This window comes from Bos indicus x Bos taurus, chromosome 27 (genome assembly GCF_003369695.1).
Source record: "Bos indicus x Bos taurus breed Angus x Brahman F1 hybrid chromosome 27, Bos_hybrid_MaternalHap_v2.0, whole genome shotgun sequence".
NCBI lineage: Eukaryota > Metazoa > Chordata > Mammalia > Artiodactyla > Bovidae > Bos > Bos indicus x Bos taurus.
In genome coordinates this window covers 8,517,782-8,589,870 of record NC_040102.1, presented here as the reverse complement: position 1 = coordinate 8,589,870, position 72,089 = coordinate 8,517,782, and the positions used below count along the sequence as shown (strand labels likewise).

Below are 72,089 nucleotides of genomic sequence, written 5' to 3'. Positions count from 1 at the left end.
CTGTATCTCTGTCTCACTGAACTGTAATTGTGAGTGATGCTTTGAAGGCTCACTTCCCTCCAAAGACTTTAAACATCTTGAGGCAATATTCTTCATCTACATTTTCAGCACTTTGAGCCTAACACAGCAACAGGTACGGAAATAACATCTGTTGAATGAATGCTTTTATCAATGAGGATAACTCGAGAGAAAATAAATATAATATCCATATGATAGAACTAATTCTCTGTGAGTGAAATGCATGGTTCTCAGTTATATGTTTATTATCTATCCATCCATCCATCCATTTTATCCTTAGCAGGCCTAAAGCATGTGAACATGTGTAAATGTAATTTCACATGATACAAAACATTTCATGCAAGTATTCATCAAGTACTACCCAAAAGTTTAGCACCATTGATGATAATACATTTATTTATTGCTGTACGATCTCCTCTAGAGATGGGATTTTACAATGTACCATCTCCTCTAGTGTCTAGGATTTTACAATGGGAGAAAAAAAACCTTTGATAAAACCTGAGGTCCTTCTAACCACATCCACTCTGGTAGGAATCAGATGCTGAATTTATTTGATGATACTCCTGGCTGGACCTAAGAACCTTACAGTTTACTCACTTCCATTTTAAGAATTCTAATTTTTGAAATTTTGTCTTTATTAAATATATGTCTCTTAGTTATGTTTTCTGGACTTGTATGGAATAAATATGATATTCTTTTTCATATCAGTACCTCAAATTCCTAAAGATAGTCATCATGGTCCATCCAGCATGTTTTCTTTAGTCAGAAAATGGATTTAAAAAAAAAAAGAAAGAAACTGTGTTTTTTGCATTTTTTAAGAAAGAAATACTTATCCAGTACCTTTACTAATTCAAATACAACTATATGTTTACATGGTATATATGGTATATATCACCATCTAGATACATATCAGAATATAATCTCATCCAGAAGGGATATATGGGAATGTGCAAATCAACTTTGAACTAAAAATACAAACAAGTACAAATGATATACACTCATTAAGAGAACTTAACAACCAGATTTCTGTGTTATCCTATTTCAATTTCCAATTTTACAAGAGCTTTTTGGTCACTGGTAGTGTCCCTGCTTCCATTTCTCACTTACAGACTATATTCACTCGAACATTAGGAGCAGCAGCAGAAGAAAATCTGAAGTGGCCATCTGCTATCCAGCCTTAGAATCGTCCTTAATTTTGTTTCATGGTGACACTCCTGCCTGGTTCAAGACATAGCTGACAGACCTCCCTTTCACTTGAAGTCTCCATGTCCGATAAAAAATGGGATACTTGAGTTTATGCAGCTGTTCACCAGCTAATTATCTGCAATCATTTCTGATTACTTAATAGGCCATGGTAGGATGTGTGTTTGCTGCTATGCAGAGTTTACACATTAGGTTTTAATGCGCTGATATAGTTAATTGTTTTGCTCACTGCTGCCTGTTAATAGACCATTCCTGAAAATGAGACCATATCTCAGTGGAATTTGGTTATTTATTTTAAATAAGTAATAACTACAAACTCAGATCCTAGATCCAGTGTTTACCATTTTAAGAACACACTTTTTAAAAATGCTGTATCATTACTAATGTGTTCAAATTATTCAAGTTTGGAGAAAACGAGTTATTAAACTAATGAGTCCATAACTGACTCAAATACTTAGATTTAACATTTTTCCTGCTCTGTTCAGTTTCCTAAATTGTTTTCTGCCATTGATAGCAAAATAAATTCTTTTTAAATGGAGCCAAAAACTGAGTGTAATAATATGAGAAAGATATATGCATATTAAAAGCAGATGAATATTTATTAATATGTAAATGAAGATACCAAGGCTAAGGATTGGAATGAAAGAGACGTGCATTAGGTATGGAATTGTTCTAATGAGACTGCTCCTTTGTTTTTCAGTTTTGCATTTTATGATAGCATTTAGTACAAAAAGCTAGTGCTCAGCTTTAAAAATTTACAAGGCTCTTCTTTTGTTAACTGTCTATATATTTGTGTTTCTGAAAGCTAAAAATGGAGGCTTAGTGTCCACATAGATGCTTTGGGCCTTCTGTTTGTCTTTTCCTTTCTGTTGACAAGATTCTTTTCCTACCATCATTGTTTCATCTCTTTTAACTTCCTGTTATTTTTTCCCTCCTTCAGCCAATAGTATTTGAATAATAAACAGAAAAATTTTCAATCCTAAAACCCTTGGACTCTTGGAGTTTTTCAACCCTAAAACTCTTGGAGGAGGTCGTTATTAGCCCTACCATAAGCCCCACTAAGCAGATGACCCACAAACTGGGAAACAATTAAACCAAAGAAGTTTTCACACTGTTACGAAAGTTCTAGGAACAACAAAAGATTTCTCAACCTGGGGATCCAGCAAAGGGACTGAAAACACCCAGGGAATTTGACTTTGAAGTCCAGGGGACTTAATTAGAGAACTTGCACAGGACTGGGCAAACAGACTCTTGGAGGGCACAAACAAAACTTTGAATGCACCAGGACCCAGGAGAAAGGAGGAGTGATCCCACGAGGGACTGAGCCAGACTTGCCTGTGAGTGTCCAGGAGTCTCCAGCAGCCTGCTGTGGGGTCGGGGCACTGAATGCAACAGTCCTGGGAGTGGAGTGCTGGCATAAGTCCTTTTCAGGGATGTTGCCATTACCCCTAGGTCCTTTAGCCTGAGGCCAAACTACAGGGAGAGAACACAGCCCCACCCATCAACAGAAACTTGGATTAAAAATTTACTGAGTAAACTTAAAAATATCTGGAGTAACAGGCAAATTTGGCCTTGGAGTACAGAATGAAAAAGCTAACAGAGTTTTGTCAAGAGAACGCACTGGTCATAGCAAACACCCTCTTCCAACAACACAAGAGAAGACTCTACACATGGACTTCACCAGATGGTTAATACTGAAATCAGATTGATTATATTGTTTGCAGCCTAAGATGGAGAAGCTCTATACAATCAGCAAAAATAAGACTGGTAGCTGATTGTGGCTCAGATCATAAACTCCTTACTGCCAAATTCAAACTTAAATTGAAGAAAGTAGGGAAAACCATTATACCATTCAGGTATGACCTAAATCAAATCCCTTGTGATTATACAGAGTAAGTGACAAATAGACTCAAGGGATTAGATCTGATAGAGTGCCTGAAGAACTATGGAGGGAGGCTCGTAACAGTGTATAGGAGGCTATGATAAAAAATATCCCCAAGGGAAAAAAAAAAAAGGCAAAATGGTTGTATGAGGAGGTCTTACAAATAGCTGAAAAAAGAAGAGAAAGGCAAAGGAGAAAAGGAAAGATATATCCATCTGAATTCAGAGTTCTGAAGAATAGCAAGGAGAAATAAGAACGCCTTCCTCAATGATCAGTGCAAAAAAATAGAGGAAATCAATAGAATGGGAAAGACTAGAGATCTCTTCAAGAAAATTAGAGATACCTAGGGAACATTTAATGCAAAGATGGGCACAATAAAGGATAGAAACTGTATGGACCTAACAGAAGCAGAAGCTATTAAGAAGAGGTGGCAAGAATACACAGAACTATACAAAAGACATCTCAGTGACCCAGATAACCATAACAGTGTGATCACTCACCTAGAGCTGGACAGGCTGGAGTATGAAGTCAAGTGGACCTTAGGAATATTACTAGGAACAAAGCTATTGGAGATGATGGAATTCCAGTTGAGCTATTTTAAACCCTAAAATATGATGCTGTGAAAGTGCTGCACTCAATATGCCAGCAAATTTGGAAAACTCAGCAGTGGCCACAGGACTGGAAAAGGTCAGTTTTCATTCGAATTCCAAAGAAGGGCAATGCCAAAGAATGCTCAAACTACCACACAACTGCACTCATCTCACACGTTAGCAAAGGAATGCTCAAAATTCTCCAAGCCAGGCTTCAGCGATATACGAACTTCAGATGTTCAGATGAGAACTTCAGATGCTAAAGCCGGATTTAGAAAAGGCAGAGCAACTGGAGATCAAACTGTGAACACCCATTGGATCACAGAAAAAGCAAGAGAATTCCAGAAAAACATCTACTTCTTCTTCATTGACTATGCTAAAGCCTTTGATGACATGGATCACAACAAACTGTGGAAAATTCTGAAAGAGATTGGAATACCAGATGACCTTACTTGCCTCCTGAGAAATCTGTATGCAGGTCAAGAAGCAACAGTTAGAATGGACATGGAGCAATGGATTGGTTCCAAATCAGGAAAGGAGTACGTCAAGGCTGTATATTGTTACACTGCTTATTTAACGTCTATGCAGAATACATCATGAGAAATGACAGACTGGATAAAGGACAAGCTGGAATCAAGATTGCCAAGGGAAATATCAATAACCTCACATACAAAGATGACACTACCCTTATGGCAGAAAGCAAAGAGGAATTAAAGAGCCTCTTGATGAAAGTGAAAGAGGAGAGTGAAAAAAGTTGGCTTAAAATTCAACATTCGAAAAACCAAGATCATGGAATCTGGTCCCATTCCTTCATGGCAAATAGATGGAGAAACAATTGAAACATTGAGAGACTTTATTTTCTTAGACCCCAAAATCACTGCAGATGGTGACTGCAGCCATGAAATCAAAAGACACTTGCTCCTTGGAAGAAAAGCTATGACCAACCTAGATAGCATATTAAAAAGCAGAGACATTACTTTGCCAACACAGGTATGTCTAGTCAAAGTTATGGTTTTTCCAGTAGTCATGAATGGATGTGAGACTTGAACCATAAAGAAAGCTGTGTGCTAAAGATTTGATGCTTTTGAACTGTGGTGTGGAGAAGACTCTTGAGAATCCCTTGGCAAGCCAGGACTTCATACCAGTCAACCCTAAAGGAGATCAGTCCTGAGTTTCACTGGAAGCACTGATGCTGAAGCTGAAGCTCCAATACTTTGGCTACCTGATGTGAAGAGCTGACTCATTTCAAAAGACCCTGATGCTGGGAAAGATTGAGGGGAGGAGGAGAAGGGACGACAAAGAATAAGATGGTTGGATGGTATCACTGACTCAATGCATATGAGTTTGAGTAAGCTCCGGGAGTTGGTGGTGGACAGGGAAGCCTGGGGTGCTGCAGTCCATGGGGTTGCATAGCATCACACAGGACTGAGTAACTGAAATGCTCTGAACTGAAAACCCTTGGCTTTTATTCTGCGACTTCCAAGGACAATAGTGTTGACCCACTTTCTGTGTTTGGGGGCCTTGTTCTGTCTTGTGAAGCATTGGATTCACCTGTTTAAAAATGGATTTCTGCAACTGGGACCCTCTGTACTGCTTGGATTCATCACTCTGGTTGACCTGTAACCCTTGGCTGTCTCTATTCTTCATGAATGATGGCTTTTCATAGTTCTTTCACACATTTTAATCCTAAATATCTGACGTGTAATTGAAAACATAAAACTCAGCCCAGCACCTTCTTCCTGAAACCTTATGAGGTTCCAGACTCCAGCACACCTCCTCCTGCTCCCACACTTCCCTCACCCATCTCCCCTCCATCTGGAGTCCTGCTCTGCCAGTGAAACCCACATCCTTCTCTGAGGCTACTACCCCTGCTACATCCTTCCTCTCTGGGACCTCCCTCAATAATAGCTGTGATGGGAGCAGGAGGGGGAAGATTAATGAAGATAATAAAATGAACTCTCCTGTTCTGATGGCCAGGGACTGTGCTCAGCCCTTCACAGGGATATAGCACTTTACCCTTAAAACAGTGTTGGAGACAGCACCATCATCACCACCACCACCTAACAGGTAAGGTAAGGTAAGACTCAGTACACAGCATCCCAATCCTAATCTTACCAGTTTAGTTCACTCACTCAGTCATTTCCGATTCTTTGTGACCCCATGGACTGCAGCACACCATGCCTCCCTGTCCATTACCAACTCCCTGAGCTTGCTCAAACTCATGTCCATTGAGTCTGTGATGCTATCTAACCATCTCTTCCTCTGTCGCCCCCTTCTCCTCCCGCCTTCAACCTTTCCCAGCATCGGGGTCTTTTCCAACGAATCAGCTCTTTGCATCAGGTGACCAAAGTATTGGAGTTTCAGCTTCAGCCATCAGTCCTTCCAAAGAATATTCTGGACTGATTTCCTTTAGGATTGACTAGTCTGATCTCCTTGCAGCCCAAGGGACTTTCAAGAGTCTTCTCCAACATCATAGTTCAAAAGCATCAATTGTTTAGCACTCAGCTTTCTTTATGGTCCAACTCTTCACATCCATACTTGACTACTGGAAAAACCATAGCTTTGACCATACAGACCTTTGTTGGCAAAGTAACATCTTTGCTTTTTAATATGCTGCTTAGGTTTGTCATAGCTCTTCTTCCAAGGAGGCAGGGTCAGGGATATGACAGGCCTTTGAACTAGCAGTCTGACTTAAGAACTCAATTGTTTTCTAGCATCTAGCAATTAAACACTGTAACTACCATATTGCACAACACTGGCAGAATAGACTCCTTTTCTCCTTTGCTTAGAAGGCCCTCTGATTGGATCATTAACCCAGCTGGGTCCTGATGCACACTGGCTTCTCCTCTGCCATGGGCTCCCTAAGGGGAGAGAGTGACATTTACATCTTTGGAACAAAGACCTGGCCCATCTTAGAAACTCCATTTGTAGCAGCAAAATGGAGTGAATTCACCCTTTACAGATTTTCCCCGTTTTTGCCTTCATAGTCCCTATAATCTAGCCAAACGGGATTCTTTGCTATTCCCCACACTTTCCCTGTATTCTGGGCTATATTTACTGAGATGCATTTGTACATATGCAGATCTGCACCCAAGTGAAATTCCAGTAGCCCTCTGTCCTGAGGCTTATCCACTCGTCAGTCAGGACTGGGCTCCCTGCCTGCTCCCATCTGTCCACACTTTGCTTGAAGAACTACATCCTTCATCATTTCTACTTCACTTAGGTGTTGGTGAGATCTACTTTAAAAATATGTATCATTGAAGTTTTCACATAATGGGTGCTCAGTAGGGATTAACTGAATTAAAAGCTAAGAAATAATTTAAACTGGTTGTCTTGGTTTCCTGTAAAAGGAAGAAGTTCAAACATATGGGCACTGTGAGGAGTACTCACATTTTTTTTCATCTCTATATGTTGTGAAGGATGGGATAGCAATAATGAAACCTTATTTTGATGGCTTCTTTACTTTTTAACAAATATATGCTCTTTGGTTTTTTTTTAATATAGATTTATTTTAATTAGAGGCTAATTACTTTACAATATTGTATTGCTTTTGCCATACATCAACATGAATCCACCACAGGTGTACACGTGTTCCCCATCCTGAACCCCCCTCCCACCTCCCTCCCTGTACCATCCCTCTGGGTCATCGCAGTGCACCAGCCCCAAGCATCCTGTATCATGCATCGAATCTGGACTGGCAATTCATTTTATATATGATATTATACATGCTTCAATGCCAGTCTCCCAAATCATCCCACCCTCTCCCTCTCTCACAGAGTTCAAAAGACTGTTCTATACATCAGTGTCTCTTTTGCTGTCTCGCATACAGGGTTATCATTACCATCTTTCTAAATTCCATATATATGCGTTAGTATAATGTATTGGTGTTTTTCTTTCTGGCTTACTTCACTCTGTATAATAGGCTCCAGTTTCATCCACCTCACTAGAACGGATTCAAATGTATTCTTCTTGATGGCTGAGCAATACTCCATTGTGTTTATGTACCACAGCTTTCTTATCCATTCATCTGCTGATGGAAATCTAGGTTGCTTCCATGTCCTGGCTATTATAAACAGTGCTCCGATGAACACTGGGGTACATGTGTCTTTTTCCATTCTGGTTTCCTCGGTGTGTATGCCCAGTAGTGGGATTGCTGGGTCAGAAGGCAGTTCTATTTCCAGTTTTTTAAGGAATCTCCACACTGTTCTCCATAGTGGCTGTACTAGTTTGCATTCCCACCAACAGTGTAAGAGGGTTCCCTTTTCTCCACACTCTCTCCAGCATTTATTGCTTGTAGACTTTTGGATCGCAGCCATTCTGACTGGCGTGAAATGGTACCTCATAATGGTTTGGATTTGCATTTCTCTGATAATGAGTGATGTTGAGCATCTTTTCATGTGTTTGTTAGCCATCTGTATGTCTTCTTTGGAGAAATGTCTGTTTAGTTCTTTGGCCCATTTTTTGATTGGGTTGTTTATTTTTCTGGGATTGAGCTGCAGGAGTTGCTTGTATATTTTTGAGATTAGTTCTTTGTCAGTTGCTTCATTTGCTATTATTTTCTCCCATTCTGAAGGCTGTCTTTTCACCTTGCTTATAGTTTCCTTTGTTGTACAGAAGCTTTTAAGTTTAATTAGATCCCATTTGTTTTTTTTTGCTTTTATTTCCAATATTATGGGAGGTGAGTCATAGAGGATCCTGCTGTAAATCCCTGGGATAAATCATCCCAGGGATGCAAGGATTCTTCAATATCCACAAATCAATCAATGTAATACACCACATTAACAAATTGAAAAATAAAAGCCATATGATCATCTCGATAGATGCAGAGAAAGCCTTTGACAAAATCCAATATCCATTTATGATAAAAACTCTCCAGAAAACAGGAATAGAAGGAACATACCTCAACATAATAAAAGCTATATATGACAAACCCGCAGCAAACATTATCCTCAATTGTGAAAAATGGAAAGCATTTCCCCTAAAGTCAGGAACAAGACAAGGGTGTCCACTTTCACCACTACTATTCAACATAGTTTTGGAAGTTTTGGCCACAGCAATCAGAGCAGAAAAAGAAATCCAAATTGGAAAAGAAGAAGTAAAACTCTCACTGTTTGCAGATGACATGATCCTCTACATAGAAAACCCTAAAGACTCCACCAGAAAACTACTAGAGCTAATCAATGACTATAGTAAAGTTTCAGGATATAAAATCAACACACAGAAATCCCTTGCATTCCTATACACTAATAATGAGAAAATAGAAAGAGAAATTAAGGAAACAATTCCATTCACCATTGCAATGAAAAGAATAAAATACTTAGGAATATATCTACTTAAAGAAACTAAAGACCTATACATAGAAAACTATAAAACACTGGTGAAAGAAATCAAAGAGGACACTAATAGATGGAGATATATACCGTGTTCATGGATCGGAAGAATAAATATAGTGAAAATGAATATACTACCCAAAGCAATCTATAGATTCAATGCAATCCCTATGAAGCTACCAATGCTATTTTTTCACAGAGCTAGAACAAATAATTTCACAATTTGTATGTAAATACAAAAAACCTGAAATAGCCAAAGCAATCTTGAGAAAGAAGAATAGTACTGGAGGAATCAACCTGCCTGACTTCAGTTTTCTACTACAAAGCCACAGTCATCAAGACAGTATGGTACTGGCACAAAGACAGAAATATAGATCAATGGAACAAAATAGAAAGCCCAGAGATAAATCCATGCACCTATGGACACCTTATCTTTGACCAAAGAGGCAAGAATATACAATGGAGAAAAGACAATCTCTTTAACAAGTGGTGCTGGGAAAACTGGTCAACCACTTGTAAAAGAATGAAACTAGAAAACTTTCTAACACCATACACAAAAATAAACTCAAAATGGATTAAAGATCTAAACGTAAGACCAGAAACTATAAAACTCCTAGAGGAGAACATAGGCAAAACACTCTCTGACATGAATACATGCTCTTTGATCTCATTAGTTTTTGCCTGTCTATGTGTAAGCAAATTTCTATCAAATGCCAATTTTTTTTTCCATTTAAATTACTAGAAAGATTTAACAGCTTTTAGACACTAAGGAATTTCTCTTTTATGATAAACCAGTGAAACTCTTTTCAATGACATTTAAGTGCATTATGTTTGAATAGTGGTAACAAGGTTAAAAATGTTCCAACAGCATGACATGATATTAAACCTTCATCTATTAGGTTCAACAAATGTTTACCAAGCTTCTACTGTGTACAGGCACAATCCTTGGTAAGATTCTGTGAAGAACAAAGAAGGATTACACTCAGTCCTTTAGGTGAACATCAGTAAATGCAGACAAGACAAGTTATACGACACAAGGGAAACCCTAGCATATGTTCCAGAAGAAATGCAAAGTGCTGAAAAGATATACAAAGAAAAAGGAGGTTAATTTTTTTGAAAACTCATTAGAACATTTATTCTTTCATTCCACACACCAACTTGCTAATAATGGTAGTCTAGAATATGTGATTGTGGGTACAAATAATGGATTAAAAAATTAATATAAATTAAAATTTTAAAGTAATGGAAAGTAATAGGCTTAAAATCAATCTATAGAAATTTTTAACACGACAAATTTAGTGAAAAAAATGACCATAATTTTATTATCACCTCACAATTATTTTCATTTGTATATGTTAGATATTTGTATATACTAATGACACACAATTCTGGATACAGCCACTTTAATTCATGGACAGGAAAGAAGCATATCCGCATGTTTTAGCAGTAAGCAAACTTCAAACCACAGCCTGTGTGACACACATTTCTGAGTTAGCCTATAGCAAGCCAGCTTTCTTAAACTGGAAAACTAGAAATAATAGGAACAGATTTCATGGGGCAGTTAAGAGGATTAGATAAAATAATCTATGGAAAGTGACAACTGCTGTCACCACATAAAAGTTCAGAAACAGCAGCTCTTAAAATCATCATTTTACCTTCTATCTCATTTTTGGCTTTCCCTGAATTATGAAAAGCCTTTGTATTCACAGTATAGTGGTTTGAAATATCAAGAAAAAGGCAGATAAACTCCAAAGGGATGAACAGTAGCAGACCACACAGCAGCTTCCAAAGATTCAGCACAACGATACACCAGTGTAGGACCTGAAGGCTGACTGTCTGGTTCTGGCTTGGGTGATGTGGGAACCCATGCTGTTGATGGGGACAACAAAAACAACAGTTCCCTTCACCCGGTGACATGAGGAGATGCAGGGGCAGTGGCTCCTGCCCTCTCCCCTCTGAACAAGATGTCCCAGAAACACCAGACAGCCCAGGGATCACCTTTTCTGCCTACAGATAGCACCAGAGGGCTTGATGAGGACTCAGCAAATCCAGAATAAAGCAGGCCAAAACTGGACTGAAAGGGCTCTGAAAGTTCATCTGCCTCTGGGAATAAAGCCCAAAATTTAAGTCAGAAACTACACACTCAGCTAAACAAAATGACTGCATGTCCTATTTACAGAGGACCAAGTCTCCTAACATAATAACCGAACATTAAAGAGTCTCCAAACATTAATAACCAAATACTTTTTATACAATTGAAAAATCATCTGTCCTGTTCTGAACTGAAAAACACACATCTGAAGGAGAAAAGATGCTCAGCTGATGGACATTTTAGGATAAATCAAGTATTGGGATTATCTGACAAAGATTTTAGAGCAGATACCATAAATGTGCTTCTGGAATCAATTATAAATTATCTTGAAACAAATGGAAAAAAATGGAAAAACCTCAGTAAAGAAACAAAAATCATAAAAAGAGAACCAGGTAGAAATACAGGAATGAAAAGAAAAAAAAAACTGAAACAAAAATTTTAGCTGGACGATCTCAACAATAGAGTGATGACCAAAAACAATAGTCAGTGAACTGGAAGACAGATATGTAGGGTTTACCCAGTTTGAATTAGTGGAAGAAAGAAATAAACAGAGCCCAGGAGTCTGCGGGATAATAATAATGCAATGATCTAATATTTGAATCATCAGAATCTCAGAAAGAAGAGTGTGAACTAAAAAAGTACTCAGAAACAGTGGTTGAATATTTCCTAAGTCTGATAATAGGTATCACACACACACAAACATACACTTTTCGTAATTAGAATTAATATGGAACCATTCCACACAAAATGTAGAAAACTCACAACTGAATAGCTCCTTTGATCTCTTTGGGCTATCATCATGTCTACATACATTATAAATCTTACAAGATTATATTTTTGCTTTAAAAAATCCCATATATTATAATGAAATTAAGAGACAAAGGAATACTTTTTTATTCAGATATTTGCCATTTCAGAGTTTCTCTATTGCTTCTTGAAGATTTGAATTTCTACTTGGCATCATATCCATTTAGCATTTACTTCACTGAGCAGAGTTGTAATAGCTGCTGTAAGATCTTTGGTGGGTAGTTTCAACATCTTGGTCATCTTGGAGTAGGTCTTGGGTGCTAAATCTTTTCTCTGAATCTGGGTCACATTATTCTGTATCTTCTTATGCTGTATAATTTCTATGGAATAGTGAATGTGAATAAGAAGTGGTGGAATCTGGATTTGGTATATTCCTCTGGAGAATGTTGACTCTTGTCTAAGGCAATTGATTTTATTGGATTCAAATTGCAAATTCTCCTGGGCGGTAGATAAAATCTTGGTTCAGTTGGTGTATCTTTAGCTGCTCTATACATGAATGTTGTTCAGGGATCATTCAAGGTCATGGGCAGTTTAAACACAGAACTTAGGGCTCCTCATCTCAAAGTGTCTTCTGAGATTTCGCCTTCTCAGGAGTTGTTGTTGCCCAGACTGCCTGCTGGCTCTTCAAGACAGAAAGATAGTGGGTTGAAACTGACTTTGTCCCACTCTCAGGATAAAAACTGTTTACCTCCAGCTAGTCTCTTCCTCCAAATTTCACAGCCTTCTAGAAGCTGTCTTCTTTTGTTCATTCTCCAGAATGTTTTATTCCAGAATCTAGAGCTGGGTTCAGTTGGAGCTTACGCCTCAATGGAAGCAGAAACCTCCCTGAGGTTTTCATGGGAAATTTCTTTAAAACTCAAAATTAAGTTTGGAAGAATGACCTTTTTTAAACACCCATCCTTTTCAATCAAGATGCTGTCTTGTCTAGACATGTTTCTTTGATGTGTCAGTAAAATTTTCTTCATATAAATCTTGCACATTTCTTACTAGATAATCTCTAAAATTACTATTTCATTTGCCTATATTTCCTCATAATTAGTTGCTTTGGGGGACTAGAATTTATGGAATCCTGGTTTGCAATAGGCCTTACCCCTTGTTGTTGTACAATTAACATGTAGTTACTTTCTGAATGCACACCTTGTGTCCTTCACATCAGTCACTAACACCATCCATGGCCCAATTGAGCTCTAAAATTACCCTGTTACACGATTAAGATGAAGATCACTGATCTTAGGTTGGTTCTGTGTCTCTTCAGTGTAAAGTTTAAAGCACATGGTGATGAAATATGCTCTTTCCTTGTTGGTAATTTTGTATGCTGTTAACTTCCAGAGTGCTGCAGGGACTATTTGGTTTTAGAAGGGGCGTGAGGTTCCAGCCATCTTCCACGCTATCCTTTAAAATAGATTGAACCAGCTCTGAATGGAATTTTCCATAAACATGCAGAAATGCATTGAGATTAATATTTTTCTTTTCTTTTGGGAAGTAATTATACCTAGACTAAATATTTTAAAAAGAGGGGAGTTAAAACTAGAAATTAAAAAAATAATAGCACATTAAGCTTTTGAAATGAACTTAAGCAATTAACAGGTATTAAATCACGAGCAGAAAAGTTTAAACCAACTTCTCTTTTAAAGATATACAGATGACTTCTTTTCTTAAATGTTACTTTTATATTCTGAATCCCCATAGCTTTTCACGAAAATGTGTTTGAAGTTATACATGTGTTCGGCATGTCTTTAGCATCTTGAGGAACTTGATGTTTGTTGAATAGAATAAAAAGAAAGAAAATATTTTCTATAAAGAAGATCCCATTTCTTACATTTCACTTAGGAAAACAAGAAGTTCCTTTAATCATATATTATGAATAGTGGTGATACATGAGAAATTATTCATCACAGACAGAATACCACATTATTTTATTGAACTGCACACTCCTCTCCTGAAAGAAAAAAAAAAAAAATTACTGCTTCCCTAAAGAAGTTAAAACAGACCAAGAGCATATTAAAAATACTTTATTGTCATAACTAAATAGGTTAAACATACATTATAAATGGAATATATTGTATATTTGATGAAACATATAGCATTCATCAAGCAAAAAAAGAAATATACACAGCTTTTGAATGGAAAGATGACACACTTAAATGAATAGCTCTCAAATACTAGAAAATTAGCAACCTGGAATAATGTTTATTCCTGGCCCATTTTGTGCCCACTGGAAAAAATTGCACTGTTTTTCCTTCCCAAGAGGGCATACAAAAAAATTCTTTCCATTATTTGGTCCAATCTTCAACACTGTTCTCATGATGGAGCGTTTGCCATGGATGCAGAATGGGAAGGACAAATCCGCCCACTAGAGAGAAACAGATTGTAAAGTTTAGATGCAGGTAGACTGATGAGATGTACTTGATTAGTACTTTGTTGTTTCCACTCCTTTTCCTACTAATCTGACATTGTAAGATACATGTAAGTCATCAGTTATTGCCCTTTAAAAGCTTTATATCCTATAAGTAGCTTCTCTAACAAATTTGCCTGAACCACACGAGAAATTCTCATAATTCCAAGTCTCCTTCTTCCAAAGGCTTACTTACAGAAGTTCCTTCACTTTTTTGAAAATCTCACTGTAAAGCAAATCAGCAATGTTCCTGCTATAGATCTGTTTCAGTTCAAGCTATTAAGATCAAAGATTTATTATGACTTTAATACTAAACTTTCTTACTCTCTTAGGAAAAGAATCCAATACAGAATTACCCAGACTAATTACTACCAGATTCCACTGTATTATTCTTATCGTTATTAATTTTGGCCTCAAGAGAGTTACCAAGAAGACTGTGATGAATATTGTTAATATTTTCTCCAGTAAGTCTATACAAGCTTCTAGGGGAGATGTGTACATTGAGTAGGATGGAGTCACATCTCCGGCAGGAGCTAGGCTCTGAAATCATGATCACATCTTCCCTGGGGAATTCCTTAGGAAGGCACCACACTGAAGACAGATAACTCCTCTCTCAGTAAGCCCAACCAGCAAACTTCTGCTCCAGCACTGAAACAGATTCGTCTTTTCTTTCTCCAGTTTTTCATCAGATAAAGCAGTTGGGGAGAATACGTATCTTTAAACCTTAAGATGACAGTCAGCAGCATGAGGCTCACAATGAGGAAGGAAGCAAGACTGACCTAAGGGACCCAGGTTCCTGGCTTCTGTCTCATAGTCATTCGGAGGGACAAACTCATAGACTGAAAGGCTGGGGAACCACCTACATCTAAACTGTTACTGTGTCATCACTTTTTTTGGCTAAGCCTGTGTAGTAGGAGTCGCCAAGCTTATTGTAAACCCAGGGCGTGTAAATTTGTTTCCCAGGTACCTCTACTCAATGCATAAACCAAAGGTCTGGATGTCACTCTGCAGTCAGGAAAAGCAAATACCTATCTTGGATTATCAGTCCCTGGCGACTCCATTACTTTTCTCTCTGTAAACCAAGGGATACTTCTTCCTGTACTGGTGGTTACAAATATACTCTAATAATGGAATAGCTGTCATTGAATTAATTTTTCCTTTTGGGATGAACACCTTTGAATTTTAACACCAGTATAGCTTTTATATTTAAAGATAAAACCATAAATGGACAGATATTTGCTACATATTAGTGGCCTAAGTATTCAGTGACACAATCATTGAGCTTGATGAATCATACACGTACTTCAAAAAATCCACATTGTGCTTCTCTTGCTAGAGGACAAGCATAGAAGTGCCTGCCCTTGTTTTCTCCACTCTTCCTCACCACTCGGAGAGCGCAGGGGCGGCCGTGTTTACTGCAGCGGGGACTGCCGGCATTTAACAAGCAAGGACCATCTGTCATACTGCTTTGAAGTTCACTGTAATGACAAGTTAAAAAATAACTGCAGCACGACAGGGCTAAAAGGGATCATTCACACCACCTCACCTCCACATTAGAATCCCGCCTGTACAGAGAAATGGTGCCAAAAAGGGACCGTGGTCAACTTCACTTAATTACATACACTCCTGCTGCTGCCGCTGCTAAGTCGCTTCAGTCACGTCCGACTCTGTGCGACCCCATAGACGGCAGCCCATCAGGCTTCCCCATCCCTGGGATTCTCCAGGCAAGAACACTGGAGTGGGTTGCCATTTCCTTCTCCAATGCATGAAAGTAAAAAGTGAAAGGGAAGTCACTCAGTTGTGTCTGACTCTTACGTCATTCTAATTCTTGGTTTTCCCAGGTAATTCTAATTTACTTCCAAAGGTACCTATTTATGCAAATTTAATTTAAATTAGACATATAATTCACATTTCTCAAGAATAACAACAGCTGACTTGCACATCCAATCTTCTTAGTTTTCATTTGTGACATTTGTTTATTTTCTTACCCAACATGACTGGGTGGCCACTTTTATTTCCCCTAAAATATTCTCAAGTCCAATAGCCCCCTGACCTACAAACGAGCAAGAGTCACAATTTTCTCTAATTATTTTCTCATGGGTAGCAGACTGTCATCAATGGCTCTGACAAGGCCAAAGAGATCACTCTTTCTACTGCCCACTCTAAAGATAATTTTCTATGCTTTGCTTTGATCAAGGCTACATAATAGTTGCAATCATATTTCAGCAGGCTGCTGCCAGAGCAGAAACGTGTATTCTGTAAAGCTAGCAAGGAAGCTTTATTCTTCCCCATGATTAGATCACGAGCAGCTGGAGGTTATCCCAGCATACAGTGTATAAAGGTCAGAAGCTGGCCTTCCACTGTATGTGGAATTTTCTCTTCAAAAAGGAGCTTCATGATTTAATTTTTATACTTTGCATATTTTTAATAATGCCTGTATAACAGTCTTTTTAATAAACCAATTGAAGAGAAAAAGAGCCCTTATTAAAACCAGAAGCCCTTTCCCTAATAGCCCAATTTTTAATTTTTAAATGATATAGTTCTTCCTTTAGTTAATTTCTGAACAAAATACCATTCTCAGGTGATTTTTTAAAAAATACTTATAAATCCTAAACTATATGCTTCACATACTCGTTCCTATAATATCTCAAGGCATCATATCTAATCAAAATGTTCAGAGTGTGAGATATTTTTTCCAGTTTCAAGTGAGATATAATTGACATACAAGGGATCTTTAATTTGTGATGAAGTTGGTCTACACTTGTTTATAAAAGACATTTAACTATATTGCTTTAAATGGACTCAAACATCCTGAGGGTAGTTTCTGAAGCTGTTTGTGCAGCGGCATCTATGAGATGAAAGCAGCTGTGGGCATTGTGAAGAAACTGTTATTATGAAATATTCCTCCAGCAGGTATTTTGTTGGTAGCACTTTCAGTGTGGGGGATGGTGGCTTATCATTTAGAATCACAGGGAACACTAACCAGAAATAAAGAAGGCGAGGGCAAAAGACTTCTCTTTTCCACCTCCTTTGGTTTCATCAGTGCCTCCCAAAGAGTAAATATTAAAATGTTAACTCCAAGAGAAGCTAAACATTTGGATAGTGGTAGAGACGTTGAGTAAATCAAAGCAAGAGGGCAATAAACAATGCTCACAAAAAATTTAGAGGAGGAGAAAATAAAGTTAAAAATCTTAACAGAAGGAAATAAACTGATGCTTTCTTTAAAAAAGTACACACATGCAAACGTAATTTTATTATTTGGAAGGCTGGGGTTAACAATCAAGCATTTTTGAACCTATTTGCTTCAACCTAGAAATCTCCAGCTTCACAAATCCAGGGAGAGGTTTAGATTCCCTTTCTTAAAGCTATTTTGGAGAGGAGCATGGTGGAAGATAGGATCAAGGTAGGAAGGAAAGACTCCAGTGTCTCCTGTAAGTTCCTCATTTCTGTCTTCCATTCCCTTTCTTCCTTAGTACAAAGATAAATTAAAAAACACCATATGCTATCTTATCCCGGCCCTCTGAGTGTGGTCCATTGACCAGAAGCATCAGGATTACTAGGCAGCTCCTCAGAATCATCGGCCTCTACTCCAGATGGCTTGTAGAATCAGAACCCCAGAGACTGAATATACACACACTACATGTCAGAGTACCGAGTTACTGCGACCAAGAACACACAGGCTCCAAAGACACATGACAAATCTTCATTTCATGATAACAAACATTACCCAGAATAATTAAATGTTCTGATTAATTGAAGATATTTCAGTTTATTGAGACAATTAAACGTTTCCATTAACTGAGGACATTCTGGTTCCTCTTTCTTTCCATGAATCATTACTTTAAAAAGTCTCAATAATGTAGCAAAGCGTTTTCTTGGGTAAACAGCATATGGAATAGTTTAACTTGTTTTGATAACTAGGACTGTTATCTTAAATATTAATATTGGATTACAAATGGTCAGTGGAGGAGGGCATGGCAACCCACTCCATTATTCTTACCTTGAGAATCCCCAAGGACAGAGGAACCTGGAGAGCTACAGTCCTTGTGGTCGCAAAGAGTCGGACACAACTCTACGCCTAAGCACGGCATAAATGGTCAATATAATAGATCAGGGTTGGTGAATTTTTTCAGAAGGGACATACTTTTAGGCTCATGGGTTTTTTGGTTTCTGTTGCAAAATATTCAAGTCTGCTGTTTTATCATGAAAAGTAGCCAGAGAGAATATGTAAACCAACCAGAAACGGGATTGTCTCCATAAAACTTTACTTATTAAAACTGGGGGTGGGCTGTCTTTAGCTCTGCTCATTGTAGTTTGCTGAGGTAAAAGTCATTAAATCAAGTGTAATGCTTATAATGCACAGTAGGTTCTCAATAAATACTTAATAATAAACACTGAACATGTTCAATAAGCATTGTTCAAATAATATTAAACAGATCAGAGAAAAACTATTATCAAGAAGGAGGACATTACCAAGCACAGGTTTTAATTTTAAAGTGGGTATTTTTTTCAATGACCAATTTATCAAGATTTAACTTATTATACAGATCAGGTGATTATAATAAAAATATTATCTAATTTTTTTAAATTAATCAGCCTCACTGAATGTATATTTTGTAGTTCAGTAGTATTTCAAGGCAGAGAAGGCAATGGCACCCCACTCCAGTACTCTTGCCTGGAAAATCCCATGGATGGAGGAGCCTGGTGGGCTGCAGTCCATGGGGTCGCTAAGAGTTGGACACGACTGAGCAACTTCACTTTCACTTTTCACTTGCACGCCTTGGAGAAGGAAATGGCAACCCACTCCAGTGTTCTTGCCTGGAGAATCCCAGGGACGGGGGAGCCTGGTAGGCTGCCGTCTATGGGGTTGCACAGTCGGACACGAGTGAAGCGACTTAGCAGCAGCATTTCAAGGATCACAACAAACAAACAGAGGTTAAAGGACTCATCCTGGATGTTCCCAGGTGACTCTGACATTCTTGGGGACTGAAAACCCCAAAAGGTGACCCAGATGCATGTATAAGGTGTCAGTGCTTCACTGGTGATTAGAGGTAGAATTTGGCAACGCTGATGGCAGCAGACTGATTTTATTCCATTTCTCTCATCTACATGAGCCTTTGTATCAGCTCAGGAAAAACTTCAACCTAAAACACATGTATGATTTCTTTGAAGTGGTATCACTGTGTTTTGCTCTGTATTTACAATAATTGGATCAAAGACTTAAAACTGTCTAACAATCATTCTTAACTGCTTAAAAATTGGTTCAACTATCTAATTTATAATCCAGTAGCTGGATTCAATTCAAATCTGTCTAAAGACCAATTTGAAATCTGAAAATATGCCCTGTCAACATAGCATGTATCATGTGGTGATGAGATCAGTAATTAAAAGAACAAAAGGCAAATTAATTACCATATAATTATTAAAGAAAAAATGAACTGGCTATCACTTCTCTGAGTGGACCACCTGCTTTAATCCTATTATGTTGTGAGCTTCTGCTCAGCATCTTGTCCACAAGATGAACACTGTAGCTGTCAGACAAGGAGAAAAATGAAATAAATGACAGTAATTTGCAATTTATTCCTTGTAAAGTAGCTGGGTGCAGAAGGGCTGCTGGGTGAATGTATTTCATCACTTGACATTTATTCTGCTAGTTGATCTTGATTGATTTTAGAGTCGCATTCCTAGGGTTCTTATATTCAACACATTCGCATGCAGCAGTGTTTCTAAGTAATGCTGTGTGCGTGTGATTAATCATATGACCCTATTACTAATGGCTTATGAAGAAATCATTTAAATTTAAGGTTACATTAATGTTTTTTAAATCCCTAATTCATTAGTTAAATTGTCTGAGATTTTCTACAAAGCACTAAGGAAATAAAAATATGCCAAGATACTTCATCTGAGTATAAAAACAGCCACAATATTTTTAAACAATCACATCTGCTTCTTTCCACTTATGGGACACAACAAAAAAGGCTATTCAAAAATTATTTTCTTTCAGGAAAGCCTCCCAACTCGGACCCTCTTAACTAGCTCCTTCATGAACTTTCATCATGAAACGTTAATTAGCGTTAAGTGAAGAGATGGTGTACTGAATGAGCAGTTAAAAGTTTCCCCTCCATAACTTAACTCAAATGTCTCTATTTTATGAGTATTACAGACAAAAGTCAAACAAGTTATAATAAGTGGTTAGGAAGAACAACAAAAAATTAGCTAAGAATAATTTATCAAGATGAACTGGTGGTAAATTTAGAACCAGTATGGGGAACTGGCGATTAAAGCATCTATTGAGCAAAAGTCATCTCAGAATTCTGTTATGAAATAAGTTACAAGGACTCCCGAAGGTTACTCTAGGTGTGTGCACCGGTGGTCCTTCGCCTCACTACCCAGAGGAAGAATCTTTCCATCGGCAAAGACACAGCTAATCAGAGGAGAGGGTGGAAACCAGAATCCCTCCTGAGATTACTTCAGAGCCCACCCACAGCAGCTCTTCCCCTGCTCATCTCCCACTGGCAAGAAGACCAGTGGGAGATGAGCTTCACTTCATTTAAAATACTCTTCCCTTCATGCAAAGATGCTGGATACACAATGTCTGCTTTCTGAAGGAAAAGAAAATTGTGGAGAAAAGTCTCTCCCTGACGGAGTTATGGTCATCAGGAGCCCCAGACAAAATATTAAATAAGGCTGGAGAAGAACAGTAGGAGGAGCTGCCAATAATCATTAAGGAACAAGGATGACATTGTTAAAGTCACTGTATCTCTGGTGACAGCAATTGGTGTCTTCTCCTGAATGTAGAGCTAGTAGTCTCTTAAAAACATATGTGGTCTGGTAGTATTCATTAACTGGAATTACAACCTTTTAATTTCATGTCCAAAAGTAGTACACATGCTCTTCAAGCCTTTTTGGTTGAAACAATGACTGCCACTCTCCTTGGCTGTTTGAAATACAGCCACTTTCTTTAGCAGAAATGTCACTAAAAATGTCTCAGAGCCCTCTCCTTTAGAACAGAGGACATTTACTAAATGAACAGTTTCCCTTTTAGAAGAACTATCTTTCATTGGAAGAAAAGTTAAAAAAAATAAAATAAAACACTGCTAACAGTGGAGACTGATAACCAGTATGACTGGGGGGGATTTAATTATTTGTATTCATACTTTCCAATATTTCCAAACATTCTGTATTAAGCATGTATATAGTTAAGTCAGAAAAACCAAAACCAAATTTCCTATGGATGGAGGAAATTCTGTTTTTCATTCCCTTCCCTTCTGTAGTATTACAAGCTAGAGGAAGAAAGGGATGCAAATTATTGAATACTGTAAAAGTCTTTCTGGGTTTGATTTACATTTCCAAGATCAATTAGGCTTCCTTAGCAACGGATGATTCTTCTTCATCCTTAAGACTTAATGCAAATACCTTAAAGACCAAGGTGAGAAGCATCATACCTGTTAGAAAATCCAGGGTTGCAACTTTTAAGATCCGGTGATGAGTAGTGGGTTGTTTTTAATTTTTTATGTGCTGGACTAAATAATTTATACTGAGAGCAGACTACAGGTGATATATTTACTTTGTCAGATGGTTGACTTCTACAGTTTGTTCTCTCCTTGGAGGTGTTCAGTGTATCACTACCACACACGTTAGGAGGAGGGCTTGGAAACTCCCCGTCCGGTATATGACTGTGGCTTTCTTCTCTTTCCAAAGCACTGTGTTTATTGCTGAAATCTGTCAAAACAAGAGCTGTAGTTCCAAATGCAGTTTTCCTGTTGATCTTCACTTTTGCCTTTGATTTTCCAAAGCTATTACAAGGGTATTTCATTAAGTTGTTAAAGACAATAGGATTTCCTTCATTCCTGAGTACTGAATCTGGAAAAAGAGACAAGTAATTCTATAGTATTCCTTTAAATACACTGACTATTTGAAACATCTTTTCATCTGATTAAAACATTCAGTTCATTTATTACAGTGACTTAATGTATATAACTAATAATACAAAGTTAGCTTGAGCAATCCAGAATTAGCCATCTTCTGATTAGGAAATAAAGTATTACATGAAGTGCAAAATTTCAACAACTTCCAGGGACTCAGAGGTGGGTTTAATAAAGATTTATATTTATTATGCTTTATTTTGTGTTTTAGCATTTAAAGGTTATTGAGCTATCAATTTTGCAACTATCAGACCAAATATTAATGCAGTGTAATTAAGAGGGGACATCCCACAAAGCTTTAGATCAGCAGTTAGAGCCTGTATCTAGATCATCAGGAATGTGTCTGTGAATGACAAGAACAAGTGAAAGGCTCATTACAAAAAAGTAAAGATGAATTACAAAGATTTACATTTATTAAATATGTTTCAAGAAAGCATCTTAAAATTTTAGAATATGTACTGTAATTTGTTCTAAATTGCTCTTGAGATATATGCCTTTCATATTCAGAAAAAATAACAAGAAAATAATTAAGATGTGTAAAGGCATTTCAGAATGTCAAAATAAATGTGAAAATCTAAGACTGTGATTTTCTGAGGGCTCTCTGTTGAATGATACTGAAGAAGGGAGGGCCAGAAATAGGAGACACAGTTCCTTCTGCTCCCAGTGAAGCTCTGTAAGGGGTGATGCCTGCCTCTCTGGCCCAGAGAACAAAACACAATATGACAGCTCACACAATGTGGGGTCCAGAAGTCAAGAATGAACTTTCTCCTCTCTAATTGAAGAAAGAAAGAACACAATAGAAGCCACATCAATGAGATGGTTCTTAATCACAGGTTTCCTCTGAGGTTTTACATTCTCTGAACGCATGAAATTGTGAGCTATGAAGAGTTATTTTGAAGGATTTGAATGAAATCAGTACAATTGTCTGGGTAAAGATTTTAATAACAAGGGGTAGGAGGGATAAAGAAAGAGGAGAAAATTCAGCATTTTTCTATTCCACCTGCAAAGATATTCTTACAGAAATCCTCCCTTTCAATTTATGAACCACTTGGACTGAATAACAAATTCAAAAGTTGCTGAAATCTGCATAAAACAAAGCTTTATTGAATAATTCATTAGAAACAGAGAACAGATGTGATCGTCTCAGTTTTTTGAGATACAAAGTCACATACCATGTCTTCCCTCCCTGTTTAAAAAAAAAAAAAAAAGCGCTCAACAGAATATTAGCATGGTTTACATGCAAAGGCTGGCAATTCTTTTAAACCTTTCAGAAAGAAGGCATTTTAGTTAGTTGTGAAATATCAAAATGGAACAAGATATATACTTGACTTTGTGTAATTTATCCTCTTTGAAATGGCAGGAACTCAGAATCAAAATTCAGTCTTACCTGCAGGCCTTGAAGTCAGGCAAGCATCACATGTCTTAGAAGATGGCTTATTTATTAGAGTACAGACCTCACATGTCCACTGCTCTTCAGATTTCTGGGCCACACAGTCCATAAGATGACGCTCTCTACTAGAAGGCCAATTGACTGTGGTGTTTCTAACTGGCAGCATGCTGGAAGAGAATTTGTCCTAAAGTTAATCATTAACACTTTTATTACGGCCTTGTTCTTATACATTCTGAGTACCCGAAACAATTACAGAACCACTAATACCCAAATGCTACACGCTTACTATTGGTTAGAAGTTCTATGTCTCAGAATGTTTTCACTTGGGTCCTGAAGATTGCTGTTAAAGACAGAACTAACAAAAGACTTACAGTCAAAGAACTGTATGTGTGTATGTGTGCTTTTAAACCAACTAAAAGCAGTTGACCTAACCACTAGGGAGCATTTCTGAACTAATTTTTAAAGTAAGTGGGACTCTTCCTGAAGCAAAACTATCTTTATCCAACCAAATTAGGGAGGGAAAAAGTTATGTAGAAATTAAAGCAATGACGGTTAAGATGAGAAAAGCTTCACATTTACTTTGTGTGCCTCTGGAATTTCTCAACAATGTCTACTCAGCACTGTGGCAATTAGTTGATCTACAATCTATTATGATGGGAAAGATATCTATACTTAACGTTATTTCCCTTCACATAAAACTCTCTCATGTTGATATCTAAGAGATTAGTAAGCAAACAGTAAAACCAACCCCGATTTTTGCCCACAGACGTAAACTATGACTCTCTACCCTGAATTCCTAATTGACTCTGTATCGTTAAAGGAAGGGCCTTTCTAAGCTCTGATATAGTCCTGCTCTGTAGCACGTTTCTGGGTCTACAGAGCACATCACATGGCTTAGCAACCAAGGCAGTGGCATGGATTCCTTTCATGTGTCCAAACATTAATATTGAACAAAAACTCTTCCAGTAAAGGCTTTGTACCTTACATTTCACAACATGACTTCTTTGACTTTCAAAGGTAGCCAGCCTTGTCTCCTGTAATATATTGCTCCCTACATATAATTATAACAGGTTTTAAATTCAGACTTGTCTGGTAAAATCATAAATAGCATAAGAAAATCTGAAAGTGAGACACATCTCATTATGGTTCTTTTATCTTTACTTACCTTGACTTTTAATGCTATTCAATATTTCTTATCCCTCTAAATCAACTATAGTTTAATAAATTTAAAAAATATTTCTTATTCCTATACTATATCAGACCTTCTAAAGAATTTACTTGACCTAATCCCTGCCCTCTACTGACTATGAGAGGCAGCAGCATCATGCATTTATTCATAATTAAGTAAAGCACAAAAAATTTAAATAACCTTCAGATTTTTAATGTGCTCCAACTTTTCACCATTTTCATTTTCTATCCTATAAATTTACCATAAGAGGATATTTATTGTTACATACAGAAGCTTTGGAAGCATTTTCTCCTAACTGCTCCATGTCTTAATAATCTAGTAATAAATTATTTTCAGTCTCCAGTTGGACAGTTCACCAGAACTTCAACCTTAACATGTCTGCAGTAGGCTGAATAATGACCTCCAAAAGATTATCAGAGTGATCTCTTAATCCAAACACAAGTGTCCTTAAGAGAGAGTGAGGCAGAGGGAGATTTGATATATGCAGAACCGTCTAGTCAAGGCTACGGTTTTTCCAGTGGTCATGTATGGATGTGAAAGTTGGACTGTGAAGAAAACTGAGCGGCGAAAAATTGATGCTTTTGAACTGTGGTGTTGGAGAAGACTTTTGAGAGTCCCTTGGACTGCAAGGAGATCCAGCCAGTCCATTCTAAAGGAGATCAGTCCTGGGTATTCTTTGGAAGGAATGATGCTAAAGCTGAAACTCCAGTACTTTGGCCACCTCATGCGAAGAGTTGACTCACTGGAAAAGACTCTGATGCTGGGAGGGATTGGGGGCAGGAGGAGAAGGGGACAACAGAGGATGAGATGGCTAGATGGCATCACGGACTCAATGGACGTGAGTTTGGGTGAACTCCAGGAGTTGGTGATGGACAGGGAGGCCTGGCATGCTGCGATTCATGGGGTCGCAAGGAGTTGGACACGACTGAGCGACTGGACTGAACTGAACTGAAGGGAAAGATAGAGACTGGGATCATGTAGTCACAAGTGAAGGAAATTAGAATTACCAGAAGCTGGAAAAGGCAAGGAATGGATTCCCCGCTAGAGCCGCTGGGCTAGGGGTGCACAGCCTGCCCACATTGTGACTCTGGCCCAGTGAGAATAATGCTAAACTGCTGGCACTCAGAACCATGAGAGAATAAACTGCTGCTGCTTTAAGCTATCCGGTTACTGGTAACCTATTACAGCAGCCACAGGAAACTTATACAGATAAAAGTCCAGACCCCCGCCCCCAATCTGCAATCCTGCTGGTTTGTCACATCTCGGTAAATGGCATCACCATGCACTCAGCTGATGAGGCAAGAAACCTGGGAGCCGTCTGTAGCACTTTCCCTCATACCCAGTGTGTCAACACATCCTGTAGGCCCTGCTGCAGAGGCAAATCTGCCAGACACTCAGAAAGCTTCCGTGGCTTGCTGTGTGGTCCTCTGTGGAGGGGGGAGGGGAGCGTGGAGGATGGAGGCAGTCATTCCAGCGGCACGAGGTGGAGGGCACTGTCTGTGGAGTCAGGCCTGGGGTTCTCTCTGGGCAAGGCCCACGTGCTGCCAGCACCACCGTGTATCTGCTCAGTGCCCAGGGACCACATGCCCTGGTGATGTCAGGGAGCAGGTGGACTGTCTCAAACGTCCAATTCAAGAGATGCCGCTCCATTCTTTGCTTAGGGGATGTCATGACCGGGGCTCCAAGTCCATTCAAACATGAACCATTCACCAGTTACCCAGGAACAGCCTGGTAGAGGGGCAGCTGAGGGAGACCTAAGGGCTGGTGGTCCTCAGAGAAAGGAGCAGCAGCACCATGTGGGAACGTATTAGTCACAGAGTTACTATTCTATTTTCTCTGTGCTATCCCAGCATCTGATGTATGGCAGACCCTAATAAAGTCAACAGCAGAAAAATGAAAAAGTGAGAAAGAAATTATAAAGACTCCAGTAAAGTCAAAGAATAATGCAGTTTCCCTTCATGGAAACAATACTCACATACACAGGTTTTGCTAGTTAGTATGTAAAGAAGAGCCAACAATACACGCGTACAGGTATGCAAAGTACGGTGTGACCAACAGACTAGAAAATCTGGGTAGGACTTCAGGAAGGACTGAAGTAAATTTTTAGTGACTGAAGGAACACAAGAATTTAGATCATTATGGTGGGGACTTTTAATATTTCATTTGAATTTGAAATGACTTTGAAACAAAAAAAGTTTCGTCAATATAAAATGTGCTCAAATGCTCATCCAGACAATGACTAGAATATACTTACTTGTAGAAATCTCTAAGAGTGGGGCAAATATTACTTGTTTTCAAATGCTTTATTATGTACACACTTATTCTGCAATAAGTCTTCAGCTGGCTGCCAACATATAAAACAGAACCAGGTTAGGAGGAAGGGACTTGAGAGCCCAGGACATGTCCAGTGCACCATGCCTCTACAGCTCACAGGTGACTTCCAAGACTCTTTCAGGGAACCCTTGAGGCTTTGAATCCTAGTTTCAAAAGGCCTTTGCTTATTTGACAATCTGGAAAAATGTGAATTTTTAAAAATTTCAAAAGCTATCAGTTCATAGAAAACAAATACATACGGAATATTAATCACTTATTCAGTAGACGAATATATATTGAACGTCTTCTGCCAGAAACTCTTATACGTTTTTGATCGAATAAATGTAATATTAAAAATAAGAAACCCCTATATTTGTGTAATAAAACATTATCTAACCATATTTCAGATCTCTGATAGTAAAATGGGGTGAGGAAGCTGAAAAAAAGGGAATATAGCATGGTTTAGAGAAAAGTAATTGTTAACAAAAGGTGATGAAGAAAATGAAACATAGGAACAAGGAAGAAAAAACAAAAGACAGCTGGAGACATACTGATGGAGACGTAATGGGGACCTGGACCACATCACTCCCGTCCCAGGGCCCTGAGCTCCCCAGACAAAACGGTGCCTCCGCCCTCCCAGGCCTCCTCACAGACGTGTATTTCCCTGCTTACCCTCCTGTCTCCAACCACCGCATCCTGTTCCCTCTCTGCCCCTTTCCCTCCTACTGTGTAGTTAGGGATACCTCCAAAGCTCAGACCTTGCTTCTTTTCTCTATACTTTTCCAGGGAATCAATCCTGTGTTAATACTTCCAGCAACAACACAGGTGTAACCATCAAGCCTTCATCATCTACCATATATGGATCTGGTCCACATATCCAAAACTTGATTTATCTCTTCCATTCCACCCATCTTTCCCAGTGCTGTAAAGTGAAAATTTCTGTTTGGGGGCTTGGAACTTTTTGCATTACCCCACATATCAAATCTGTCATAATTCTTGCTGGCTTTAGGTGACTATTTTTTCCTCCATTTCCAGTGTCTTGACCTCAGGCCTAGTAACCATCTCTTGCCCATTATACTACACAAGCTTTATGTGTGTTTCTTCATTTTCTATCCTAACATTGCTATAATCAATTAAAAAGTCTTTAATCTACTGATTTAAGTGAGACATGAACCATTCCTAGTACTACTGGTTCCGACCGGTTATCCCCACCCTAACAGTAAAACTAGCTTTTCCTATTTAACAGCGTACAGTCTTCACGTGGCTTGGTCAACGTTACCATCAATGATTTGAGGTTTGTGGCAATGCTTTTCCAATTAAATAATGTCTGCTTGCTCATTTACTTAGCCAAAATTATATCTCTATAAGAAATATCAAATTACACTTTTTCTACGAGATTTTCCCAAGCTTTTGTGTACCTATAAACAGCTAACGTCCCTGCACTCTTGTAGCACTTAATGTGCTTCATGTCTGTACTGATTATTCTGACTTAAAATCACAAATCCTGCAGCTCCTTTATATGGTTAATATTTCACCCAGCCTTCCCCAAAGAGACCTAAGGTGTCTTACCAGGGTAAGTGTACATTGGGGAAGAACTCAGCAAACGTTTTGCAGACTACAGGACCCTAATTCTGAACTGACACCTACTTCAGGAGGCCCTAAGTACCACTGTGCTCCACGGGTCAGAGCAGGGGCTTTTGCAGGTCAGGAGATCAACACAGTTTTAGCTCAATTCTCTCAGTGGAGCCAGCGGGTCCTTGAACCCACCCAGTGGTGAGTTCCCTGCTCTGGAATGCAGAATGGGAACAGACTGACTCAGCCACTGGCTGAATCACTGCGTCTATGTTTAATAAGTAGTTGGTTGCTTCACCAGGAAGACAGCAATTCTGTAAAGAGAGTTTGCTAATGTTTTCTACTATTAATTAAGAACTCTGGAAAGTAGTTGCATTTTTCCAATTATTGACAAAACTACACTTCCCGGTAATCATTTTATAAATGAGACAAAAGCCAAAGCCTGGATATTAACATCAAACTTACAGCTTTTCTGCAGAATCAGAGAAGGCTCATAAGTCATCTCCAGCTCATTCTGGTTTTTGGATGATATTATTTACTATTTTCTTCCAAGCCTTCACATACTTGTGAGTTCTGTTCTGTTCTTAATAGCCTGATAGCTCTTCAGCCGTGTTCTCTTATTAATAGCCCTTTTGTTAAGAGAAGTGGGGCAAACAGTACACTTTAAATTAGATTTCTCACCGTATGTCAACATGCTGAGGATTTTCCTTCTGACAGTGAGGACAGAAATATGTCATTCTGTTATTCTCCCCTAAGCGACACACAGTTATTTTGCAGCAACACTGACCACAATTAGGACGCTTGTAAACCTTATAGTGTTTAGAGAGAGCAGATCCCACTTTGCAGCACTAAAAACAAACAAACAAAAAAACATTATGTTATATACAAAACAGTGTTGATATATTCTTGAAAGTCATTTCTAAAAATGATTTGTTAAAAATTTACATATGTTTATACATATGTCCTCATAATCTTTCTTTCATCTGAGAAAAAGATATTGACAAGATTCGGCAACATTTGTCAAATAAGATTTGTTTGAAGTAATTAAGCCATTATTTTATAACTTATTAGTATTTAAAATTGCTCTTTGCATGGCTTTTTACCCTCTTATCTAAATAGGATACAAAAGTACTATAATTTAAAATGTCTTTCATGCTTTTAAGGTTTTTATAATTAAAAATAATTATGTGGTTATAAGAAAAAGACTAGATTAGCTTTAAATCTGATTATTTTTAGAACACTGAAGCTGCTCACTTTGTTTCAATAGCCAAAAAATTTATTTCTACAGGGTAAAGCTTAATAAGATCATCTTCTTCGCTGACGTGAAAAGGGGCAGTTGTTTTTAATCTTACAGGTTCAATTAAAAAGAAGAAAAATTCAAATGCCATTCTAGCAGCAAACATGTTCCATTTGGCATAAATTCTATTTCAAAAGACATTGATTATTCTCTGTCACAGTTTTATTCTACTCACATACACATAAAGCTCCTCTAAAGACAATGTTTGGGATTTATATCAGCAGTGTGAAAATTTAAAAGCTCAGAAATACAGCAAATAATAGTACAAGCTGAAAATTAAAAAAACAACCCATAATAATTTAAGCCAAGTATTGAAATACACATCTTAACCTGGGCAGAAAATGGGTAGTTATTTGGAATCATCTTTCCCTAAAAGCACAAGTGGGCATATATAATATTAAAACAGCCACGGATACTTAGGACAGGTATATAAAGCTAAAGACTCATGAACACTTTAGGCCAACTAATGAAGAATCCTAAAATACCTGACTTTGTAACAATAGCAAAAATAAACATTTTCAACATAGAAAATGGAATGTAGAGAAAAAGGGACATATTTATGATAATTTGTTTAAAGATAAAATATGTTTCTGTTTAGTTGCTCAGTCATGTCTGACTCTTTGCAACCCCACGGACTGTAGCCCGCCAGGTTCCTCTGTTCATGGGATTTCCCAGGCACTGGGATTGCCATTGCAAAGGGTTGCTATTTCCTTCTCCAGGGGATCTTCCTGACCCATGTCTTCTGCATTGTCAGGCAAATTCTTGATGGGTGAGCTACCAGGGAAGCCCATGCCTATATACACAACTTTCAAAATTTACAGTTTAGTTAGGACTTATTCTCAAAACAGCCTCTGTGTTAAGACAAATATTATCCTATTTTATAGATAAACTAAACCTAAATTAAGTAACCTAAATAATATTAACCACACAAATGGTAAGTGGCAAAATGTGATTGAACCAAAGTCTATATTTATCCCAAAGTATTGACTCTCTCTCTAGACTACCTACCTTTTACTTTTATATGCCCAAAATTAGAACATGAGTCTAAGTAACATGCCAACATACCTGTTCCCCAACTTAGTATAAACATAATTTAATGTAATTATAGTTAGTTGGGACTAACCTTTGACCTAAAATCTTAAGATGTTAATTATGCCCACAACATGTCACTTCTTCCCACTGTGCTCCTACGCTCTTACCCTTAGACGGCTACATAGAGCCTTAACATTTTTGGTGTAATTAAAGGGAAATAAGCAACATTTTGAATCGTTGAAAAATGTTTGCTCTTACCCTGTAAAAAAGGATGCTGAAATTACGTATCATTTTCACAAGGTGATGGATCTGTTCATCTGTTAACTGACAAACCTTAAAACAGAAAAACTGCTCAGGACGGTTTCATAATTTGTTCATTACTGTAGACAGTAGTACGACTTGCCAGTTCTAAGAGTACTATACATAGATTTGAAATATATGCATCTCTTCTAAAACTCATGTATCTATTTAGTGTTCTTAACAGCATTGACCATTTCAAGCACAGATAAATAAACACCATTCTAGAACTTTTTTACAAAACAGAAATGAACTCAGAGACATAGAAAACAAACCGAAGGGGTATAGCAGCAGGGGTGAAAGTGAGTGTTAGTCACTCAGCTGTGTCCGACTCTCTGTGATCCCATGGACTGTATCCCGCCAGGCTCCTCTGTCTGTGGGATTTCCCAAGCAGGATACTGCAGTGGGTTGCCATTACTTTCTCCAGGGGATCTTCCTGACCCAGTGATCGAACTAGGGTCTCTTGCACCGCAGGCACAAAGGAAGCTGCCAGTGGTGGGGTGGGGGAGATAAATTAGGAGTTTAGGATTAGCAGATACACGCTGCTATATGTACAATAGACAATAAGGTCCTACTGTATAGCACACAGAACTATATTCAGTATCCTGTAATAATATATAGTGGAAAAGATGTTGAAAAAGAATATGTACATATACGTGTGTATAACTGGACATGGTCAAGCAGGAAATGGTAAGAATAAACATCGACATCCTGGGAATCAGCAAACTAAAAAGGACAGGAATGGGCGAATTTAATTCAGATGACCATTATATCTATTACTCTGGGCAAGAATCCCATAGAAGAAATGGAGTAACCATCATAATCAACAAAAGAGTCTGAAATACAGTACTTAGGTGCAACCTCAAAAATGACAGAATGATTTTGGTTCATTTCCAAGGCAAACCATTCAACATCACAGTAATCCAGGTGCCAAAGAAGCTGAAGCTGATCACTGCTATGAAGACATAGAAGACCTCCTAGAAGTAAAACCTAAGAAAGATGTTTTATTCATCATCAGGGATTGGAATCCAAAAGTAGGAAGTCAAGATATACCTAGAGTAACAGGCAAATTTGGCCTTGGAAAACAAAACGAAACAGGGCAAAGGCTAACTGAATTCCGCCAAGAGAATGCACTAGTCATAGCAAATATCCTTTTTTTAACAACACAAGAGACAACGTTACACATGGACATCAGCAAATGATCAATACCGAAATCAGATTTATTACATTCTTTGCAGTCGAAGATGGAGAAACTGTATACAGTTAGCGAAAACACGACCTGGAGTTGACTGTGGCTCAGATCATCAGCTTCTCATAGCAAAATTCAGGCTTAAACTAAAGGAAACCAGGAAAAACACTAGGTCAGCCAGGTATGACTTAAATCAAATCCCATATGCATTCACAGTAGAGGTAACAAATAGATTTAGGGGACTAGATCTAGAAGAACTATGGACACAGTTCTGTAATATTGTACAGGAGACGGCAAACAAAACCATCCCAAAGAAAAAGAAAAGCAAGAAGGCAAAGTGGTTATCTGAGGAGACTACAAATAGCAGAAGGACGAAGAGACGTGAAAAGCAAGGGAGAGAGGGACAGGTACATCCAATTAAATGCAGAGTTTCAAAGAATAGCTAGAAGAGACAAGAAGGCCTTCTTCAAGGAACAGTGCTCAGTAACAGAAGAAAACAACAAAAGGGGAAAGACCAGAGACCTCTCCAGGAAAACTGGAGACTTCAAGGGAACATTCCGCCCAGAGATGGGCACAATAAAGGAAAACAATGCTAAAGACCTAGTAGATGCTGAAGAGATCAAGAAGAGATGGAAAGAATACATGGAAGAACTGTATAAAAAAGATCTTAAAGAACTGAAGTACTGCGATGATGTGGTTAGTCACCCAAAGTCAGATGTTCTAGAGTGCGAAGTCAAGTGGGCCTTAAGAAGCACTGGTGCAATAAAGCTACTAAATGCAATGAAACTCTAGCAGAACTATTCAAATCCCTAAAGGACGATGCCATCAAGGTTTTGCATTCATTATGTCAGCAAATCTGGAAGACTCAGTAGTGGCCACAGGACTGGAAAAGGTCAATCCTCATCCCAATTCCTAAGAAGGGTAGTAACAAAGAATGTGCCAGCCATCGAACAATTGCACTCATCTCCCATGATAGTAAGGTCATGCTTAAAATCTTGCATGCTGGGCTTCAGCATTATGTGAACCAAGAGCTTCCAGATGTCCAAGCTGCGTTTAGAAAAGGAAGAGGAACTAGAGACCAAATTGCCAACATAGCTGGATTATAGAGAAAGCAAGGGAATTTCAGAAAAACATCTATGTATCATTGATTATGCTAAAGCCTTTGACTGTGTGGACCATGACAAACCATGGAAAGCTCTTGCTGCTGCTGCTTCTGCTAAGTCGCTTCAGTCATGTCCGACTCTGTGCAACCCCATAGACGGCAGCCCACCAGGCTCCTCTGTCCCTGGGATTCTCCAAGCAAGAATAAATGGAGTGGGTTGCCATTTCTTTCTCCAATGCAGGAAAGTGAAAAGTGAAAGTGAAGTCGCTCAGTCGTGCCTGACTCTCAGCGACCCCATGGACTGCAGCCTACCAGGCTCCTCCATCCATGGGATTTTCCAGGCAAGAGTGCTGGAGTGGGTGCCACTGCCTTCTCCAATGGGAAGCTCTTAAAGAGATGGTAATAGCAGACCATCTTACCTGCCTCCTGAGAAACCTGTATGCAGGTCAAGAAGCAATGGTTAGAACCTGTATGGAACAACTGATTGGTTCAAGATTGAGAAAGGACTACAACAGGGCTGTCTGCTCTCACCTGCTTCTTTAATCTGTATGCTGAGCACATTATGAGACATGCCAGGCTGGATGAGTTACAAGCTGGAATCAAGTTAGGAAGGAGAAACATCAACAACGTCACATGTGCAGATGACACCACTCTAAAGGTAGAAAGCAAAGAGGAACTAAAGAGCCTCTTGATGAGGGTGAAGGAAGAGAGTGAAAGAGCCGGCTTAAGACTAAATACTAAAAAAAACTAAGATCAGGGCTTCAAGCCCCATTACTGCATGGCAAATAGGGAACAGGTGGAAGTAGTGACAAATTTCTTCTTCTTGGGCTCCAAAATCACTGCGGACAGTGACTGCAGCCATGAAATCAGGAGATAACTGCTTCTTGGCAGGAAAGTGAAGATAAACCTAGACAGAGTGTTGAAAAGCAGAGACGTTACTCCACCCGACAAAGGTCCGTATAGTCAAGGCTAAGGTCTTCCCAGTGGTCATGTACTGTTGTGAAATCTGAACCATAAAGAAAGCAGAATGCCAAAGAATTGATGCCTTTGAACTGTGGTGTTGAAGAAGACTCCTGAAAGTCCCTTGGACAGCAAGGATATCACACCAATCAATACTAAAGGAAATCAACTCTGAATATTCACTGGAAGGACTAATGCTGAAGCTGAAGCTTCAGTATTTTGGTCATCTGATGTGAACTGATGACTCATTGGAAAAATCCCTGATGCTGGGAAAGATCGAGGGTAGAAGGAGAAGAGGGTGTCAGAGGATGAGATGGCTGAACGGCATCACCGATGCAATGGATATGAACTTGGGCAAACCCCAGGAGGTGGTGAGGGACAGGGAGATCTGGTTACTGCAGTCCACGGGGTCGCAAAGAGTCGGGCATGACTGGGCGACTGAATAACAACATAACTGAATCACTTTGCTGTACACATGAGACTAACACAACATTGTAAATTAACTATACCTCAACTTTAGAAAAAGTGAAAATTAAAAGAAAAAGAAAAAATACCATTCTTATTTATAAACTTTAATCCTAAGTTCAAGTATTTATTGAATATCTACTTTGTATGGACATCTTCAAAGCCCCAACATTGCCTATCACAGCCACCTTGAAAAGTTTTGCGGGGGATAAAGAGGAAAAGAAAAAAAAAAAAGACCACAAAGAAAGAGGGGAGGGAAAAACAAGCAGAGGAGTAGATGACCACCAAAGTCACTGTCAAGTTTTAAAAAGATATGAATTTATAGACATGCATTAATACTAAAGTACTTGTTAATACATGGAAGAACTCAGAAACAGACTTTACTGAAGATTTTTTTTGTGCATAGCCTAGTATAAATCTCCGGGTTCCCCTTGTAGAATTAGTTATCATTTGGCACATGTAGTTTCAACAGCAATTCCAGAACAAATTCTTCCTGATGACTAACTTTTGTTGTGTGTAATGAATACATTTTTACACAATGGAAATAGATTTATCAGTGCCTAAAATCTAAAACTGTTTAATCAACAAAATCCTTCTAAAAGTAAATATCTATTTTTTCATTTATTTAAAGCTTAAAACATATGTATTATACTTCTCAAACTCATTTATTTTTTACCACATCTTATGTACTATGTTCAGTCATATCTTAAAATGCTAAACTATACTTTTTCAATCATTATACATATACTTTTAGGGAACTAATAGCTTACCATTAATTTTTAACCTACAGGCATTATGGGCAAATGATCTCCTACTAGATGAATAGCTGGCTAGATATAGTGATAAAAAATAAATTGCCAGTTTATCAAAGATAATAACAATGCTCTGGATAAAAACACTCAGTTCTTTTTTCAAAAATATTTTCCATAGAGGTCAAGGTGATTTTAAAAAACTCATAAACTCATTCCTGTTATAATTCTGTTTTGTTATTCTGAATTACAGAAATTTGACTAGCTTGTTCCAAGGGTCAAAAAACAAACTGAATCTATAACAATTATTAACTAGTTTCTCTGAAAACTTATTTCCTACTTATTTGGATTGCATAAAACCTACCTGGGAAGAAATCACCTAAAATAAATAGTTATCTTGGGAAATATGTAAAAGATGGTTTAGTTAATAGATACTACTTGGGTCTGGATAAAAGCTCTAATGTAACTTTCTTCCCTGGAAACTAAAATGTATGTATCCTTCCACCTGGATTTGAGTTCTAACCTCTCTGACCTTCTTACAACTTGGCCTATTAATCACCATTTTATTTTTTTTAACCTCTCCCGCTCTGCCAGTTTCACCCCTTGCCAACATATAAATAAGTTCACATCACTTCAGTTGAAGAACAAGGAAAAAAAAACACCTAAAGACCCAGTTCTTATCCTAACATCTCCCTCTGGCAGTCAAATATTTTCCCTTTGCTCCAATCTAAGCAGAAGGCAGTGGCACCCCACTCCCGTACTCTTGCCTGGAAAATCCCATGGACGGAGGAGCCTGATAGGCTGCAGTCCATGGGGTCGCTAGGAGTCGGACATGACTGAGTGACTTCACTTTCACTTTTCACTTTCATGCATTGGAGAAGGAAATGGCAACCCACTCCAGTGTTCTTGCCTGGAGAATCCCAGGGATGGGGGAGCCTGGTGGGCTGCCGTCTCTGGGGTCCCACATAGTCGGACACGACTGAAGTGACTTAGCAGCAGCAGCAGCAAGTTACCTTAACAATTACTCTAAATTTTGCTTCCATTTCCTCACCAATCACTTATTCTTAGTCTTTGCATCCTGACTTCCAGTCTTACCATTCCATCAAAACAGCATTTTCTAATGTCACAAATAGCTATACTGAGTGAGTGCAGAGTATGAATTTAAAATGCCAGATACTAAGAGAAATTGGTGACCTTAGTTCCTTTATACATTCACCAGATATTTCTTTAATGCCTTCCATGTGCCAAACACTGTATCTAGACACTCAGATATGTCATTGAACCAAACGGACACTTTCCTCCTAAGAGACTGTATTCTAGCAGAGAACAGATCTTACACACTATATATGTAACAAGTAAACATCAGGCTGTATTTGAAAGTGATCAGTCATATGGAGAAACAAAAATGCAAAGCAAGTTATAGAAGACTCGGGGGATGAAGTGGGCACAGCCAACTTTAAAAAGAGTGGCCAGGGTTGGCCTCACAGAGAAGCTGACAATGGGCAAACATGCCCTGACGTCTGTTGGGGAGAGTGTGCTACTGACATTCTCTCCAAACATGTCAGGCCAAATTTAAGTGTTCCTCGTCGAGCCCTTCACAATATTTAAAAATATAAAATTATTTAAAAAATACTTAAAACCTACTTTGACAGAGGGATGGAAACCACTGTCAAAGAGAGCTTCATTTTTGATGATGTTTCCCACCCCAGGCAACACTTTCTGATCCATTAGCACGTCACATAGCATCCGTCCTTTCTGCTTTTTCACTTCACTTTCTGCTCTGGAGAAACTAAATCTAGGTGAACACACATCTAATTCTTCCATCACTCTTATTCTCTGTTGGCTTTCTGTTGAGTTTCTAAAGAAAGGAATAGACAACACATTAATCATGGGCCTGGTTACAATCCACAGAGTGTCATTTTAAATGAGCTTGATATAAACCCTTCACATTAACCAGCATAGAAAAGTTCTATAGCCAAACAATGAAGATCCTATCAAACTATGTTATTTGAAGACTCTTTTAAATAACTTTTTAAAGTTATAAACCACTTTTTAAAAATTTGTGTTTATTTTTTTCATTTCCACATGTGACATCCCAAACCCAACTGCAGAGCCAACTTTGCAGTTTTGCAGCAGAAGCATTTTCTAACTTAATTTTTTACCTGATTTCTACTGATGAGTCAAAGAAACAAATCAGATCTTTGGTGAGCTGTACTTCAAAAACAGGAGAAACTCCATTCTTATTTTTAGACTCAAGTGGATTAATCACGAGGGAGCCTTTCATTCCAAAATGAATCCTGGAACAAAATCAAACCCATTTTTGAGCAGCAGGAAGTATATTGTGCATTAAATTTTTGTTTCTTCATTTATTGAAATATAAGCAAATACCAGTCACAATAAACACTCAAGGGCACAAAATGATAGCTAATAGCACATATTTTTGTTGTTGTTGTTAATGGTTTTGCATCCTTATAAAACAAGATATGGCAATCATTTTTTCAACCCACAAATAAAATAACTTCCTAGAGAAATAATAAGACCCTGACAATAATCCCAAGAAAACATCCCCCCGTTCTCTTTTCTTGTCAGATGAAGTATCTTTTTTATTCACACAACAGTCTACTGTTTTCTCAGCCTTTTCTGAGATTCAAAGGCTTGGGGTGAGATAAGGCTAAATTTAAATTGCCTACAGTTGGTGTTTTTATGAATTCTACAAAGCCATGAACACTCACATTTCTTAGTTCTAGCCACAGTGGATTGGAAATGTTCCCACTCCAAAATGAGATCTATAGCTTAAGACACTTATTCTTTTTTAACCCCCTCCCCTGCTTTGGGATAACACAATGAAACAATTTTTTACAAAATCTTTCAGATCAAAAGAAAAGAGAACAAGTCAAAATACCATTGTCTTAAATTCTTTTAGATTCCTTCTACCTTCATATGTATTGGGAAGAGGGGATTTATAAATATTTACAGTTAACTTGAAAGCCATAGTGCAGTGATGAAAAATTCATAGTCTTTCAGTTTTTATAGGATTGATTAGTATGTCCAGTTAAAAAATAAAGAAAAAAAGTGGTTCTATGAGACTTCTGATGATGAAGATCAGAAATGATTCTCAAGATGAAATATTGTGTCCTGCCTTTCAAATCCTTCTCCTTATAGCTTTGTTGAGTTAATAAATATGGCTTTTTTGGCAGCAAATGTTACCACTCTATGCTTCTAATTCCAAAGCACCATGTTACAGTATTGTACAAGGTTAACCAATCTAACTTTAAAAATGTGGGTTTTAAACTCTGTGTGCCCTACTATCAATCATATATGCATTTTACATGCCCCATAGTTCTTGACAGGAAAAATGTGTGCCTGTAAGTACTCTATAATTTAGCTTATGGAGGTTCAACCCCAGTGAAAGGTGTACAACTGTCATGCCCAGAAGCCATCATACCTAAAATCTTTTCAGCTGCATGGCTCATAAAGTGGATTCTAAATCATTTTCTATAATGAAACTGCATCCACATATAAAATCTCAAAGGTTAAGACCCAATTCAAAGGCAGGAGTAGTCTCAGTAAGAACCCTGGATCAAATACACATACGTATACCTTTTTTTGGTCTTACGAATCTATTTAGGGAGAAATGTGCATAAAAATAACTTCTTATAAACAAATTTTAGTTAATTTTTATGAAATAGCAAACTGTTGTGATAACCACACCCCAAGAAAACAAGTTTTGTTTATTGTTACATACCCTTTGTCTAAAACTAAGAAAAACTTAATAGTATCATGAAAATTTTCAAGGCATAGTAAATACCTGTACTGTTACTACAATCGTCATACTGATGTCTTATAAACTAGGACATATATCCTTATTGTATTTGCATTCAAGAGTCAGATTCGTTTTCAAGATTCCTCATTGTTATCAACCCAGTTTAGGAAAATTTGATTAGATCGTTATTTCTTGACATCTCAAGTTCCCTCCACCCCAATCCAACTGGTTTCTTGAGCTCATTCACTGTGCATAACATGACTGCCTGCCCACAGTGGGCTCCAGGCCCCACCAGGGGCAGTCTCTGTCCCTTCCTCTGATCCCACACTTTTGACACAGTTGATTCAGGAATGGACACCTGAGTCAAGCTGGATTCATCAGAGTTCTCCTGACAAACTTATTTGGGACAGAGAGAGATCAGTTTCTTGTTAGGACTGGGAGACCTGGGAGACGGGAGCTGTCTGTGATATTACTGACAGGGCACTGGGCACCAGAAAAGCCAAAGGAGGCCTGTCTGCACAGACACAGACTGTAGAGAATTTCAGAGGAAGAGAATCACGGAATGCAGAGTCCTCATAGCATTTAGTCTTTGCTTCCAGTTCTACCTCAAGGCTGACTCCATTATCTTCAGGTATTAAAAGACACTCATATTCTGATAACAGATAATGATTAAAATTGTTTAAATTGACCTGCTGCAACTTACAACCAACATTTTAATATGAAAATTGTGTCCAAACTAAAAGCTGAAGTGATAGTAAGAAAATTGTATATTTTCTGCAGTTACACATAAAACCATTACGGTAACTAAAATAGAAAATAAGTTACTGCTTCAAAACCTTATTTTTCACGAATTAAGAACTTGCCGATGTACAAGCTGGATTTAGAAAAGGCAGAAGAGCTAGAGATCAAATTGCCAACATTTGTTAGATTATAGAAAAAGAAAGATAATTTCAGAAAAACATCTACTTCTGCTTCATTGACTATGCTAAAGCCTCTGACTGTGTGGATCACAACAAACTATGGAAAATTCTTAAAGAGATAAGAATACAAGACGACCTGATCTGCCTCTTGTGAAACCTGTATGCAGGTCAAGAAGCAAGTTAGAATCAGACATGGAACAACTGACTGGTTCAAAATGGAGAAAGGGGTACCTCAAGGCTGTATACTGTCATCCTGCTTATTTAACTTACATTCAGAGTACATCATGAGAAATGCTGGGCTGTATGACTCACAAGCTGGAATCAAGATTGCTGGGAGAAATATCACCAACTTCAGATATGCAGATGATACCACCCTAATGGCAGAAAGTGAAGAGGAACTAAGAGGCTCCTGATGAAGGTTAAAGAGGAGAGTGAAAAGGCTGGCTTAAAACTCAACAATCAAAAAACTAAGATCATGGAATCTAGTTCTATCCCTTCATGGCAAATAGAAAGGGGAATAATGGAAACAGTGGAAAATTTTATTTTGGGGGGTTCTTAAATCACTGCAGACAGTGATTGCACCATGAAATCAAAAGATGCTTAAACCTACGCAGCATATTAAAAACCAGAGACATCATTTTGCCATCAAAGGTCCGTACAGTCAAAGCGACGGTTCTTCCAGTAATTATGTGTATGGATGTGAGAACTGGACCATAAAGAAGGCTGAGCACCGAAGAATTAAGGCTTTCGAACTGCAGTGTTGGAGAAAACTCTTGAGAGTCCCGTGGACTGCAAGGAGATCAAACCAGTCAATCCTAAAGGAAATCAACCCTGAATATTCACTGGAAGGACTGATCCTAAAGCTCAAACTCCAATACTTTGACCACCTGATGGGAACAGCTGACTCACTGGAAAAGATCTTGATGCTGGGGAATACTGAGGGCAGGAGGAGAAGGGGATTAACAGAGGATGAGATGGTTGGATGGCATCACTGACTCAATGCACATGAATTTGAGCAAACTTTGGGAGATAGTGAAGGACAGGGAAGCTTGGCTTGCTGTAAGTCCACGGGATCACAGAGCCGGACACAACTTGGCAACTGAACAACAACCCATAGATACTTTAATGATCAGGTTTCTTAGATTGCAAGTGACAGAGACTCAGCTCAAAAAGTTTAGGCATTAAGGGATATTTGGTAGCTCATGGGTCTTCCCAGGTGGCTTAGACGGTAAAGCGTCTGCCTACAATGCGGGAGACCTGGGTTCAATCCCTGGGTTGGGAAGATCTCCTGGAGAAGGAAATGTCAACCCACTCCAGTACTCTTGCCTGGAAAATCCCATGGATGGAGGAGCCTGGTAGGCTACAGTCCATGGGGTCACAGAGTCGGACACAACTGAGCAACTTTCTTTCACTTTTTACTTTCATGGCTCTTAGGAAGGCTGAAGAATCAAAGTGCAGGAAAGCTGGATCTTAGGGACAGAGGGAATAAGGGATGAAGATGCCTTGGGGACTCTCTGTTTTACAGAGACTGGCTGTATCTTCCATCACCTTGTCTTTCTGGACAAGCTAGTGGCCACATACAAGTCCTAAGACCTCGCATCCCAGCTTCCCTCCATCACAGAAGCTAACTCTCCTCAGCTCCACTGGAGAAAGTTCACAAAAGAACTCAGATTGACCCAATCAATTGTGATACGAAAGAAATGCTAAATTCAACTTGAACTCTCTAGTTATTGTGACCAGATAACCAGTTTCCAGAAGAAATGCTGTCCCCAAAAGTTAAGAGGGCAGACTGGACAAACAGAAGGTATTTACTACTCTAAAGTGTAAAATCTGGAGTCGTCCTATCACACTCCAACTTTTCCTAACATGTTATGTAACAGATTACAAAGCTACATTTAAGATGTAAAACCCTCTTATATGCAGCATATCATGGATTCCTTAAAGATTTTCCAGCAAGCTAAAAAAACTATCACATTATCTTTTGCATTTCTCCAATAAATTACTAAATTACAAAACTGATAATGCATAATGCTTCACTAAAATGGCAAAACATCCAAAGTATTTCAGATACAGGTTTTGGTCTCTGAGTATGTATGTAACTATTATTGTATGTATGTATGTATGTAATAATTATTCATATAAACCACAAGTTAGAAATAGCAAATTCTTTTTGGAAAAGATACCCATTTAAAAATATATTTACATACAGGTTAATCCACAATATAAGCTGTATCATTTTGATTGAAAATAGCGGCCTGAAGGGTGGGTGAATAGATTTACAGATACACACACACACAGCATCGGCAATATATGCACCCACGGTTAGTAGATATTCTATTCAGTAGTGGATTGTGAAAGTATACATTTATTCTTATTTGTTCATTATCCTTAGTTTGCTCTAATGAGTATTTGATACATTATTTAACAAAAAGTTAAACATGACTTTTTTTGTTACCTATTAAAAGCTTCTAAAAAGTGTTTAGAAAGAGTATATGTATTAATCACACATAACACAACTGTGCTCCTAAAATGAATGTATGTTAAATCATTTTTATTATTTTCTGGTACTGTTCCAAGTGCTTGAGCACTTAGATACATCTTTTAGCAACAGAAATAGTATCTAATTTGTACCTTTCTGAAGGTACAGAGGCCTAGGCCTGTATTTTACTTTGATAACAAATGACTCCCAGGAAGACTCACAGCCTGACCTATAAGATGCATCAAAATCCAAGGGCAGTTTTAATTGTGAGATGCTGCCTATGGAGGGAATACTGTAAGTGGTCATTAAGCACGTTTCTAGCTATGGGCTTTCGAAAGAGCAGACCAGCCTGGTGAGGAGAAAACAGGTCAGAAGTGAAGACAATGTTCCTATCTCACACTCACAGACGTGCAGCCTCACACAGGATCCCATTTCTCTGACACAGTCATCCATCCTCCTGAGCAGCTTAAGTCAGGAGAGCATTTCTGTAACTTGTGTTAAACTGTGAAAGGGAATACAGTTGAATTTAGGTTGCTTACTTCATATTCAAATAGCTGATCTGCCAATGACCTTGAATTGTCACATTAAATAGTATTTGAGGCTACAGAAACTGCAAAGAAATAGGGACCATGCTGCTCCTCATTCATAAGCTGAGACGCATACCTGCCAGGGATGGTACTATGTCACTGAATTTGAGGAAACAACTGCACTGGTTGAGAACTTCAGTGGACACCTACGGACAGCCTTTCACTGAGAAATGATTCCCCTTATCAGTCTAGGGGAGAAGACATGATAAAAACCTCCCTCTCATTCTACAGAAATAAATCTGCACCTCACACCAGAGAATCAATAACATACCAATGTTTTCAACTATCTCACATGGATCCCATTGCGTCCTTCTCTGTTCACAACAAAGAATTTTCAATCACATCAATCAATCTACTACCACAACAATGCAGCCTGCTCCTACATGAACTGAGGGGTTATGTGATGTTATCAACTCCAGACGAAGAAAAACCATGAAGGGACAGTGCTCTCTAAGGACAGCAGCTGCTGACAATGCGAGAACAACACGTCAAAGGAAAAGCAACTAGGTAAACTCTGAGGTACTCAAAACAAGCAAAAGATGAGATGCAATAAGTAACAATCATGTAGTCATATTATCTATGACACTATTCATCTTCACGGGGTCCAACAGCAGAACTTTCAAGAAGGTGAAAACTGTTTAACATCGAAAAGAAAAATGTTTTAAAGTTTAAAGTTTACAGTTTGTGATAGCTTAGGCTAAACTCCAAGAAGACAAAATTGACAGACGTATTATTTCATAGGACTTTTTCATATTTTTTGCAAAAAACCAGGTAGGTGACTACATACATTTCAACACCTTTATCACTAAGTCAACCTGTAAGTTAGCAACTAATTTCCATAAGCACTGTAAAACAGCAGAGAACCAGTTACTTCTGTGGAAAGTTTTTGAAATGTATAAGTAAGCTTCCATTTCTGTACAAGCCTTTGGAGAAAGAAGGAAGAGAGAAAAATATACAAATCTGGAGAGACATTCAAATCAAACTAGGAGGTGTCATAAAGAAAATGATGTCACTAATGCAACAAACATTTGGTAAAAACAGAGGGGGAAAGGGCACCACAGGGAGTTTGGAGATGAGCAAAACAGAGATGCGTTGTTCTAACAACCTTTGGGAAACCTTGCCAGACTTTTTTTTTTTTTAAGAAATAAATTGACTAGCTCTCCAAGTAATGATGACATCACACTTTATTCTACTTGCTGCTTTCCACGATAATTTCAAAAATTTCAACCTCTTGTAGTAGAGCTCTCTTAAAAGTGGAGTACTTTCTCTGTGATTAAATGTGACATGTAGCAAACCGCAAGAAAGCCTTCTGCAGATCTTTAAACATAGAGAGGTCAGAGGTATTGTACAGGTTTATCTTACCGTAAAGCGTTTGGCCCAAAGTACATGAAGAGCTCCTTCCCCAAAGTTTCCACACCACTGTAACCATGTCCATTAAACAGTCTCAAGAAATCATGACTGGAATTTTTATTATTATTCAGTGCAGCAGCCTAGGAGAAAATACACATGTGTAAACACATAAACTTGAAACAAAAATCGTAATTTAAATCTTAACATTTTTATATTACTCCATGCTCAGGTGCATCCCAATGAGAAGAATCATCTCCAATAAGTCGAGTAATGTAAATAGCTGTTTACATATATTTTGTTAAATTACTAGGCAGTTATTTACAGAGAGAGAGGCCAAAAGAAAAAAAAAAATTAAGTGGAAAAAAAAGTCATTAGCACAGAATCAAAATGAATTTCTCCCAGGACTATACTGCTCTGTGCATGTGAAAATAAGGCACAGGGAAATGACATGAATGTTTTAAAGTTAAAAACTAGGGCACAGAGTCTTTCATTTCCAAAGTACAGCCAAGGTCCTTGGAAAAGCATTCAGATAAAAACATCTAAATGTGGTAAAGAATACAGGTAAATAGTATATTTTGGTAAAGAATAAATTTTGACCTGTGATGATGGACTCATAAACCAGTAAGGAAGAAAAAGAGGGCAAAAGCCAAGTAAAAGTGAGAGAGAACCCCAAAAGTAAGGAGCCAGATTTTACCAGAAAGGCATTTACTGGACATTAAGACATGAGACCTCTGGTTTTCATGGCTCTGTGGGACACAGAGGGTCAGAAGTGGAGTCCAGATCACCCTGGGGAGGGGACTCTGACTGCAGAGCTGCTCCTCTCCTGCTCCCCAACTGTAATGTTCAGAATAAAGGAAAAAGAAACCTAGTACACCTTCCCCCATCAGCATGGAAACCAAACAACATATTGGTAGAATTACAACATATATACTGAACATTATAAAAAGGACCAAGGTAATTACAGATGTAAAATATCAGGACTCCTGTGGGTGAAGGGAAGGAATGCATTGAGTTTACATATACCTGAGAAGCCATGTCAACTAACCATTTTATTTTTTAAAGAAATAAATTGACTAGCCTTCAAAGTAAAAATGCATAATGACAGAGAAAGTGATGACAGATATAAAGCTTTTTTCAGAAGCTGAGCAGTATGTATGCTGTGATTATAAAACTATAAAACAGTTCAGATACTGTCTATGAACAAAAGGAGACAGTATGTCACTAGAGAAGAGTGGAGAAATAACTCCAGAAACAATGAAGAGACAGAGTCAAAACAAAAACAACGCCCAGTTGTGGATGTGACCGGTGATGGAAGTAAAGTCTGATGTCGTAAAGAACAATGTTGCATAGAATCTGGAATGTTAGGTCCATGAATCAAGGTAAATGGAAGTGATCAAACAGAAGATGGCAAGCGTGAACCTGGACATTTTAGGAATCAGTGAACTGAAATGAACTTGAATGGGTGAATTTAATTCAGATGACCAGTATATCTATTATGGTAGGCAAGAATCCCTCAGAAGAAATAGAGTAGCCCTCAAAGTCAACAAGAGTCCAAAAGGCAGAACTTGGGTGCACTCTCAAAAAACAACAAAATGATCTGCTTGTTTTCCAAGTCAAACCACTCAATAACACAGTAATCCAAGGCTATGCCCCAACCAGTAATGCTGAAGAAGCTGAAGCTGAACGGTTCTATGATGATCGACAAGGCCTTCTAGAATTAACACCAAAAGAAGATGACCTTTTTATTATAGGGGACTGGAATGCAAAAGTACAAAGTCAAGAGATACCTGGAGTAACAGATAAGTTTGGGCTTGGAGTACAAAATGAAGTAGGGTAAAGACTGCTAGAGTTTTGCCAAGAGAACACACTGATCATAGCAAACACCATCTTCCAACAAAACAAGAGACAACTCTACACATGGACATCATTGACCAGATGGTCAATACCCAAATCAAACTGATTACATTCTTTGCAGCCAAAGATGGAGAAGCTCTACACAGTCAGTAAAAATAAGACTGAGAGCCGACTGTAGCTCAGATCATGAACTCCTTATTGCCAAATTCAGACTTAAATTGAAGAAAGTAGGGGGAACCACTAGACCATTCAGGTATGACCTAAATCAAATCCCTTAGGATTATACAGTGCAAGTGACAAATAGATTCAAGAGATTAGATCTGATAGACAGCGTCTGAAGAACTATGGACAGAGATTCATGACATTGTACAGAAGGCAGGGATCAAGACCATCCCTAAGAAAAGGAAATGAAAAAAGGCAAAATGGTTGACTGAGGAGGCCTTACAAATATCTGAGAAAAGAAGAGAAGCTAAAGACAAAGGAGCAAAGGAAAGATACACCCATCTGAATGCAGAGTTCCAAAGAATAGCAAGGAGAGATAAGACAGCCTTCCTCAGTGATTAATGCAAAGAAATAGAGGAAAACAATAGAATGGGAAAAACTAGAGATCTTTTCAAGAAAATTTGAGATATCAAGGGAACACTTCATGCAAAGATGGGAACAATAAAGAACAGAAGCAGTATGGACCTAACAGAAGCGGAAGATATTAAGGAATGGTATCAAGAATACACAGAAGAACTATACAAAAAAGATCTTAATGACCTATATAACCACAATGGTGTGATCACTCACCTAGAGCCAGACATCCTGGAGTCTCACGTCAAGTGGCCCTTAGGAAGCATCACCATAAACAAAGCTAGTAGAGGTGATGGAATTCCAGCTGAGCTATTTCAAATCCTAAAAGATGATGCCGTCAAAGTGCTGCACTCAATATGCCAGCAAATTTGGAAAACTCAGCAGTGGCCACAGGACTGGAAAAAGTCAGTTTTCATTCCAATCCCAAAGAAACGCAATGCCAAAGAATGCTCAAAGTACCACACAATTGCACTCATCTCACTCGCTAGTAAAGTAATGCTCAAAATTCTCCAAGCCAGGTTTCAGCAACACATGAACTGAGAACTTCCAGATGTTCTGCTGCTGCTACGTCGCTTTAGTCGTGTCCGACTCTGTGCGACCCCAGAGACAGCAGCCCACCAGGCTCCACCGTCCCTGGGATTCTCCAGGCAAGAACACTGGAGTGGGTTGCCATTTCCTTCTCCAATGCATAAAAGTGAAAAGTGAAAGTGAAGTTGCTCAGTCGTGTCTGACTCTAGCGACCCCATGGACTTCAGCCTACCAGGCTCCTCCGTCCATGGGATTTTCTAGGCAAAAGTACTGGAGCGGAGTGACATTGCTTTCTCCGTCCAGATGTTCAAACCTCCTTAGAAAAGGAAGAGGAACAAGAGATCAAATTGCCGGCCAACATCCTTTGGATCATAGAAAAACCAAGAGAGTTCCAGAAAAACATCTACTTCTGCTTCATTGACTATGCCAAAGCCTCTGACTGTGTGGATCACGACAAACTGTGCAAATTCTTAAAGAGATGGTGATACCAAACCACTTTACCTGACTCCTGAGAAATCTGTAGTAGGTCAAGAAACAAGTTAGAACTGGACATGGAACAAGAGACTAATTCCAAATTGGGAAAGGAGTACCTCAAGGTTGTATACTGTCACCCTGCTTATTTAACTTCTATGCAGAGTACATCATGTGAAATGCTGGGCTGGATGAAGTATAAGCTGGAATCAAGACTATGGGAGAAATATCAATAACCTCAGATATGCAGATGATACCACTCTAGTGGCAGAAAGCGAAGAGGAACTGAAGAGCCTCTTGATGAAAGTGAAAGAGGAGAGTGGAAAAGTTGGCTTAAAGCTCAACATTCACAAAACTAAGATTATGGCATCCAGTTCCATCACTTCATGGCAAATCGATTGGGAAACAGTGGAAACAGTGACAGACTTTATTTTCTTGGGCTCCAAAATCATTGCAGATGGTGACTGCAGCAATGAAATTAAAAGACGCCTGCTCCTTGATGAGCAACCTAGATAGCATATTAAAAAGCAGAGACATTACTTTGCAACAAAGGTCATCTAGTCAAACTTATGGTTTTTCCAGTAATCATGTATGGATGTGAGACCCGGACCAAAAAGAAAGCTGAGCGCTAAAGAACTGATGCTTTTGAAGTGTGGTGTTGGAGAAGACTCTTGAGAGTCCCTTGGACTGCAAGGAGATCCAACCAGTCCATCCTAAAGGAAATCAGTCCTGTGGAAGGACTGATGTTGAAGCTGAAACTCCAATACTTTGGCCACCTGATGGGAAGAACTGACTCATTTGAAAAGACCCCGATGCTGGCAAAGATTGAAGGCAGGAGGAAAAGGGGACGACAGGATGAGATGTTTGGATGGCATCACTAACTCAATGGACATGAGTCTGACCAAGTTCCAGGAGTTGGTGATGGACAGGGAAGCCTGGGGTGTTGCATTCCATGGGATCACAAAGAGTTGGATAAACTCTAGCACCAGTCAGTGGTTATGAAGTACTGGCACAGCAAGCCTGAGTACTCAGTGAGGGAAAAACATTGTTTCACATTTGCCTTATTTTTATAAATAAATCACTTAGAACCCTAAACTGAGAAGCACCAAGAATTTGATATTTTTCTACTGAATAAGACTTTTTGCTGTCTCTTGCATACACTTCAAACCAAGTGTAGATTACAACAGTAGTTTTGAGGTGGGTTTCCATGACAACCAATTAGTATTTAAAAATTCTCATAAATTAGCCCAGAGACTTTGAAGATGATGATTAATAGAGCAGATATAGATCAGTTTTGAATAACCTTTGCCTCAACATAGACTAGGTTTTATATTTTTCAGGATTTTGGCCATAACGTCTTATGACCTTTTAAACCTTCCTTTTCTAAATTAATGGTTCAGGGGCCTGTGTGTCTGTCACTCTAGAGCCAACAGCCTCTTATCTCTCCCAGTATCCTTTACTAGCAACTGGTTTTACCCATGTCCTCTGAAGTCCTCTGACTTTTGTTCGGGTTCCCAGTGAAGAAGGCTGGTGGGAATCTGGCCCTGGTTCACACGCACAGCCCTGGACACCACAGCAGCATCCCCCACTTTTTGGTTAGGAGATAATGTGCTATGACTGTCACCCCAGTGTTTGCATCTTCCTTTAAGCTTTACAAGTTAAATCTAAAACCCATCATCTATCCCATATGCAGGAAAAGGTCACCATGCCAGTCCGCACACCCTTCGCCCTGCCTTGAACCTAGGATACTTCCTTTCTGGGACATACAGAACCCTCACAGCCTGCGCTTGATTCCCTTGTGAGGGAGTCTCTCCCTGTTCCAGGTTGAGTGCACATCCCTATGTTTCCCTAAGCACCTGTGTGCACCATGACCCCAGTGTTCAGACCTCCTGTTCTCTCCTTGATCTGGCTTTACCAAGTTCTGTAATGGCTCCTGGCAGAGACAGAGACGATAACCTTGAAATAGACAGTGGTGTTACCATATCTAATAAAATAGTAAATGGGTCCCTAATGTCTCCCTGGACGGAGAAGGCAATGGCACCCCACTCCAGTACTCTTGCCTGGAAAATCCCATGGACGGAGGAGCCTGGTAGGCTGCAGTCCAGGGGGTCGCTAAGAGTTGGACATAACTGAGCGACTTCACTTTCACTTTTCACTTTCATGCATTGGAGAAGGAAATGGCAACCCACTCCAGTGTTCTTGCCTGGAGAATCCCAGGGACAACGGAGCCTGGTGGGCTGCCGTCTATGGGGTCACACAGAGTCAGACATGACTGAAGTGACTTAGCAGCAGCAATGTCTCCCTGGAAGTCTGCTCACAGAACTAAATTAACCATTTTGCAAGAACTTAACACCATTTAGTTTAAAATTATCAGCCAACAGCTACCACAGTTCATGTCACTCACTTGGCTATCTACAACTTTGACATCCTCTAAGGATAAAGATGGCAGGTGGCATCTGGACACACACCCTCCACATAAAAAATGTACCATTCAGGGCTGTTGAACTGGATTTATTCATTTTAGAAAAGCTTGTTGACTTTCTACTATGTGTGAGGCCTTGCAAGGCCTTATTCTAGATATCTGAAAACCAGATCATATTCTGGGGAAGTTTCCCACTCTGTAAGGATAACTAACTGCTCACTGTTCAATGACTAGACTGGGCCATCTAAAACCTTCCCATTATCAAAACACCCAGATGTAATTCAACAGTAACACATCATTGGGTTTTGTTATAATTAGCTAAACAAAATCTCTGAGTACAATTCATATCAAAAAATTTTGTGCCACATATTCTTAAACCACTGTAACGTCCATTTCAGAAGGTATAAATTAAAAGAAACCATAAAACCCTGGGGAAGGGGGAAATATGGGTTCTTAATGAAAACCTCTACTTTTTCTTGCTCAAAGTTAAATGCCAGGGTTCCTAATAATGTCTATTAGGAAGAAATCCAAATCTAGCTTATCCTGATTTTTATCCTAGATTTTCCCTGGGAAATTTCTAACTCTGTGCTAGATATTCCTATTAGTTCCTACAGTTCTGAGGGAGTTTGGTTCCATGTGTAGCTAACGGAAAGCACGGCTGAAATGCCCTCTAGATGAAGATTGAGGGGCAGATTAAAAAAAGAGCTTTTCCATATAGTATTAATCTGCTAAGACATCACAGGCTGTCCTGGAGTATGCATCTACATGCTGTCCAATTACTGCCAACCATCAGAGGTTTTAGGAAGTCTAATGGATCTGACCATGGGAAATGTCTCTCCAGCCAAAGGAGGATTCAGCAGAAGGCCCTCCCAAATGTTAGGGTTCCTGGACCACTTACTAACAAGATAAAGAGGAGCATGTGCCCTTAGACATACATTGCTTGTACATAGGAGGATGAGTCAAAAAACACAAATGCCAATATACTTAAAATGCATGACACCAGTAAGTCTCTTCACACAACTGTCCACGAGAAGTGAACCATGGTGTCCTGATGGACAGAGCCGCAAGGAACCAGAAGCCAAATCTTCACAGGTGTGCTGGTTTGTACTCTAGTCTCTATAATCAAAAATAACACAGAATAGGACACCAAAAACAGAATGTGGAAAGGGATGATATTAAAGTCTCTACAAATACTGAAAAAAGATGTTTTGGGCCTGATGAAGGTGAAGGTGACTATGACAATACAGATGTCAGCAGAGGGCAGGTGGGGAATGATCACAGGTGGAGAGGGTGGAGCTGTGGAAACACACAGACCTGACACCGTCCGGTGCCTTCTGTGGCACAGCCTGCTCCAGCTCCAGACGCCGCGAGCCCTTGGCTCAACTGTGTGTCAGAATTAGTTTTTTAATACTTGATGAGGTGCTTGGGAATTAAAAAGACATGTTAGCACAACCTCTTCCCTGCTCACATACACGGTTTGTCACTCGCTATACACTCCAGTACACTCGCTGGGACTAGAATTTCCCTGTCTGGGAAGCAGAATCATCTTGAGGCTTTCTACCTGCCAAACCCAGCACAGGGCTTTCTACAACCACTGCGCTGGCACTTACCGACTGAACAAGTGTCTGAGACTCGTGTTTCTCCCTTATTTGTCTGCGAGCTCCTTGTGGACAGCAGCTATGGTGTTTCCTTATCCCTGGGCGCTTCACACGATGCCTGGAGCTCAGGAAACATCTGTGAACCAGATCCCTCCCTCCTGCCCTCTTGGTATTCCCCACCCATCATCCCCATCTTGCTATACCTTTCCCAAGGTTTCTTGGCAAAAACTTCTGTTCCACCAACTGTTTTAGCTCCTTTGAGAATTATTAAATCCTAGTCTCTTATTTTCTAATTATCTTCAAAGAAATGAGGCTTAAATATAGGAGTACCAAGTTACTACCAAAAGCTAGGTGGATGTAAAATATTATAGTTAATCAGAATTTCCCATTAAGTAAAAAGAAATTTACGGGAAGGTTTAGGATTTCAGCAAGCAGTCCCAGCCTGCCCTGGTTTTTACTTAAGATGTTTACTTAGCATTTAAATGACTGCTTTGAAAACATCTATTCTAATACCTTATTTGGGTTCTGAGGGAGATGATACAAACTGTCTATCATGTGGGCACTTGACCCAAATCATCTGATCCCCAGTACACTATCATTTCTAAAATAATCTGCTCTAGAGAATATACTCCAGGCAAAATAAAAATTTCAACTTATAACTGACCATCTCAAACACCTGCATACATTTTTAACTATTTTTTTTTCTTTTAAAACACCATTTGAGGGATAAATTCTTATGTACCAGTGATGGTTTGTTCCATTTATTTTGAGAGCTCTTATGTACAAATGGGGCAAGGCTTTTGCAATAAACCTAAGAATTACAAGAGATTCACTTACCCTACTGTAGAACCTGGGGTTATCACCTCTTCAGACAACATTCAACAGCCCATGCAAATTCAAAAATTAATCCCCACAAGCCTATTATCTTTGCTGTAACTGTACACAATTGTCCAATATATACCTGACTTTCTCATTTTGACCGTTATAAACTTGTTACTGTATTATCTGAACATTTCATTCTTTTTTTTCCCCCTGAAATAAGAGAAGAAAATATCCTTTGCCATAATTTTAAGTATGATTGAGAAGGGTTCACCTTCCCATTTTCAAGTGGCTTAATAATAGGAAATCATCAAAACAACATATATCTTTGGAGACAGCACATGATTTATTGTGCTGATTACCATTTATCCTGCCTATCCATGGGTGAACAAGGAAGATGAACTTTTCAGAACAGAATAAGACTTCCACAGATAAATGGTTCAACTCTAGCACAGTTACATATTTCCCCTAGAGAGGAAAAATATATCATATTTATAATCACAGTCTCTCCTTTTTGTCCCCCACATGCTTTTTACCCCCAATACAACAATACTTTTAGTAATCACAAGCCACTTATCTAACCATTTGAACTATCAAAAAAACCTAACTTTAAAATGGTCTCTAAGCCCCCCAAAAGAGGTCTTTACGTAAAAATCTGTTCTACAATTGTGTAAGAGCAGAGGCTGTTATGCTTACTTACACTAAGCACTAACTCTGAGGCTAAATGTTTTATACACAATATGATTACACCAAAAGATTCAGATCAGATCAGTCATGTCCGACTCTTTGTGACCCCATGAATCGCAGCACGCCAGGCCTCCCTGTCCATCACCAATTCCTGGAGTTCACTCAGACTCACGTCCATCGAGTCAGTGATGCCATCCAGCCATCTTATCCTCTGTCATCCCCTTCTCCTCCTGCCCCCAATCCCTCCCAGCATCAGAGTCTTTCCCAATGAGTCAACTCTTCGCATGAGGTGGGCCAAAGTACTGGAGTTTCAGCTTTAGCATCAGTCCTTCCAAAGAAATCCCAGGGCTGATCTTCAGAATGGACTGATTGGATCTCCTTGCAGTCCAAGGGACTCTCAAGAGTCTTCTCCAACATCACAGTTCAAAAGCATCAATTCTTTGATGCTCAGCCTTCTTCACAGTCCAACTGTCACGTCCATACATGACCACAGGAAAAACCATAGCCTTGACTAGACGGACCTTTGTTGGCAAAGTAATGTCTCTGCTTTTGAATATGCTATCTAGGTTGCTCATAACTTTCCTTCCAAGGAGTAAGCATCTTTTAATTTCATGGCTGCAGTCACCATCTGCAGTGATTTCGGAGCCCAGAAAAATAAAGTCTGACACTGTTTCCACTGTTTCCCCATCTATTTCCCATGAAGTGGTGGGACCGGATGCCATGATCTTCGTTTTCTGAATGTTGAGCTTTAAGCCAACTTTTTCACTCTCCTCTTTTACTTCCATCAAGAGGCTTTTTAGTTCCTCTCCACTTTCTGCCATAAGGGTGGTGTCATCTGCATATCTGAGGTTATTGATATTTCTCCCGGCAATCTTGATTCCAGCTTGTGTTTCTTCCAGTCCAGCGTTTCTCATGATGTACTCTGCATATAAGTTAAATAAACAGGGTGACAATATACAGCCTTGACGAACTCCTTTTCCTATTTGGAACCAGTCTGTTGTTCCATGTCCACTTCTAACTGTTGCTTCCTGACCTGCATACAAATTTCTCAAGAGGCAGATCAAGTGGTCTGGTATTCCCATCTCTTTCAGAATTTTCCACAGTTTATTGTGATCCACACAGTCAAAGGCTTTGGCATAGTCAATAAAGGAGAAATAGATGTTTTTCTGGAACTCTCTTGCTTTTTCTATGATCCAGCGGATGTTGGCAATTTGATCTCTGGTTCCTCTGCCTTTTCTAAAATCAGCTTGAACATCAGGAAGTTCATGGTTCACATATTGCTGAAGCCTGGCTTGGAGAATTTTGAGCATTACCCCTTCATAAAGTCATCACCAGATAGGTGGGTCTGGTGAGAAAGCCCTGATCTAGGAGAAAAAGGAACAATTACCAGGACATTTACTGCAGCTCATATAGTAAAGAATCTGCCTGCGATGCAGGAGACCTGGATTCGATCCCTGGGTCAGGAAGATCCCTGGAGAAGGGAATGGCAATGCACTCCAGTACTCTTGTCTGGAGAATCCCATTGACGGAGGAGCCTGGAGGGCAGGCAACAGTCCACGGAGTCACAAAGAGTCGACACAACTGAGTGACTAACACTACTATTACTTCTTATTTTACTAGGCACTAAGCTAAGAGTTTCATGTGTCCTATAATCTGATTCTGACCAAATAGGCAAAGATGTGAGTATAAGCAACATAGGAGCTGGAATTCAAAAATCAAGATGATCAGATGTTTTCTCTACATCATCCCCAACACTTTAGGGTTCACTAAAAGCTCCAATGGCTGTGGAGAATCATCTCCCTGAGCTTCCTTAACCGTTCTCTGTTCACTCTTGCTCTATGACTCCATGTAATGCTGAATGCTGGTAGCAATGATCCTGAGTTATTAAGATGAAACCATTACCCGGATCCATGGAAGAATGTAAGCAAATACTATTATACATGTTATATACAAGTTAAAAAAACCTCTTTCTAGATTTAAACGAATAAGCTTCATTTAGCTAGAAAATTAATCTCTGTGGATAAGCTCATTCCTTCATATAATGGCAATCAAATGAATTATGAATTCCACTTCCTCCACTACAAAGAGAAAGGAGGGAGGAAAACTTTTATTATGTGGCTTCATTACTTTCGTGTAATAGAAATTTCCATTTAACATGCATAACAAAATATACACTCATAGAGAAAGATTCCAAATTGAATTTATTTTAAAATCTTTCATCAAAACTATTTTTGCACTATTTAAAACTTTGCTCTTCTCCATCCATTCAAATGTTTACTAAATAACTCAGACACTGTGAAGAGCATATCAAGATGAGTAAGAATAGCTAGCATATTATATACATATATCAAACCTTAAGGAGAGAGAGAGTAACCAGAGAATCATGTTTCAAATGAAATGAATGCTTATAAACTCTGTTTCATATTCTGTTTTGTGAAAGGAAACTGAAAACATATGCAGATTACACACCGATATCACCAAAATATTGTATGCACCCAACAATTAAAATCGAAGGATTGACTCTTCACAGCTCATTAAGCAGACATGTTCATTTATATTCCAGTGTTGTTTCTTACCATAAGGTTCCAAAAGCTCCAGCAGAGTTTTATGCAATGTGCTTACAGAGTTGCATAATTTTATGCTGACAAGACAGTGGATCAAAACTCAGAAGTGATGTAGTGCATGGACGACTAGCAAACACTGGGCTTCTATGGCTAGGCTTTCTTCTTCAAAATGGGGGTCACCTGTCACAAGGAGACATGCCTTAGAACATGCTCTCCATGAACTTCAAACCTGAGCCAAGAGAACGACTACAGGCCACAGTAGCTAATTCATTACAACAGTAGCTACACAGGTGGGATTCTTCTTTTTGGTACAATGATTATCTGGAGTTTAACTCATTTATTTTAAATGCCCAATTAGTATTTATTTAACTCTCCTTTGTACTTTTTCATGTTTATTGCAATATAAAGAAGACCATATGCAGTTATTATTTTTCAACTGCTGCCTTGTGAAAACTAACGATTTCAAGTCAGTAGCAGAAACCTTTAAATAGTTTTAAGGCTCAGGCATAAAGGTCTAGGAAACATGGGATCACCTATTTAAGTAGTGATCATGCCAGACATCTGTGACAACCTACCACATTTTGATGAAATTTACTATAGGGCTTCCCTGGTGGTTCAATCGGTAAAGAATCTGCCTGCAGTGTGGGGGACCTGGGTTCAATCCCTGGGTCAGGAAGATCCCCTGGAAAAGGGAATGGCTACCCATTCTAGTATTCTTGCCTGGAGAATTCCATGGACAGAGGAGCCTGGCGGGATCTCAAAAAAGTCAGACACGATTGAGCGACTAACACTGTGGATTCAATGCCCCTCTAAAATGCAAAGACCCTTCATGTTTACAAAGATTATTATTTCTTTAGATCAAGGGCCCATAAAGTGAAGCTATGGCAAAACATTTAGAATATTCCCAATGATAAAGAGATTATTAATTCCATATTGATTTTCACAAAGGGGTTATTCATTTCTTATTGATTTTCAAAGCCAGTTCCCATAGAACAAGATTTTTGATTCCAAATCATAAAGACCTATTCCAACTTTTAATACCTCTTTATGTCAAAGTATTAAATATAGTAATGTTCAGTGATTGCTTCCAAGTGATATTATTAATTGCCCAACCACTGACAAAGCATCTACATTATATTATCAGGCTGCACTGTGAATATGGGAATGGAAGCCATTAGTATTACCAAAGTAGGTAAGCCAACTGGCTAAACTGAACAGAAGTAAAAATGGTGGCAGATCAGCCAAAAACTTAACGTCTCACTTCTCTAATTAATAAGTAGTCACCACTATTTGCTGAGCAGTATGGTATTCTTGCCAAAATGAATCAGTCATTTTCCTATTGAACCTTTTATAACTGAGGGGAACTATGGTTGAAAGTGTAGGGTTTGGAGTTTGAAAGAAGGGAGATTAAACCTGGTTCAGCCCTTCCTAGTCATGTGATACTGGGCAACTTAATTGTTTTAAACTCACTTCAAGCTTCACATTCCTTATCTGTAGAATCAGGTTAATCCTTTATCATGGGGTTATTATTTTTTATAATGAAATGATATATAACAGTTCTTCAAAAGCACTTTATGCCTTGGAACTGAAGATAATCATAAATGGAAAGGAAATGTTCATGCTGGTCTGGCCTAAAGACCAATGAGGTAATGTCTATTTAAAACATTAAATGGGATTCTCAAGGAAGTAAGTTTATCTGACTCATCTTGTATCCTCGGGAGCTAGTAATAGCTTAAAACTTAATACAGAATATATTACTGTTTAATGATGTAAATTATAATATCTGTAACATATTCATGCCATATCCATTACCACACCCTATTCCCTTTACTTCCAAAATAGCAATTCTGTTCCCTTCTCTTCATTTCTGTCACCAGCCCCCTCCTCTGTGCTCCAGGCAGCCTTCTCAGATTCCTGTAATCCTCACCTGAGAAGGCAGCATGTACCCTGGCTTTCTGCCAGTCTTATAATTTTCCTTTGCAAGGAGAATGATCTTTCAAAGTGTCACTCGATCTTAACACCCTTCAAAGACCCCCATTATTCCAGAATGAGTCGATTCCCAGGATCCGACTTCGACCAGCAATCTCAATTTTGTCTTATTTCAAATCACGTTCCCTGTATCTCATCATCCCCTTTCCAGCCACACCAGATTTCTTTCAATCTCTCTTCCTTTGCTATTGCCTGCAGTGTTCTGCCTGCCAACCTTCAGTTCAGATCTAGGTATCTCCTCACCCTTCACATCTCAGCTTAATTGTTACTTTCTCAGCAAAGCAATCCCTGAACTTCCTGTAAGTTCTCATGGAACCATGTATCTTTACTTTAGAGAATTTATCAACTTACATTTCTCTCTGTTTTTACCTAATGAATGTCTATGTATCTTCCCAACTAAAGAATAGCCTCCACAAGGGGAAGTGTTACCGACGTTCCTTGAGTATTCAAAATTCTGTTGAATGAGTGATTTTTCTATAAACATTAATACTCTTAAGAGACTACTCAGGATTCATCTCTGTGGTATCCTGAAATGATTTTGAAAGAAACACTATAATAAAGGAACAGGTACAGAGTACTAGCTGACATATAGTCAAAATAAATAAAACACAAGGGCAGTTGGAAGGAGATGCAAAAATTACTCTTTGTCCAAGTTTGAAAATGTATTTTCTCAGACTTAGAACTTCATTTCTTTCAAGCTGTAAGCATATGCTAATTTCATAGCAAGCAACTCTTTCTTCCAAGACCAAAGGCTATGATGAAGCTTTGCAGGAGAAATTGAAGTACAGTGCAATAATGCATGCATTCATGAAATACAATCATCCGTACATCTGAAGGGCTTTTAAGGCACGAGGTTTAATCAGAATATTTTCAGTACAAGTTCTAAGTTCTTACCAAATGAAAATCACACCACCTGCAATGCATGCCTGAGTGGCAAGAAGCTGTGCTACAACTTCCTTTAAAAAGAAATTAATTAGCTTAAGGGATCCAAAATGGCTCTGCCCCTTCATTAGATGGCAATATTGAGTTGAGTGGACAGGGTGGTGCTAAATCTTCTGTGTGAAATGTTAAGATTATATACTAGTTGTAATACATTTTCAGTTGCAGAATATTAGGCAGGCGAGAAGCTAGAATTTTATCCTACAAGCTTACTGTTTTTAAAACGTGAAAAACAAACAGAAAAAAAAAAAACAGAGGTTGCAGGCATCTGATAATATTAACAGCAGATAATATCTGATAATATTAACAGCAGAAAATGCGGCTATGGACAGAAGGAAACCATCTTTTGCTGGGTTGTAAAGAAGCTGCGCAAGGTGGCATGGAATAAAACACCTTCCATCACTTCCCACCTGGGCATCTCCAATGCGGCCTTAACTCGGCGGTCCAGCAACCAACCCTCAACCGCGCAGGCGCACTAGTAAGGCACTTTGGACCCTGGAAACCCGATGGGCTTTTTGTTGTATCTCCCACTGCTGGTCCCCTAGCGAGACACGGAAGCTGCTCACCTGTGAGGAGCCCACAGGCCCGGAGGCGGCGGGCGGCGAGCCGGGCCCCCCCAGGCCCTGCAGCGCGCGGCCCCGCACGTCAGTCACCGCCTGGCCCGGGCGCACACGCGCCCGAATCTTCTCTCCATTTAGAGTACAACCCGGGCCTTCCACCATCGCCCGGGCCCGCGCTGTGCCCCACTAAGCTGCAAAGCCAGCCGAGAAAACTGCCGCGTAACTTCACCTCCGCGGAGGTACTTAGCTCCTCCGAGAAGTTCAAATCTCGCGCGCTCCTGGCCCCGCCCCGGCCCCGCCTCTCCAGCCGCGCCCTCCCCCAACCCTCCCCGAGGGCCCGGCTTCTCGGCGCAGGCGCAGTGGCCCAGCCTTCGGGCCCGGACGCGGGGCTGCAGTAGAAAGGAGAGAATTGTTGCTGCTAGCTCACCACCCTGCCCTGGGGGCCGAACTGTACATCCTCAGAAGCTCCAATTTTGTTTTCTTTGCTTTGAGGTTTTGCCCTTGTCCTTGAGCTGCATGGTACACGCACGTTTTGTGACCTGATTCTCTTATTCTTCCCGAAGTCCGAGGTGGCCTGGCAGGCCTCAGGTTTCTGCAGGCCCTCCTCGGGCTTGGGTGGGTGCAGAGGGACTCAGGGTAAGGTTTTTACAACAAGCAGCTTTTGCTTTTCTCCTATAGGTTTAGCATGTCTTAGAAAACGTGGCCTAATATGCCAAGTATATCTTAGTGTCTATGTTAAAATCCTCTTCATTTTTTGATACCTGAGCTAAGCAAGACTCTACAAAAATTCATGCAAATATTCTGTTTTGGGATGTCCGAGATGAGCACCATTTGAAATTGCTTTGTAAAAAGGCAGCTGTATATAAATTTGAGGCAATGCATAGTTTTTCGAATTTACACAATGTTGCACACATGAAAATATATAATGACTCCATAAACCTTTTTAAATAATGAAAAATCTAATTCTTTTTCAAAATTAAAATATAGCATATTAAAACACAACGTCAATTTATCAATAATTTAGTAAGCATATCACAGCTGTTGTTAAACCAGAAGAATATATATACTAAAGATTTAAATTAAAAAATTGGAAAAGTAATGTCTTTCTCTCTGTAGGGAGAGATTAGTCATCAATAGTTAGCTGGATCAGGCTCAGGATTCTTTGTATTTACTTGTTTAATTACTGTTTACGCTTCTAGGTCAGGTTACAAAATAGTCAAGGAAGAATCCTATTACCTAACAATCCAAATTCAGTCATGATTTCTGCCCTTTGATGGAAGGCAGTCTTCATATGCCCAAGCTCAGGGGCGGTGGCCAAGAGGAGCTACCCCACGCTCAAGCTCAGGGGCCGTGGCCGAGAGGAGCTATCCCATGTCCAAAGTAAGGAACAGCAGCTGCACTTTGCTGGAGCAGCCGTGAAGAGATACCACAGTCAAAGGTAAGAGGAACCTAAGGAAGACTGTAGGCGCTGAGAGAGGGCATCAGAGGGCAGACAGTCTGAAACCACAAGCACAGACACCTAGCCAATCTGATCACATGGACCACACCTTGTCTAACTCAAAAAACTAAGCCATGCCGTGTGGGACCACCCAAGATGAACGGGTCATGGTAGAGAGGTCTGACAGAATGTGGTCTACTGGAGAAGGGAATGGCAAACCACTCCAGTATTCTTGCCTTGAGAACCCCATGAACAGTATAAAAAGGCAAAAAGATAGGACACTGAAAGATGAACTCTCCAGGTCAGTAGGTGCCCAATATGCTACTGGAGATCAGTGGAGAAATAATTCCAGAAAGAATGAAGGGATGGAGCCAAAGCAAAAACAGCACCCAGTTCTGGATGGGACTGGTCATAGAAGCAAGGACCGATGCTGTAAAGAGCAATATTGCATAGGAACCTGGAATGTTAGGTCCACAAATCAAGGCAAATTGGAAGTGGTCAAACAGGAGACGGCAAGAGTGAATGCCGACATTCTAGGAATCAGTGAAGTAAGATGGACTGGAATGGGTGAATTTAACTCAGATGACCATTATATCTACTATTATGGGCAGGAATCCCTTAGAAGAAATGGAGTAGCCACCATGGTCAACCAAAGAGTCTGAAATGCAGTACTTGGATGCAATCTCAAAAACCACAGAATGATCTCTCTTCGATTCCAAGGTAAATCATTCAGTATCACGCTAATCCAAGTCTATGCCCTGACCAGTAATGCTAAGAAGCTGGGGTTGAATTGTTCTATGAAGACCTACAAGACCTTTTAGAACTAACATCCCCCAAAAACGTCCTTTTCATTATAGGGGACTGGAGTGCAAAAGTAGGAAGTCAAGAAACACCTGGAGTAACAGGCAAATTTGGCTTTGGAGTACAAAATGAATCAGGGCAAAGGCTAATAGAGTTTTGCCAAGAGAACGCACTGGTCATAGCAAACACCATCTTCCATCAACACAAGAGAAGATTCTACACATGGACATCACAAGATGGTCAACACCAAAATCAGATTGATTATATTCTTTGTAGCCAAAGATGGAGAAGCTCTATACAGTCAACAAAAACAAGCCCGGGAGCTGACTGTGGCTCAGACCATGAACTCCTTATTGCCAAATTCAGACTGAAATTGAAGAAAGAGGAGAAAACCACTAGACCATTCAGGTATGACCTAAATCAAATCCCTTATGATTATACAGTGGAAGTGAGAAATATATTTAAGGGACTAGATCTGATAGAGTGCCTGATAAACTATGGACAGAGGTTCGTGATATTGTACAGGAGACAGGGATCAAGACCATCCCCATGGAAAGAAATGCAAAAAAGCAAAATAGCTGTCTGCAGTGGCCTTACAAATAGCTATGAAAAGAAGAGAAGCAAAAAGCAAGGAAGAAAAGGAAAGATATACCCATTTGAACGCAGAGTTCCAAAGAACAGCAAAGAAGATAACAAAGCCTTCCTCAGCGATCAATACAAAGAAATAGAGGAAAACAATAGAATGGGAAAGATTAGAGATCTCTTCAAGAAAATTAGAGATACCAAGGGGACATTTCATGCAAAGATGGGGTCAATAAAAGACAGAAATGGTATGGACCTAACAGAAGCAGAAGATATTAAGAAGAGGTAAGAAAAATACACAGAAGAACTGTACAAAAAAGATCTTCACAACCCAGATAATCACAATGGTGTGATCACTCACCTAGAGCCAGACATCCTGGAATGTGAAGTCAAGTGGGCCTTAGGAAGCATCACTACGAACAAAGCTGGGGAGGTGATGGAATTCCAGTTGAGCTATTCCAAATCCTGAAAGACGATGCTGTGAAAGTGCCTCATTCAATATGTCAGCAAATTTGGAAAAGTTAGCAGTGGCCACAGGACTGGAAAAGGTCAGTTTTCCTTCCAATCCCAAAGAAAGGCAATGCCAAAGAATGCTCAAACTACCACACAATTGCACTCATCTCACACACTAGTAAAGTAAGGCTCAAAATTCTCCAAGCCAGGCTTAAGCAATATGTGAACTGTGAACTTCCAGATGTTCAAGCTGGTTTTAGAAAAGGCAGAGTAACCAGAGATCAGATTGCCAACATCCACTGGATCATCGAAAAAGCAAGAAAGTTCGAGAAAAACATCTACTTCTGCTTTATTGACTATGCCAAAGCCTTTGACTGTGTGGATCACCATAAATTGTGGAAAATTCTGAAAGACATAGGAATACCAGACCACCTGACCTGCCTCTTGAGAAACCTGTATGCAGGTCAGGAAGCAACAGTTAGAACTGAACATGGAACAACAGACTGGTTCCAAATAGGAAAAGCAGTACGTCAAGACTGTATATTGTCACCCTGCTTATTTAACTTCTATGCAGAGTACATCATGAGAAACGCTGGGCTGGAAGAAGCACAAGCTGGAATCAAGATGCCAGGAGAAATATCAATAACCTCAGATATGCAGATGACACCAGCCTTATGGCAGAAAGTGAAGAGGAACTAAAAAGCCTCTTGATGGAAGTAAAAGAGGAGAGTGAAAAAGTTGGCTTAAAGCTCAACATTCAGAAAACGAAGATCATGGCATCTGGTCCCATCACTTCATGGCAGATGGATGGGGAAACAGTGGAAACAGTGACTAATTTTATTTTGTTGGGCTCCAAAATCACTGCAGATGGTGATTGGAGCCATGAAATTAAAAGATGCTTACTCCTTGGAAGGAAAGTTATGACCAACCTAGATAGCATATTCAAAAGCAGAGACATTACTTTGTCCACAAAGGTCCACTAGTCAAGGCTATGGTTTTTCCAGTGGTCATGAATGGTTGTGAGAGTTGGACTATAAAGAAAGCTGAACGCAGAAGAATTGATGCTTTTAACTGTGGTGTTGGAGAAGACTCTTGAGAGTCCCTTGGACTGCAAGGAGATCCAACCAGTCCATCCTAAAGGAAATCAGTCCTGCGTGTTCTTTGGAAGGACTGATGTTAAAGCTGAAAGTCCAATATTTTGGCCACCTGATAAGAAGAGCTGACTCTTTTGAAAAGACCCTGATGTTGGGAAAGATTGAAGACAGGAGAAGAAGGGGACGACAGAGGATGAGATGGTTAGACAGCATCACTGACTCAATGGACATGAGTTTGGGTAAACTCCAGGATTTGATGATGGACAGGGCAGCCTGGCCTACTGTGGTTCATGGGGTTGCAGAGAGTCGGACATGACTGAGCTACTGAACTGATACTGAGTCTTCATACAGTTTATTCAGGATTACCTTTTTATTCGGTTTTTTTTTTTTTTTTTTTGCTATCTAACAAATTATTTTGTTTCATATTTTCAAAGTTCTACAGGTCAAGAATTTGTAGGGGTTGGGCTGAGTGGTTCTAGATCAGTGCTTGTCAAGCAGTTTCAGTCTAAAGGCTTGATTGTAGCCAGAAGACCCATATAAGGGATGGCTCTCTTGCACAGCTACTGGCAGGAGGCCTTGGTTTCTCAGTTTATAGGTCTCTCCAGAGGGGTGCTCAGCTGTTTTCCTGACAGCTGAGGCAGGTGACATCCCAGAGTGTGTGATCCAAGCGAGAAGGCAAGGAGAAAGCTGTAATGGTCTTTACTCCTTGTCTCTGCAGTGTCACACCCACACCCTCACTTCTGTTCATTAGAATCCAGTCATTCTGAACAGCCCACAGAAGGTAAGCGAGGAGAATTAAGCTTTATCCCTAGAAGCGAGGAGAATCAAATAATTTGTCAACATATAACCATCACAATTTTCAGTCATCTGACTGATTCGTCATGGACTTATTCTCTTTAGCTGGTGTGTACTGGTGCACATTTGGATCAAATAAAATCTTTAATTAGAATTAGATTTACCATCCTCCAGAGAGCTGAGTTAAGAGCTGGGGAGTAACACTGAAGACATTGCGAGATGTCACTATGTGCCCCTCGAGGCCAAGACAGACTTTGTTTCGCTGTGACTAGCCTTTGAGTCTTTGGATATTTCTCTGTTATCCCTCCTTACATGCAATTAGGAGCAAACTTACATGCACTGTGCGTGTGCAGTGTTTATAAAGAGTCATGTCACCATTGCAAGTAAACCTACTCTGCTTTAGACTCTGTTTCTTCTTAAGCATTATTTATTACTTGATGACTTTATAAAAGTCATTCATTTTCTCTAGAACGCACTTTTTTCTTATGTAAAATAAAACATACTTTTCTTATAAACCTCCACATGATGTTTTTTGCTTTAATTCACAATTAAGGTACAATATAGGAAAGCACTTCAAAAACTGCAAAACACTACAAATTCAAGGAATTAGGATAAATTCTATTTGCTGTTCTCTGTACTTTCTGTTTCTTGGCTCATGCTGTAATTCTCATGTTTTCTTAACCTTTTGTCTTCATCCCAGTTTCCTGAAATTCTCCCAATCTTAAATCCTAGCTGAATGCATATCCTCTAAGAAACTTTAGAGATACATTTTACAAATGTAAGAACTGGGGCTCAAAGAGGTTATGTAACATGCTCAAGGTTACAGACTTGGGATTCAACCAGGCCAGCCAAGGTCTTAGCCAAATGTTTTCAGCAACATCCCTTATACGACACTGCTGCTGCTGCTAAGTCACTTCAGTCATGTCCGACTCTGGGCGACCCTGTGCGACCCCAGAGACGGCAGCCCACCAGGCTCCCCTGTCCCTGGGATTCTCCAGGCAAGAACACTGGAGTGGGTTGCCATTTCCTTCTCCAATGCAGGAAAGGGAAAAGTGAAAGTGAAGTCGCTCGGTCGTGTCCGACTCTTCTCCACCCCATGGACTGCAGCCCACCAGGCTCCTCCGTCCATGGGATTTTCTGGGCAAGAGTACTGGAGTGGGGTGCCATTGCCTTCTCCGAATTATATGACACTACACACAGTCAAATATATTTAGCAACAACTTATGAAATGGTGGTTTAGAGGAAACATACATCTTAGTCAGCCTCATATGGGAATTAAAGACAATCTCAAAAGCTTCCTTTAGCTTATCTGCTGTTGTTGTTTAGTCACTAAGTGGTGTCCAACTCTTTCGTGACCCAATGGACTGTAACTCACCAGGCTCCTCTGTCCACGGGATTTCCCAGGCAAGAATACTGGAGTGGGTTGCCATTTCCTTCTCCAGGGGATCTTCCCGACCCAAGGATTGAAGCCACATCTCTTATGGCTCCTGCATTGGCAGGTGGATTCTTTACCACTCAGCCACCTTTAGCATATTAAGCTTTGACACATTTTGTGTAATGAAACTTTGTTTTTACTCTTCTCTTTACAATGTCTGTGGACAGGTTTTTAGCTTGAATGATAAAAATGTAGTATGGGGGAAATTTCTTTTAATTTCTTTTTTACGTAAGTTACCTGAATATATTTAACAAGTAGAGAGAGAACACCCATCCTCTCTGAACACGCTCTTAATTTGAGCTCTGAATAGAGGAAATAGTCATTAGTGAACATCACATGCAGGTGTTTTCAGTGATATTTACTAAAGAGTCTCCAGTTTCTACCCATTAAGAGAAACTTTTAATGTTAGGCTATAAGAAGAAGCATAAAATGCATAGCAACAGAAACCATTTTTGACACATCTATTATTTGAAGCAAATACCAAATGCTGAAGCTTTGCAAAGCAGCAGATTTCATTTCATTGTGAAGGCTGGAAGTGCCAGGTGACAGTTTTCTTCTTGCAAAGTCAAAATCAAAATTGCAGAACCAACCATGGGCTCCGAGGTGGCCCACGAAACTGCTCTGACACATCTGACCTTTTCACAATGATGTGAAGTCTAGGATTGGGCACTGTGATTTTGCCAGACTCTCCATGAGAAGGAGTTTTCTAATTCATTTCTTAATTTAAGTATAATTTAGTAAGCAAAGGTAGTTTCTGAGCATGAACTTAATTTGAGACAAACAATAAGCAGTTCATAAACACAAAACACCACAGATACTCTCTTTGTAGGGGGTTCTTTCTATGAGAAAGGGTAGGAGAATGAATTTATTTTCTGTTCTGGAATAGAAAAGTGTATTATTTTTGTAAATATCTTGAAGCAACATTCCTCATCTGTTTCGGTTACTGGAGAGCATGCTCAAGTTGAGGCATGAAAGCCAGCATTTCCTCATTAATTCGAAAAGCAGTGAAATTATTGGGCCCTGAATTTGTTGCAGGAAGACGGCTAGATCCATGGAAATGGATAAAAGTCAGAGATCTAGACAGGTCACCAACCAGTGCAGAGAGAAGAGGAAATAAACACCAGCATGCAGATAGAGGTAACCTCAGGTGCTCCCAGCAGACACGGGGAGGAGACCTTGGTCCCAGGCATCTCAGCCAAATTCTGAAGACACGTAAGTATGAGTTCATTGCATAAAGAAAAGGGAAATGGGGAATTTTAGGCAGATGGGGGAAGCATATTTACAATGCCAGGAGGTATGAGAGAATCTCATATCTGGGGAACTACAAGAATATCTGAAGGATAAGAGGACAGGGAGTGGGGGCAGACGGGGCCGGGAGAAGTCAGAGAAGCCAGGTTACGGAAAGTTGAATGGTATGCTAAGTGTGAGGGGTTCTTTCTATGAGAGAGGGTAGGAGATTCTGTTGAAAGGAATAGGGGGACAAACAGGATTCTGTGCAGCAGATTAACATGTTTAGATCTGCTTTATTAAATGATCCCCAGAAGGGCATGAAGCAGTGGGTCTTGATCCATAACATTTGGTCACAACCAGGGGGAGGAGATAGTTTTAGGATCTAATGGGTCCAGGGAAAAGATGCTACTAAATATTCCATAGGGTTCAGGACAAGCCACCACAGCGAATAATTAATTATCCATTCAAAAGCACTAACTGTGCCAAGGTTGAGAAAACCTGGGGTGCAGGGAGAGGGCTGAATAATGCTCCCCTCACCAATATGTTTATGATCTGATCCATGGAATTTGTGAACAAGTTTCCTTAAATGGCAAAAGGCATTTGACAGCTGTGATTAAAGAGTGAGAAATAAGGAGATGATCCTGAATTATCTGAGTGTGCCCAACGTAATCACGAGGGTCTGATAACAGGAGGCATGAGCGTCAAAAACAAAAAAGGTAGTGTGAGGACAGACGCAGTCAATGAAGCAGATGTGATGACACCTTTGAACATGGAGGAGGGAGCCAGGCACCAAGGAACGCAGGCAAATCTGCAGAAGGAGCCAGCCCTGCTGACCTCCTGGCCAGGGAGACTGATTCTGAACTCTAACCTTCGGAACAGTTAGAGAATAAACGTGTGTCATTTTAAGCCCCTAAACATGTACTACTTACAGCAGCAACAGGAAATTAATGTCTGTCTTGGAGACTTGGGCAGATGGGACGTGAATCTTGAGGCAGAATAAACGCTAAGGAGGAAGGGTCAGTATTGCCAGGCACTCATCTGAGTTCTGGGGATACAACAGCAATCAGGGCAGAGAAAAATTTCTGTTCTCTTGAAACATACAGTGTTTTCCTTTCTTATATGTATGTATGAGTTCTTATTGTATTCCAGGAAGTAATGAGGTATCATGCTAACTGCCTTTCCCAATTTATTGACTAACTTTTCTATCTTCAGTCTTATTTTTTATTTGTTTGAAGTTATCAGTATTTTACATTATAATTTGTACCCCCAAGTCCAAGGTATTTTAATGTTATAAAAATACCTCCCCACATTTTTTCTATTAATGTTGTTTATAGTTTTATTATGATAGATTGGTTGTTATTCATAGTTACCCATTCACTCCTTCACATCACTGTTATTAACCATTCCTGCCATGTGTCCCTGTAAAGGAATAGACTTCACCACACCATTGACAGGACCAACCATCGGACTATCTTTGGCTGACTGAATGCACATTCTTTTATCTGATCATAAACTTGCAAGTAAGAAATAAAAAGTCTATTGTTGGAAGCCAGTGAGACTTTAGGTTGGCTTGTCATGCAGCATACCCTCCATAAATAATGTTTACATTTAGGCCTCTTACCTGTGATGCCACTGGGCTTTCCCCATGGCTTATCAGTAAAGAATCCCCCTGCAATGCAGGAGCCACAGGAGACGAGGGTTCGATCCCTGGCTTGGGAAGACCCCTGGAGAAGGGCATGGCAACCCACTCCAGTATCCTTGCCTGGAGAATCCCATGGACAGAGGAGTCTGGTGGGCTACAGTCCACGGAGTGGCAAACAGTTGCATATGACTGAAGTGACTTAGCACACGAACATCTGTGATGCCATCATTGTTATATGCAGTTATCCTTCATATATAATTCTGCTTGGTCTCTTTATTCTGCTCTGTTGATCTATCCGTTCCTATACCAATGCTATACTGTTTCTTAGTACTGTGATATTATTATATGTCTTAATATTTCATGAGTTCCTACTTAAGTCTTCCTTCTCAAAACTATATTAGCTTCGTATGAAGGTGTTAACCTTATTATATTTAAAATCAGCTTCATGTTCTCCTGCAAATTCTACTGAGATATTGATTATATATTATATATATATAATACATATTATGATATAAATATAAATATTATAATATATATATAATATTTTAATATATATTATACATATATTCGGAGAAGGCAATGGCACCCCACTCCAGTACTCTTGCCTGGAAAATCCCATGGATGGAGGAGCCTGGTGGGCTGCAGTCCATGGGGTCGCTAGGAGTCAAAAACGACTAAGCGACTTCACTTTCACTTCTCACTTTCAAGCATTGGAGAAGGAAATGGCAACCCACTCCAGTATTCTTGCCTGGAGAATCCCAGGGACGGGGGAGCCTGTTGGGCTGCCGTCTATGGGGTCGCACAGAGTTGGACACGACTGCAGCGACTTAGCAGCAATTATATATATAATATATAATCAATATCTCAGTAGAATTGATATATATATGATATATGATATTATATTATATATATAATTATATATATTATATACATAATATTTTATGTTGCTGCTAAGTCACTTCAGTCGTGTCCGACTCTGTGTGACCCCATAGACGGCAGTCACGAGGCTCCCCCATCCTTGGGATTCTCCAGGCAAGAACACTGGAGTGGGTTGCCATTTCCTTCTCCAATGCAGGAAAGTGAAAAGTGAAAGTGAAGTCGCTCAGTCATGTCGGACTCTTCGAGACCCCATGGACTGCAGCCTATCAGGCTCCTCCATCCATGGAATTTTCCAGGCAAGAGTACTGGAGTGGGGTGCCATTGCCTTCTCCAAATATTATATATTATGATTATATATATATATATATATATATATATATACAATCAATATCTCAGTAGAATTTGCAGGAGAACATGAAACTGATTTTAAATATAATAAGGTTAACACCTTCATACAAAGCTAATCTAATTTTGAGAAGGAAGACTTAAGTAGGAACTCATGAAATATTAAGACATATAATAATATCACAGTACTAAGAAACAGTATAGCATTGGTATAGGAACGGATAGATCAACAGAGCAGAATAAAGAGACCAAGCAGAATTATATATGAAGGATAACTGCATATAACAATGATGGCATCCAAACTATGCCCCAACCAGTAACGCTGAAGAAGCTGAAGTTAAATGGTTCTATGAAGACCTACAAGACCTTTTAGAACTAACACCCAAAAAAGATGTCCTTCTCATTATAGGGGACTGGAATGCAAAAGTAGGAAGTCAAGAAACACCTGGAGTAACAGGCAAATTTGGCCTTGGAATACGGAATGAAGCAGGGCAAAGACTAATAGAGTTTTGCCAAGAAAATGCACTGGTCATAACAAACACCCTCTTCCAACAACACAGGTGAAGACTCTACACATGGACATCACCAGATGGTCAACACTGAAATCAGATTGATTATATTCTTTGCAGCCAAAGATGGAGAAGCTCTATACAGTCAGCAAAAACAAGACCAGGAGCTGACTGTGGCTCAGACCATGAGCTCCTTATTGCCAAATTCAGACTTAAATTGAAGAAAGTAGGGAAAACCACTAGACCATTCAGGTATGACCTAAATCAAAAACCTTATGATTATACAGTGGAAGTGAGAAACAGATTTAAGGGCCTAGATCTGATAGATAGAGTGCCTGATGAGCTATGGAATGAGGTTTGTGACATTGTACAGGAGACAGGGATCAAGACCATCCCCATGGAAAAGAAATGCAAAAAAGCAAAATGGCTGTCTGGGGAGGCCTTACAAATAGCTGTGAAAAAGAAGAGAAGCGAAAAGCAAAGGAGAAAAGGAAAGATATAAGCATCTGAATGCAGAATTCCAAAGAATAGCAAGGAGAGATAAGAAAGCCTTCCTCAGTGATCAATGCAAAGAAATAGAGGAAAACAACCAAATGGGAAAGACTAGAGATCTCTTCAAGAAAATTAGAGATATCAAGGGAACATTTCATGCAAAGACGGGCTCGATAAAGGACAGAAATGGTATGGACCTAACAGAAGCAGAAGATATTAAGAAGAGGTGGCAAGAATACACAGAAGAACTGTACAAAAAAGATCTTCACGACCAAGATGATCATGATGGTGTGATCACTGACCTAGAGCCAGACATCCTGGAATGTGAAGTCAAGTGGGCCTTAGAAAGCATCACTACAAACAAAGCTAGTGGAGGTGATGGAATTCCAGTTGAGCTATTTCAAATCCTGAAAGATGATGCTGTGAAAGTGCTGTACTCAATATGCCAGCAAATTTGGAAAAGTCAGCAGTGGCCACAGGACTGGAAAAGG

General features: G+C 39.3%; 1 protein-coding gene across 2 annotated transcripts; it reads right to left on the bottom strand.

The window, feature by feature from the left end:
• Window positions 1–13,918: 13,918 nt before the first annotated feature.
• On the bottom strand, window positions 13,919–60,183 carry NEIL3 (nei like DNA glycosylase 3). Of its 2 annotated transcripts, none has more exons than XM_027530064.1 (10): window positions 59,910–60,183; window positions 44,909–45,036; window positions 37,960–38,094; window positions 37,442–37,655; window positions 31,294–31,368; window positions 29,388–29,554; window positions 23,630–23,799; window positions 21,763–22,180; window positions 15,621–15,795; window positions 13,919–14,275 (listed from the first exon to the last, which is right to left on the bottom strand). In XM_027530064.1, the coding sequence occupies exons 1-10, from the start codon at window positions 60,063–60,065 to the stop codon at window positions 14,093–14,095; spliced, it is 1,821 nt and encodes a 606-aa protein (XP_027385865.1). In that variant the 5' UTR covers window positions 60,066–60,183; the 3' UTR covers window positions 13,919–14,092. The 2 variants fall into 2 exon arrangements, with proteins under 2 accessions (XP_027385865.1, XP_027385866.1); XM_027530065.1 differs by lacking the exon at window positions 59,910–60,183 and adding an exon at window positions 56,428–56,590 and having other exon boundaries at window positions 13,924–14,275.
• Window positions 60,184–72,089: the final 11,906 nt, after the last annotated feature.

What these genes read in the sequence shown, in the direction of transcription:
- NEIL3 (XM_027530064.1), bottom strand. Translation starts at nt 60,065, where the DNA reads ATGGTGGAAGGCCCGGGTTGTACTCTAAATGGAGAGAAGATTCGGGCG. An exon ending in GACTCATCAGTAGAAATCAG is followed by an intron (nt 37,656 to 37,959) that starts GTAAAAAATTAA and finishes TCCTTTCTTTAG; the next exon opens with AAACTCAACAGAAAGCCAAC. An exon ending in CCTGACTTCAAGGCCTGCAG is followed by an intron (nt 22,181 to 23,629) that starts GTAAGACTGAAT and finishes CTCTTTTTCCAG; the next exon opens with ATTCAGTACTCAGGAATGAA.